This window comes from Panulirus ornatus, chromosome 39, assembly GCF_036320965.1.
Source record: "Panulirus ornatus isolate Po-2019 chromosome 39, ASM3632096v1, whole genome shotgun sequence".
NCBI classification, from domain to species: Eukaryota; Metazoa; Arthropoda; class Malacostraca; order Decapoda; family Palinuridae; genus Panulirus; species Panulirus ornatus.
This window is the reverse complement of record NC_092262.1, coordinates 2,483,369-2,555,457: the sequence shown is the minus strand read 5'-3', so window position 1 is coordinate 2,555,457 and position 72,089 is coordinate 2,483,369. Positions and strand designations below refer to the sequence as shown.

Genomic DNA, 72,089 nt, shown 5'->3' with positions numbered 1-72,089 from the left:
ATGCGCAGGAGGGTGGATGTGCTGTAAATGAGATGTTTCAGGACAATATGTGGTGTGAGGTGGTTTGATCGAGTAAGTAATGTAAGGGTAAGAGAGATGTGTGGAAATAAAACGAGCGTGGTTGAGAGAGCAAAAGAGAGTGTTTTGAAATGGTTTGGGCACATGGAGAGAATGAGTGAGGAAAGATTGACCAAGAAGATATATGTGTCGGAGGTGGAGGGATCGAGGAGAACTGGGAGACCAAATTGGAGGTGGATAGATGGAGTGAAAAAGATTTGAGTTATTGGGGCCTGAACATTCAGGAGGGTGAAAGGCGGGCAAGGAATAGAGTGAATTGGATCGATATGGTATACCGGGGTCGACGTGCTGTCAATGGATTTAATCAGGGCTTGTAAAGCGTCTGGGGAAAACCATGGAATGTTCTGTGGGGCCTGGATGTGGAAAGGGAGATGTGGTTTCGGGCATTATTACATGACAGCTAGAGACTGAGTGTGAACGAATGGGGCCTTTGTTGTCTTTTCCTAGCGCTACCTCACACACATGAGGGGGGAGGGGGATTTTATTCCATGTGTGGCGAGGTGGCGATGGGAATAAATAAAGGCAGACAGTATGAATTATGTATATATGTATATATGTATATGTCTGTGTGTATATATATATATATATATATATATATATATATATATATATATATATATATATATATATATATATATATATATATATATATATATATATATATATATATATATATTTTTTTTTTTTTTTTTTTTTTTTTTTATACTTTGTCGCTGTCTCCCGCGTTTGCGAGGTAGCGCAAGGAAACAGACGAAAGAAATGGCCCAACCCCCCCCCCCCCATACACATGTACATACACACGTCCACACACGCAAATATACATACCTACACAGCCTTCCATGGTTTACCCCAGACGCTTCACATGCCTTGCTTCAATCCACTGACAGCACGTCAACCCCTGTATACCACATGACTCCAATTCACTCTATTTCTTGCCCTCCTTTCACCCTCCTGCATGTTCAGGCCCCGATCACACAAAATCCTTTTCACTCCATCTTTCCACCTCCAATTTGGTCTCCCTCTTCTCCTCGTTCCCTCCACCTCCGACACATATATCCTCTTGGTCAATCTCTCCTCACTCATTCTCTCCATGTGCCCAAACCATTTCAAAACACCCTCTTCTGCTCTCTCAACCACGCTCTTTTTATTTCCACACATCTCTCTTACCCTTACGTTACCTACTCGATCAAACCACCTCACACCACACATTGTCCTCAAACATCTCATTTCCAGCACATCCATCCTCCTGCGCACATCTCTATCCATAGCCCACGCCTCGCAACCATACAACATTGTTGGAACCACTATTCCTCAAACATACCCATTTTTGCTTTCCGAGATAATGTTCTCGACTTCCACACATTTTTCAAGGCTCCCAAAATTTTCGCCCCCTCCCCCACCCTATGATCCACTTCCGCTTCCATGGTTCCATCCGCTGACAGATCCACTCCCAGATATCTAAAACACTTCACTTCCTCCAGTTTTTCTCCATTCAAACTCACCTCCCAATTGACTTGACCCTCACCCCTACTGTACCTAATAACCTTGCTCTTATTCACATTTACTCTCAACTTTCTTCTTCCACACACTTTACCAAACTCAGTCACCAGCTTCTGCAGTTTCTCACATGAATCAGCCACCAGCGCTGTATCATCAGCGAACAACAACTGACTCACTTCCCAAGCTCTCTCATCCCCAACAGACTTCATACTTGCCCCTCTTTCCAGGACTCTTGCATTTACCTCCCTTACAACCCCATCCATAAACAAATTAAACAACCATGGAGACATCACACACCCCTGCCGCAAACCTACATTCACTGAGAACCAATCACTTTCCTCTCTTCCTACACGTACACATGCCTTACATCCTCGATAAAAACTTTTCACTGCTTCTAACAACTTGCCTCCCACACCATATATTCTTAATACCTTCCACAGAGCAGCTAAATGAGTGTGTTAGCGGTTTTGATGCACGAGACCGGGTTATAGTGATGGGTGATTTGAATGCAAAGGTGAGTAATGTGGCAGTTGAGGGAATAATTGGTATGCATGGGGTGTTCAGTGTTGTAAATGGAAATGGTGAAGAGCTTGTAGATTTATGTGCTGAAAAAGGACTGATGATTGGGAATACCTGGTTTAAAAAGCGAGATATACATAAGTATACTTATGTAAGTAGGAGAGATGGCCAGAGAGCGTTATTGGATTACGTGTTAATTGACAGGCGTGCGAAAGAGAGACTTTTGGATGTTAATGTGCTGAGAGGTGCAACTGGAGGGATGTCTGATCATTATCTTGTGGAGGCTAAGGTGAAGATTAGTATGGGTTTTCAGAAAAGAGGAGTGAATGTTGGGGTGAAGAAGGTGGTGAGAGTAAGTGAGCTTGGGAAGGAGACCTGTGTGGGGAAGTACCAGGAGAGACTGTGTACAGAATGGAAAAAGGTGAGAACAATGGAAGTAAGGGGAGTGGGGGAGGAATGGGATGTATTTAGGGAATCAGTGATGGATTGCGCAAAAGATGCTTGTGGCATGAGAAGAGTGGGAGGTGGGCTGTTTAGAAAGGGTAGTGAGTGGTGGGATGAAGAAGTAAGAGTATTAGTGAAAGAGAAGAGAGAGGCATTTGGACGATTTTTGCAGGGAAAAAATGCAATTGAGTGGGAGAAGTATAAAAGAAAGAGACAGGAGGTCAAGAGAAAGGTGCAAGAGGTGAAAAAAAGGGCAAATGAGAGTTGGGGTGAGAGACTATCAGTAAATTTTAGGGAGAATAAAAAGATGTTCTGGAAGGAGGTAAATAGGGTGCGTAAGACAAGGGAGCAAATGGGAACTTCAGTGAAGGGCGTAAATGGGGAGGTGATAACAAGTAGTGGTGATGTGAGAAGGAGATGGAATGAGTATTTTGAAGGTTTGTTGAATGTGTCTGATGACAGAGTGGCAGATATAGGGTGTTTTGGTCGAGGTGGTGTGCAAAGTGAGAGGGTTAGGGAAAATGATTTGGTAAACAGAGAAGAGGTAGTAAAAGCTTTGCGGAAGATGAAAGCCGGCAAGGCAGCAGGTTTGGATGGTATTGCAGTGGAATTTATTAAGAAAGGGGGTGACTGTATTGTTGACTGGTTGGTAAGGTTATTTAATGTATGTATGACTCATGGTGAGGTGCCTGAGGATTGGCGGAATGCGTGCGTAGTGCCATTGTACAAAGGCAAAGGGGATAAGAGTGAGTGCTCAAATTACAGAGGTATAAGTTTGTTGAGTATTCCTGGTAAATTATATGGGAGGGTATTGATTGAGAGGGTGAAGGCATGTACAGAGCATCAGATTGGGGAAGAGCAGTGCGGTTTCAGAAGTGGTAGAGGATGTGTGGACCAGGTGTTTCCTTTGAAGAATGTATGTGAGAAATACTTAGAAAAGCAAATGGATTTGTATGTAGCATTTATGGATCTGGAGAAGGCATATGATAGAGTTGATAGAGTTGATATATATATATATATATATATATATATATATATATATATATATATATATATATATATAATATATATATATATATATATATATATATATATATATATATATATATATATATATATATATATATATATATATATATATATATATATATATATATATATATATATATATATATATATATATATATATATATATATATATATATATATATATATATATATATATATATATATATATATGTGTGTGTACATTGAGATGTATGGGTATGTATATATTTGCGTGTGTGGACGTGTACGTATATACATGTGTATGGGGATGGGTTGGGCCATTTCTTTCATCTGTTTCCTTGCGCTACCTCGCAAACGCGGGAGACAGCGAAAAACCAAAATAATAAAAATAGAAATAAAAAACATATATATACACACACAGTCATGTACATATATACACAAGTATACAATGCATACTGTCTGCCTTTATTCATTTCCATCGCCACCCCGCCACTCATGAAATAACAACCCCCTCCCCCCTCATGTGTGCGAGGGAGCGCTAGGAAAAGACAACAAAGGCCACATTCATTCACACTCAGTCTTACCTGTCTCGTAATAATGCACCGAAACCACAGCTCCCTTTCTACATCCAGGCCCCACAGAACTTTCCATGGTTTGCCCCAGACGCTTCACATGCCCTGATTCAATCCATTGAAGGCAAGTAGACCCCGTTATACCACATCGTTCCATTTCACTCTATTCCTTGCACGCCTTTTACCCTCCTGAGTGTTCAGTCCCGGATCACTCAAAATCTCTTTCATTCCATCTTTCCTCCTCCAATTTGATCTTCCACTTCTCCTCGTTCCTTCCACCTCTGACATTTATATCCTCTTGGTCAATCTCTCCTCACTCATTCTCTCCATGTGACCAAACCATTTCAAAACACCGTCTTCTGCTCTCTCAACCACACTCGTTTTATTACCACACATCACTCTTACCCTATTATTACTTACTTGATCAAACCACCTCACACCACATATTGTCCTCAAACATCTCATTTCCAGCACATCCACCCTCCTCCGCACAACTCTATCCATAGGCCACGCCTCGCACCCATATAACATTGTTGGAACCAATATTCCTTCAAAAATAGCCATTTTTGCTTTGCGAGATAATGTTCTCGAATTCCACACATTCTTTAACGCTCCCAGAACTTTCGCCCCATCCCCCACACTATGATTTTCAGCCTCTATGGATCCATCCGCTGCCAAATCCACTCCTATATATCTAAAATACTTCATTTCCTCCAATTTTTCTCCATTCAAACTTAATTCCCAATTGACTTGTCCCTCAACCCTACTGTACCTAATAACGTTGATCTTATTCACATTTACCCTCAGCTTTCTTCTTTCACACACTTTCCCAAACTCAGTCACCAGCTTCTGCAGTTTCTTACATGAATCAGCTACCAGCGCTGTATCATCAGCGAACAACAATTGACTCACTTCCAAAGCTCTCTCATCCACAATAGACTGCATACTTGCCCCTCTTTCCAAAACTCTTGCGTTCATCTCCCTAACAACCCCATCCATGAACAAATTAAACAACAATGAAGACTGACAAAACACTCCTGCCGCAAACCTACATTCACTGAGAACCAATCACTTTCCTCTCTTCCTTCACGTACACATGCCTTAAATCCTCGATAAAAACTTTTCACTGCTTCTAACAACTTGCATCCCACACCATATATTCTTAATACATCCCATAGAGCATCTCTATCAACTCTATCATATCAGATCCATAAATGCTACATACAAATCCATTTGCTTTTCTAAGTATTTCTCACATACATTCTTCAAAGCAAACACCTGATGTACACATCCTCTACCACTTCCGAAACCACACTGCTCTTCCCCAATCTGATGATCTGTATATGCCTTCATCCTCTCAATCAATACCTTCCCATATAATTTCCCAGGAATACTCAACAAACCTATACCTCTTTAATGTGAGTACTCACTTTTATCACCTTTGCCTTTAAACAATGGCACTATGCAAGCATTCAGCCAATCATCAGACACCTCATCATGAATCATACATACATTAAATAACCTTACCAACCAGTCAACAATACAGTTACCGCCTTTTTTAATAAATTGCACGGCAATACCATCCAAACCCACTGCCTTGCGGACCTTCATCTTTCGCAAAGCTTTTACTACCTCTTCTCTGTTTCCCAAATCATTTTCCCTGAACCAGTCAAATTGCACACCACCTCGACCAAAACACCCTATATATGCCACTCTATCATCAAACACATTCAACAAACCTTCAATATACTCACTCCATCTCCTCACATCACCACCACTTGTTATCACCTCCCCATTAGCCCCCTTCACTGAAGTTCCCATTTGTTCCCTTGTTTTACGCACTTTATTTGCCTCCTTCCAAAACATCTTTTTATTCTCCCTAAAATTTAATGATACTCTCACCCCAACTCTCTTTTGCCCTCTTTTTCACCTCTTGCACCTTTCTCTTGACTCTTCTGCCTCTTTCTTTTATACATCTCCCACTCATTTGCATCATTTCCCTGCAAAAATCGTCCAAATGCCTCTCTCTTCTCTTTCACTAATAATCTTATTTCTTCATCCCAGCACTCACTACCCTTTCTAATCTGCCCACACTCCACGCTTCTCATGCCACAAGCATCTTTTGCGCAAACCATCACTGCTTCCCTAAATACATACCATTCCTCCCCCAATCACCTTACGTCCTTTGTTCTCACTTATTTCCGTACATGTATAGCGTTCAATGGTTTTGCATTGAAAGTTCTTTGATCAAATTTTAATTGAACTTCATTTTTTTCTTTTCTTATTTATGCGGGATTTTCTACTTTGTTTTGTTCGTTGGATCCCTGTGTATTTCAGAGTATGCATTATCATCACTTAGGAGACAGCTTACTTTGTCTTTATAATCATATTTGTTCATAATCACTACATCATTACTCTTGCCAGTTTTTGCTTTATGCAAATTATCATCTTTCTTTAATTTTTGTAGAGCCTTATCAAACCTAGTTGAGAAAGAGTTCTTATATTCTTTGAAAAGTGCATCCATATAATACATCACCTTTCATTTCAATTATTTATTTATTTATCTATTTTGCTTTGTCACTGTTTCCCGCGTTAGCGAGGTAGCGCAAGGAAACAGACGAAGGAATGGCCCAACCCACCCACATACACATGTATATACATACACGTCCACACACGCAAATATACATACCTATACATCTCAACGTATACATATATATATGTATATATATATATATATATATATATATATATATATATATATATATATATATATATATATATATATATATATATATATATATATATATATATATATATATATATATATATATATATATATATATATATATGGAAAGAGGGGCAAGTATGAAGTCTGTTGGGGATGAGAGAGCTTGCGAAGTGAGTCAGTTGTTGTTCGCTGATGATACAGCGCTGGTGGCTGATTCATGTGAGAAACTGCAGAAGCTGGTGACTGAGTTTGGAAAAGTGTGTGGAAGAAGAAAGTTAAGAGTAAATGTGAATAAGAGCAAGGTTATTAGGTACAGTAGGGTTGAGGGTCAAGTCAATTGGGAGGTGAGTTTGAATGGAGAAAAACTGGAGGAAGTGAAGTGTTTTAGATATCTGGGAGTGGATCTGGCAGCGGATGGAACCATGGAAGCGGAAGTGGATCATAGGGTGGGGGAGGGGGCGAAAATCCTGATGGCCTTGAAGAATGTGTGGAAGTCGAGAACATTATCTCGGAAAGCAAAAATGGGTATGTTTGAAGGAATAGTGGTTCCAACAATGTTGTATGGTTGCGAGGCGTGGGCTATGGATAGAGTTGTGCGCAGGAGGATGGATGTGCTGGAAATGAGATGTTTGAGGACAATGTGTGGTGTGAGGTGGTTTGATCGAGTGAGTAACGTAAGGGTAAGAGAGATGTGTGGAAATAAAAAGAGCGTGGTTGAGAGAGCAGAAGAGGGTGTTTTGAAGTGGTTTGGGCACATGGAGAGGATGAGTGAGGAAAGATTGACCAAGAGGATATATGTGTCGGAGGTGGAGGGAACAAGGAGAAGAGGGAGACCAAATTGGAGGTGGAAAGATGGAGTGAAAAAGATTTTGTGTGATCGGGGCCTGAACATGCAGGAGGGTGAAAGGAGGGCAAGGAATAGAGTGAATTGGAGCGATGTGGTATACCGGGGTTGACGTGCTGTCAGTGGATTGAAGCAGGCATGTGAAGCGTCTGGGGTAAACCATGGAAAGCTGTGTAGGTATGTATATTTGCGTGTGTGGACTTATGTATATACATGTGTATGGGGGGGGGGTTGGGCCATTTCTTTCGTCTGTTTCCTTGCGCTACCTCGCAAACGCGGGAGACAGCGACAAAGTATAAAAAAAAAAATATATATATATATATATATATATATATATATATATATATATATATATATATATATATAATATATATATATATATATATATATATAGACACACAGACATATACATATATACACATCTACACAATTCATACTGTCTACCTTTATTAATTCCTATCGCCACACCGCCACTCATGAAATAAGAACCACCTCTCCCTTTATGTGCGCAAGGTAGCGCTAGGAAAAGACAACAAAGGCCACATTCGTTCCCACACAGCCTTTAGCTGTCACGTAATAATGCACCGAAACCACAGGTCCCTTTCCACATCCAAGCACCACAGAACTTTCCATGGTTTAACCCAAACGCTTCACATGCACTGGGTCAATCCATTGACAGCAAGTCGACCCCGGTATACATCATCGTTCCAATTCACTCTATTCCTTGCACGCATTTCACCCTCCTGCATGTTTAGGCCCCGATCACTCAAAATCTTTTTCACTCCATCTTTCCACCTCCAATTTGGTCTCCCCCTTCTTCTCGTTCCTTCCACCTCTGACATATATATCCTATTGGTCAATCTCTCCTCACTCATTCTCTCCATGTGACCAAACCATTTCAAAACACCGTCTTCTGCTCTCTCAACCACACTAGTTTTATTACCACATATCACTCCTACCCTATCATTACTTACTCGATCAAACCGCCTCACACCACATATTGTCCTCAAACATCTCATTTCCAGCACATCCACCCTCCTGCGCACAACTCTATCCATAGCCCACGCCTCGCAAGCATATAACATTGTTGAAACCACTATTCCTTCAAAGATACCCATTTTCGCTTTCCGAGATAATGTTCTCGACTTCCACACATTCTTCAACGCTCCCAGAACTTTCGCCCCCTCCCCCACCCTATGATTCATTTCCACTTCCATGGATCCATCCGCTGCCAGATCCACTCCCAGATATCTAAAACACTTCACTTCCTCTAGTTTTCCTCCATTCAAACCTACCTCCCAATTGACTTGTCTCTCAACCCTACTGTACCTAATCACCTTGATCTTATTCACATTTACCCTCAGCTTTCTTCTTTCACACACTTTACCAAACTCAGTCACCAGCGTCGGCAGTTTCTCACATGAATCAGCTACCAGCGCTGTATCATCAGCGAACAACAACTGACTCACTTCCCAAGCTCTCTCATCCACAACAGACTGCATACTTGCCCCTCTTTCCAAAAATCTTTCATTCACCTCCCTAACAACGCCATCCATGAACAAATTAAACAACCATGGAGACTGACAAAGCACTCCTGCCGCAAACCTACATTCACTGAGAACCAATCACTCTTCCTCTTCCTACACGTACACATGCCTTACATCCTCGATAAAAGCTTTTCACTGTTTGTGACAACTTCCCTCCCACACCATATATTTTTAATAACTTCCACAAAGCATCTCTATCAACTCTATCATATGCCTTCTCCGGATCCATAAATACGACATACAAATCCATTTGCTTTTCTAAGTATTTCTCATATACATTCTTCAAAGCAAACACTTGATCCACACATCCTCTACCACTTCTGAAACCACACTGCTCTTCCCCAATCTGATGCTCTGTACATGCCTTCACCCTCTCAATCAATACCCTCCCATATAATTTCCCAGGAATACTCAACAAACTTATACCTCTGTAATTTGAGCATTCACTTTTATCCCCTTTGCCTTTAAACAATGGCACTATGCAAGCACTCCGCCAATCCTCAGGCACCTCACCATGAGTCATACATAAATTAAATAACCTTACCAACCAGGCAACAATACAGTCACCGCCTTTTTTAATAAATTCCACGGCAATACCATCCAAACCCGCTGCCTTGCCGGCCTTCATCTTCCGCAAAACTTTTACTACCTCTTCTCTTTTTCCCAAATAATTTTCCCTGAACCAGTCACTTTGCACACCACCTCGACCAACACCTTATATCTGCCACTCTATCATCAAACACATTCAACAAACCTTCAAAATACTCAATCCATGTCCTCACATCACTACTACTTGTTATCACCTCCTCATTAGCTCCCTTTACTGAAGTTACCATTTGTTCCCTTGTCTTAAGCACTTTATTTACCTCCTTCCAAAACACATTTTTATTCTCCCTAAAATTTAATGATACTCTCACCCCAACTCTCTTTTGCCCTCTTTTTCACCTCTTGCACCTTTCTCTTGACCTTCTGCCTCTTTTTTTTATACTTCTCCCATTCATTTGCATTATTTCCCTGCAAAAATCGTCCAAATGCCACTCTTTTCTTTCCCTGATAATCTTACTTCTTCAGTCCACCACTCACTACCCTTTCTAATCTGCTCACACTCCACGCTTATCATGCCACAAGCACCTTTTCCGCAGAGCATCACTGCTTCCCTAAATACATCCCATTCCTCTCCCACTCACCTTACGTTCTTTGTTCTCACTTATTTACATTTCAGAGTATGCATTATCATCACTTAGGAGATCGCTCACTTTGTCTTTATAATCATATTTGTTCATAATCACTACAGCACATCTCTTGTCAGTTTTTGCTTTATGCAAGTTATCATCTTTTTTTAATTTTTATACAGCCTCATCAAACCTAGTTGGGAAAGAGTTCTTATATTCTTTGAAAAGTGAATCCATGTAATACACCACCTTTCATTTCAATTATTTACTTATTTATTAATTTTGCTTTGTCACTGTCTCCCGCGTTAGCGAGGTAGCGCAAGGAAACAGACGAAAGAATGACCCAACCCACCCTCATACACATGTATATGCATACAAGTCCACACACGCAAATATACATACTTATGCATCTCAACGTATACATATATATACACACACACAGACATATACATATATACACATGTACATAACTCATACTGTCTCCCTTTATTCATTCCTATCGCCACCCCGCCACACATGAAATAACAACCCCCTCCCCCCTCATGTGCGCGAGGTAGCGCTAGGAAAAGACAACAAAGGCCACATTCGTTAACACACAATCTTTAGCTGTTACGTAGTAATGCACAGAAACCACAGCTCCCTTTCAACATCCAGGCCCCACACAACTTTCCATGGTTACCCCAGACGCTTCACATGCCCTGGTTCCATCCACTGAAAGCACGTCGACCACGGTATACCACATCGTTCTAATTTACTCTATTCCCTGAACGCCTTTCACCCTCCTGCATGTTCAGGCCCCGATTACTCAAAATCTTTTTCACTCCATCTTTTCACCTCCAATTTGGTCTCCCACTTCTCCTCGTTCCTTCCACCTCTGACCTATATATCCTCTTGGGCAATTTCTCCTCACTCATTCTCTCCATGTGACCAAACCATTTCAAAACACCCTCCTCTGCTCTCTCAACCACACTCGTTTTATTCCCACACATCTCTCTTAAACTATTGTTACCTACTTGATCAAACCACCTCACACCACATATTGTCCTCAAACATCTCATTTCCAGCACATCCAACCTCCTCCGCAAAACTCTATCTATAGCCCACGCCACACAACCAAATAACATTATTGGAACCACTATTCCTTCAAACATACCGATTTTTGCTTTCCGAGATAATGATCTCGACTTCCACACATTCTTCAATGCTCCCAAAACTTTCGCCCCCTCCTCCTCCCTATGATTCACTTCCGCTTCCATGGTTCCATCCGCTGCCACATCCACACCCAGATATCTAAAACACTTTACTTCCTCTAGTTTTTCTCCGTTTAAACTTACCTCCTAATTGACTTGTCCCTCAAACCAACTGTACCTAATAACCTTACTCTTATTCACATTTACTCTCAGCTTTCTTCTTTCATACACTTTACCTAACTCAGTCACCAGCTTCTTCAGTTTCTCACACGAATTATCCACTAACGCTGTATCATCAGCGAACAACTGACTCACCTCCCAAGCTCTCTCATGCAAAACAGACTGCATCCTTGCCCCTCTTTCCAAACGCTTTACCAAACTTAGTCACCAGTTTCTGCAGTTTCTAACCCAAATCATCCACCAGCGCTGTATCATCAGCGAACAACAACTGACTCACTTCCCAAGTTCTTCTATCCATAAAAGACTCCATGCTTGCTCATGGCTGCAAAACTCTTGCATTCACCTCCCTAACAACACCATCCATAAACAAATTAAACAACCATGGAGACATCACACACCCCTGTCGCAAACCAACGTTCACTGAGAACCAATCACTTTCCTTTCTTCCTACACGTATAGAAGCTTTACATTCTCGATAAAAACTTTTCACTGCTTCTAACAACTTTCCCCCCACGCCATATATTTTTAATACCTTCCACAGAGCATCTCTATCAACTCTATCATATGCCTTCTCCAGATCCATAAATGCTACATACAAATTCATTTGCTTTTCTAAGTATTTCTCACATTCATTCTTCAAAGCAAACACCTGATCCACACATCCTCTACCACTTCTGAAACCATACTGCTCTTCCCCAATCTGATGTTCTGTACATGCCTTCACCCTCTCAGTCAATACCCTCCCATATAACTTCCCAGGAATACTCAACAAACTTATACCTCTGTAATTTGAGCACTGACTTTTATCCCCTTTGCCTTTGTACAATGGCACTATGCAAGCATTCCTCCATTGATCAGGCGCCTCACCATGAGTCATACATACATTTAATAACCTTATCCACCAGTCAACAATAAAGTCACCCCCTTTTTTTAAAAATTCCACGGCAATACCATCCAAACCCTCTGCTTTGACGGCTTTCATCTTCCGCAAAGCTTTTACTACCTCTTCTCTGTTTACCAAATCATTTTCCCTAACCCTCTAACTTTGCACACCACTTCGACCAAAACACCCTATATCAGCCACTCTATCATCAAACACATTCAACAAACTTTCAATATACTCACTCCATCTCCTTCTCTCATCACCACTTTTTGTTATCATATCCCCATCAGCCTGCTTCACTTAAGTTCCCATTTGTTCCCTTGTCTTACGCACTTTATTTACCTCCTTCCAAAACATCTTTTTATTCTCATTAAAATTTAATGGTACTCCCTTGCCCCAATTCTCATTTGCCCTCTTTTCACCTCTTGCACCTTCCTCATCACATCCAGCCTCTTTCTTTTATACATCTCCAAGTAATTTGCATTATTTCCCTGTAAAAATCGTCCAAATGCCTCTCTCTTCTCTTTCAATGATAATCTTACATCTTCATCCCACCACTCACTACCCTTTCTAATCTGCCAACCTCCCACGCCTCTCATGCCACAAGCATCTTTTGCGCAAGCCATCACTAGTTCCCTAAACACATCCCATTCCTCCCCCACTTCCCTTACCTCCTTTGTTCTCACCTTTTTCCTTTCTGTACTCAGTCCCTTCTGGTACTTCCTCACACAAGTCTCATTCCCAATCTCATTTACTCTCACCACTCTCTTCATACCAACATTCTCTCTTCTTTTCTGAAAACCTCTGCAAATCTTCACCTTCGCCTCCACAAGATAATCATCAGGCATCCCTCCAGTTGCACCTCTCAGCTCATCACGTTCCAAAAGTCTTTGTTTCGCGCGCCTATCAATTAACACGTAATCCAATAACGCTCTCTGACCATCTCTCCTACTTACGTACGTATACTTATGTATATATGTTTTTAAACCAGGTATTCCCAATCACCAGTCCTTTTGCTGCACATAGATATACAAGCTCTTCACCATTTCCATTTCCAACACTGAACACCCCAAGTACACCAATTATTCCCTCAACTGCCACATTACTCACCTTTGCATTCAATTCCCCCTTCACCATAACCCGGTCTCGTGCATCAAAACTACAAACACACTCAGTCAGCTGCTCCCAAAACACTTGCCTTTCATGATCTTTCTTCTCATGCCCAGGTGCATATGCACCAATAATCACCAATCTCTCTCCATCAACTTTCAGTTTTACCCATACCAATCTAGAGTTTACTTTCTGACACTCCATCACATACTCCCACCACTCCTGTTTCACGAGTAGTGCTACTCTTTCCCTTTCTCTTGTCCTCTCACTAACCCCTGATTTTACTCCCAAGACATTCCCAAACCACTCTTTCCCTTTACCCTTGAGCTTCGTTTCACTCAGAGCCAAAACTTCCAGGTTCCCTTCCTTAAACATACTACCTATCTTTCCTTTTTTTTCTCTTATCTTGGTTACATCTACACACATTTAGACACCCCAATCTGAGCTTTCGAGGAGGATGAGCACTCCCCACGTGACTCCTTTTGTTTCCCCATTTAGAAATTTAAAGTACAGGGGGGGTAGGGTTTCCAGCCCCCCGCTCCCGTTCCCATTTTTTTTTTTTTTTTTTTCCAAAAGAAGGAACAGAGGGGGGCCAGGTGTGGATATTCCACTAAGGCCCAGTCCTCTGTTCTTAACGCTACCTCGCTAACGCGGGAAATGGCGAATAGTTTAAAAGAAAAGAAAGATATATATATATATATATATATATATATATATATATATATATATATATATATATATATATATATATATATATATATATATATATATATATATATATATATATGTACATATGTATATATATATATATATAAGGGCAAATGAGAGTTGGGGTGAGAGAGTATCATTAAATTTTAGGGAGAATAAAAAGATGTTCTGGAAGGAGGTAAATAAAGTGCGTAAGACAAGGGAGCAAATGGGAGCTTCAGTGAAGGGCGCAAATGGGGAGGTGATAACAAGTAGTGGTGATGTGAGAAGGAGATGGAGTGAGTATTTTGAAGGTTTGTTGAATGTGTTTGATGATAGAGTGGCAGATATAGGGTGTTTTGGTCGAGGTGGTGTGCAAAGTGCGAGGGTTAGGGAAAATGATTTGGTAAACAGAGAAGAGGTAGTAAAAGCTTTGCGGAAGATGAAAGCCGGCAAGGCAGCAGGTTTGGATGATGTTGCAGTGGAATTTATTAAAAAAGGGGGTGACTGTATTGTTGACTGGTTGGTAAGGTTATTTAATGTATGTATGACTCATGGTGAGGTGCCTGAGGATTGGCGGAATGCGTGCATAGTGCCATTGTACAAAGGCAAAGGGGATAAGAGTGAGTGCTCAAATTACAGAGGTATAAGTTTGTTGAGTATTCCTGGCAAATTGTATGGGAGGGTATTGATTGAGAGGGTGTAGGCATGTACAAAGCATCAGATTGGGGAAGAGCAGTGTGGTTTCAGAAGTGGTAGAGGATGTGTGGATCAGGTGTTTGCTTTGAAGAATGTATGTGAGAAATACTTAGAAAAGCAAATGGATTTGTATGTAGCATTTATGGATCTGGAGAAGGCATATGATAGAGTTGATAGAGATGCTCTGTGGAAGGTATTAAGAATATATGGTGTGGAAGGCAAGTTGTTAGAAGCAGTGAAAAGTTTTTATCGAGGATGTAAGGCATGTGTACGTGTAGGAAGAGAGGAAAGTGATTAGTTCTCAGTGAATGTAGGTTTGCGGCAGGGGTGTGTGATGTCTCCATGGTTGTTTAATTTGTTTATGGATGGGGTTGTTAGGGAGGTGAATGCAAGAGTTTTGGAAAGAGGGGCAAGTATGAAGTCTGTTGTGGATGAGAGAGCTTGGGAAGTGAGTCAGTTGTTGTTCGCTGATGATACAGCGCTGGTGGCTGATTCATGTGAGAAACTACAGAAGCTGGTGACTGACTTTGGTAAAGTGTGTGAAAGAAGAAAGTTAAGAGAAAATGTGAATAAGAGCAAGTAGGGTTGAAGGTCAAGTCAATTGGGAGGTGAGTTTGAATGGAGAAAAACTGGAGGAAGTAAAGTGTTTTAGATATCTGGGAGTGGATCTGGCAGCGGATGGAACAATGGAAGCGGAAGTGGATCATAGGGTGGGGTAGGGGGCGAAAATTTTGGGAGCCTTGAAGAATGTGTGGAAGTCGAGAACATTATCTCGGAAAGCAAAAATGGGTATGTTTGAAGGAATAGTGGTTCCAACAATGTTGTATGTTTGCGAGGCGTGGACTATGGATAGAGTTGTGCGCAGGAGGATGGATGTGCTGGAAATGAGATGTTTGAGGACAATGTGTGGTGTGAGGTGGTTTGATCGAGCAAGTAACGTAAGGGTAAGAGAGATGTGTGGAAATAAAAAGAGCGTGGTTGAGAGAGCAGAAGAGGGTGTTTTGAAATGGTTTGGTCACATGGAGAGAATGAGTGAGGAAAGATTGACCAAGAGGATATATGTGTCGGAGGTGGAGGGAACGAGGAGAAGAGGGAGACCAAATTGGAGGTGGAAAGATGGAGTGAAAAAGATTTTGTGTGATCTGGGCCTGAACATGCAGGAGGGTGAAAGGAGGGCAAGGAATAGAGTGAATTGGAGCGATGTGGTATACCGGGGTTGACGTGCTGTCAGTGGATTGAATCAGGGCATGTGAAGCGTCTGGGGTAAACCATGGAAAGCTGTGTAGGTATGTATATTTGCGTGTGTGGACGTATGTATATACATGTGTATGGGGGTGGGTTGGGCCATTTCTTTCGTCTGTTTCCTTGCGCTACCTCGCAAACGCGGGAGACAGCGACAAAGCAAAAAAAAAAAATATATATATATATATATATATATATATATATATATATATATATATATATATATATATATATATATATATATATATTTTTTTTTTTTTTTTTTTTCTTTTTTGCTTTGTCGCTGTCTCCCGCGTTTGCGAGATATCGCAAGGAAACAGACGAAAGAAATGGCCCAACCCACCCCCATACACATGTATATACACACACGTCCACACACGCAAATATACATACCTATACATCTCAATATACACATATATATACACACAGAGACACATACATATATACCCATGGACACAATTCACACTGTCTGCCTTTATTCATTTCCATCGCCACCTCGCCACACATGGAATACCATCCCCCTCCCCCCTCATGTGTGCGAGGTAGGGCTAGGAAAAGACTACAAAGGGCCCATTCGTTCACACTCAGTGTCTAGCTGACATGCAATAATGCCCGAAACCACAGCTCCCTTTCCACATCCAGGCCCCACACGGCTTTCCATGGTTTACCCCAGACGCTTCACATGCCCTGATTCAATCCACTGACAGCACGTCAACCCCGGTATACCACATCGATCCAATTCACTCTATTCCTTGCCCGCCTTTCACCCTCCTGCATGTTCAGGCCCCGATCACTCAAAATCTTTTTCACTCCATCTTTCCACCTCAAATTTGGTCTCCCACTTCTCCTCGTTCCCTCAACCTCCGACACATATATCCTCTTGGTCAATCTTTCCTCACTCATTCTCTCCATGTGCCCAAACCATTTCAAAACACCCTCTTCTGCTCTCTCACCAACGCTCTTTTTATTTCCACACATCTCTCTTACCCTTACATTACTTACTCGATCAAACCACCTCACACCACACATTATCCTCAAACATCTCATTTCCAGCACATCCACCCTCCTGCGCACAAATCTATCCATAGCCCACGCCTCGCAGCCATACAGCATCGTTGGAACCACTATTCCTTCAAACATACCCATTTTTGCTTTCCGTGATAATGTTCTCGACTTCCACACATTCTTCAAGGCTCCCATGATTTTCGCCCCCTCCCCACCCTATGATTCACTTCCGCTTCCATTGTTGCATCCGCTGCCAGATCCACTCCCAGATATCTAAAACACTTTACTTCCTCCAGTTTTTCTCCATTCAAAATTACCTCCCAATTGACTTGACCGTCAACCCTACTGTACCTAATAACCTTGCTCTTAATCACATTTACTCTTAATTTTCTTCTTTCACACACTTTACGAAACTCAGTCACCAGCTTCTGCAGTTTCTCACATGAATCAGCCACCAGCGCTGTATCATCAGCGAACAACAACTGACTCACTTCCCAAGCTCTCTCATCCACAACAGTCTTCATTCTTGCCCCTCTTTCCAAAACTCTTGCATTCATCTCCCTAACAACCCCATCCATAAACAAATTAAACAACCATGGAGACATCACACACCTCTGCCGCAAACCTACATTCATTGAGAACCAATCACTTTCCTCTCTTCCTACACGTACACATGCCTTACATCCTCGATAAAAGCTTTTCACTGCTTCTAACAACTTCCCACCCACACCATATATTCTTAATACCTTCCACAGAGCATCTCTATCAACTCTATCATATGCCTTCTCCAGATCCACAAATGCTACATACAAATCCATTTGCTTTTCTAAGTATTTCTCACATACATTCTTCAAATCAAACACCTGATCCACACACCCTCTACCACTTCTGAAACCACACTGCTCTTCCCCAATCTGATGCTCTGTACATGCCTTCACCCTCTCAGTCAATACCCTCCCATATAATTTACCAGGAATACTCAACAAACTTATACCTCTGTAATTTGAGCACTCACTCTTATCCCCTTTGCTTTTGTAGAATGGCACTATACACGCATTCCGCCAATCCTCAGGCACCTCACCATGAGACATACATACATTAAATAACCTTACCAACCAGTCAACAATACTGTCACCCCCTTTTTTAATAAATTCCACTGCAATACCATCCAAACCTGCTGCCTTGCCGGCTTTCATCTTCCGCAAGGCTTTTACTACCTCTTCTCTGTTTACCAAATCATTTTCCCTAACCCTCTCACTTTGCACACCACCTCGACCAAGACACCCTATATCTGCCACTCTATCATCAAACACATTCAACAAACCTTAAAAATACTTACTCCATCTCCTTCTCACATCACCACTACTTGTTATCACCTCCTCATTTGCACCCTTCACTGAAGTTCCCATTTGCTCCCTTGTCTTACGCACTTTATTTACCTCCTTCCAGAACATCTTTTTATTCTCCCTAAAATTTAATGATACTCTCTCACCCCAACTCTCATTTGCCCTCTTTTTCACCTCTTGCACCTTTCTCTTGACTTCCTGTCTCTTTCTTTTATACATCTCCCACTCAACTACATTTTTTCCCTACAAAAATCGTCCAAATGCCTTTCTCTTCTCTTTCACTAATAATCTTACTTCTTCATCCCACCACTCACTACCCTTTCTAATCAACCCACCTCCCACGCTTCTCATGCCACAAGCATCTTTTGCGCAATCCATCACTGATTCCCTAAATACATCCCATTCCTCCCCCACTCCCCTTACTTCCATTGTTCTCACCTTTTTCCATTCTGTACTCAGTCTCTCCTGGTACTTCCTCACACAAGTCTCCTTCCCAAGCTCACTTACTCTCACCACCCTCTTCACCCCAACATTTACTCTTTTTTTCTGAAAACCCATACAAATCTTCACCTTAGCCTCCACAAGATAATGATCAGACATCCCTCCAGTTGCACCTCTCAGCACATTTACATCCAAAAGTCTCTCTTTCGCGCGCCTGTCAATTAACACGTAATCCAATAACGCTCTCTGGCCATCTCTCCTACTTACATACGTATACTTATGTATATCTCGCTTTTTAAACCAGGTATTTGCAATCACCAGTCCTTTTTCAGCACATAATTCTACAAGCTCTTCACCATTTCCATTTACAACACTGAACACCCCATGCATACCAATTATTCCCTCAACTGCCACATTACTCACCTTTGCATTCAAATCACCTATCACTATAACCCGGTCGCGTGCATCAAAACCACTAACACCCTCATTCAGCTGCTCCCAAAACGCTTGCCTCTCATGATCTTTCTTCTCATGCCCAGGTGCATATGCACCAATAATCCCCCATATCTCTCTTTCAGTTTTACCCATATTAATCGAGAATTTACTTTCGTACATTGTATCACATACTACCACAACTCCTGTTTCAGGAGTACTGCTACTCCTTCCCTTGCTCTTGTCTCTCACTAACCCCTGACTTTACTCCCAAGACATTCCCAATCCACTCTTCCCCTTTACCCTTGAGCTTCGTTTCACTCAGAGCCAAAACATCCAGGTTCCTTTCCTCAAACATTCTACCTATCTCTCCTTTTTTCACATCTTGGTTACATCCACACACATTTAGACACAGAGTCTACGAGGAGGATGAGCACTCCCCGCATGACTCCTTCTGTTTCCCATTTTTTAGAAAGTTAAAAATACGAGGAGGGGAGGATTTCTGGCCCCCCGCTCCCGTCCCCTCTAGTCGCCTTCTACGACACGTGAGGACATATATATATATATGTCTGTGTGTGTATATATAAGTATATGTTGAGATGTACAGGTATGTATATGTGTCCATATAGACGTGTATGTATATACATATGTATATGGGTGGGTTGAGCCACTCTCTCGTCTGTTTCCTTGCGCTACCTCGCTAACGCGTGACACAGGGACAAAGTACAATAATTAAAGAATAATATTCATGCATACATACATATATATATATATATATATATATATATATATATATATATATATATATATATATATATATATATATATATATATATATATATATATATATATATATATATCCCTGGGGTTAGGGGAGAAAGAATACTTCCCACGTATTCCCTGCGTGTCGTAGAAGGCGACTAAAAGGGGAGGGAGCGGGTGGCTGGAAATCCTCCCCTCTCTCTTTTTTTTTCCAAAAGAAGGAACAGAGAAGGGGGCCAGGTTAGGATGTTCCCTCAAAGGCCCAGTCCTCTGTTCTTAACGCTACCTCGCTAACACGGGAAATGGCGAATAGTTTGAAAAAAAAAAAAAAAAAAAAAAAAAAAAAATATATATATATATATATATATATATATATATATATATATATATATATATATATATATATATATATATATATATATATATATGAATATATATATATATATATATATACATATATATATATTTATATATATCGAGGATGTAAGGCATGTGTACGTGTAGGAAGAGAGGAAAGTGATTGGTTCTCAGTGAATGTAGGTTTGCGGCAGGGGTGTGTGATGTCTCCATGGTTGTTTAATTTGTTTATGGATGGGGTTGTTAGGGAGGTAAATGCAAGAGTCCTGGAAAGAGGGGCAAGTATGAAGTCTGTTGGGGATGAGAGAGCCTGGGAAGTGAGTCAGTTGTTGTTCGCTGATGATACAGCGCTGGTGGCTGATTCATGTGAGAAACTGCAGAAGCTGGTGACTGAGTTTGGTAAAGTGTGTGGAAGAAGAAAGTTAAGAGTAAATGTGAATAAGAGCAAGGTTATTAGGTACAGTAGGGTTGAGGGTCAAGTCAATTGGGAGGTAAGTTTGAATGGAGAAAAACTGGAGGAAGTGAAGTGTTTTAGATATCTGGGAGTGGATCTGTCAGCGGATGGAACCATGGAAGCGGAAGTGGATCATAGGGTGGGGGAGGGGGCGAAAATTTTGGGAGCCTTGAAAAATGTGTGGAAGTCGAGAACATTATCTCGGAAAGCAAAAATGGGTATGTTTGAAGGAATAGTGGTTCCAACAATGTTGTATGGTTGCGAGGCGTGGGCTATGGATAGAGTTGTGCGCAGGAGGATGGATGTGCTGGAAATGAGATGTTTGAGGACAATGTGTGGTGTGAGGTGGTTTGATCGAGTAAGTAACGTAAGGGTAAGAGAGATGTGTGGAAATAAAAAGAGCGTGGTTGAGAGAGCAGAAGAGGGTGTTTTGAAATGGTTTGGGCACATGGAGAGAATGAGTGAGGAAAGATTGACCAAGAGGATATATGTGTCGGAGGTGGAGGGAACGAGGAGAAGAGGGAGACCAAATTGGAGGTGGAAAGATGGAGTGAAAAAGATTTTGTGTGATCGGGGCCTGAACATGCAGGAGGGTGTAAGGAGGGCAAGGAATAGAGTGAATTGGAGCAATGTGGTATACAGGGGTTGACGTGCTGTCAGTGGAGTGAATCAAGGCATGTGAGGCGTCTGGGGTGGACCATGGAAAGCTGTGTAGGTATGTATACACGTGTGTGGACATGTGTATGTACATGTGTATGGGGGGGGGGGGGGGCCATTTCTTTCGTCTGTTTCCTTGCGCTACCTCGCAGACGCGGGAGACAGCGACAAAGTATAAAAAAAAAAAAAAAAAAAAAAAAATATATATATATATATATATATATATATATATATATATATATATATATATATATATATATATATATATATATATATATATATTTTATAATATTCGCCATTTCCCGCGTTAGCGAGGTAGCGTTAAGAGCAGAGGACTGGGCCTTTGAGGGAATATCCTCATCTGGCCCCCTTCTCTGTTCCTTCTTTGGAAAAAAAAAAAAAAACAATAGGGGAGGATTTCCAGCCCCCCGCTCCCTTCCCTTTTAGTCGCCTTGTAGGACACGCAGGGAATACGTAGGAAGTATTCTTTCTCCCCTGTCCCCAGGGATAATATATATATATATATATATATATATATATATATATATATATATATATATATATATATATATATATATATATATTTTTTTTTTTTTTTTTTTGCTTTGTCGCTGTCTCCCGCGTTTGCGAGGTAGCGCAAAGAAACAGACGAAAGAAATGGCCCAACCCACTCCCATTCACTTGTATATACATACGTCCACACACGCAAATATACATACCTACACAGCTTTCCATGGTTTACCCCAGACGCTTCTCATCATGCCTTGATTCAATCCACTGACAGCACGTCAACCCCGGTATACCACATCGCTCCAATTCACTCTATTCCTTGCCCTCCTTTCACCCTCCTGCATGTTCAGGCCCCGATCACACAAAATCTTTTTCACTCCATCTTTCCACCTCCAATTTGGTCTCCCTCTTCTCCTCGTTACCTCCACCTCCGATACATATATTCTCTTGGTCAATCTTTCCTCACTCATTCTCTCCATGTGCCCGAACCATTTCAAAACACCCTCTTCCGCTCTCTCAACCACGCTCTTTTTATTTCCACACATCTCTCTTACCCTTACGTTACTTACTCGATCAAACCACCTCACACCACATATTGTCCTCAAACATCTCATTTCCAGCACATCCATCCTCCTGCGCACAACTCTATCCATAGCCCACGCCTCGCATCCATACAACATTGTTGCAACCACTATTCCCTCAAACATACCCATTTTTGCTTTCCGAGATAATGTTCTCGACTTCCACACATTCTTCAAAGCTCCCAGAATTTTCGCCCCCTCTCCCACCCTATGATCCACTTCCGCTTCCATGGTTCCATCCGCTGCCAGATCCACTCCCAGATATCTAAAACACTCCACTTCCTCCAGTTTTTCTCCATTCAAACTCACCTCCCAATTGACTTGACCGTCAACCCTACTGTACCTAATAACCTTGCTCTTATTCACATTTACTCTTAACTTTCTTCTTTCACACACTTTACCAAACTCAGTCACCAGTTTCTGCAGTTTCTCACATGAATCAGCCACCAACGCTGTATCATCAGCGAACAACAACTGACTCACTTCCCAAGCTCTCTCATCCCCAACAGACTTCATACTTGCCTCTCTTTCCAAAACTCTTGCATTCACCTCCCTAACAACCCCATCCATAAACAAATTAAACAACCATGGAGACATCATACATCCCTGCCGCAAACCTACATTCACTGAGAACCAATCACTTTCCTCTCTTCCTACAGGTACACATGCCTTACATCCTCGATAAAAACTTTTCACTGCTTCTAACAACTTGCCTCCCACACCATATATTCTTAATACCTTCCACAGAGCATCTCTATCAACTCTATCATATGCCTTCTCCAGATCCATAAATGCTACATACAAATCCATTTGCTTTTCTAAGTATTTCTCACATACATTCTTCAAAGCAAACACCTGATCCACACATCCTCTACCCCTTCTGAAACCACACTGCTCTTCCATAATCTGATGCTCTGTACATGCCTTCACCCTCTAAATCAATATCCTCCCATATAATTTACCAGGAATACTCAACAAACTTATACCTCTGTAATTTGAGCACTCACTCTTATCCCCTTTGCCTTTGTACAATGGCACTATGCACGCATTCCGCCAATCCTCAGGCACCTCACCATGAGTCATACATACATTAAATAACCTTACCAACCAGTCAACAATACAGTCACCCCCTTTTTTAATAAATTCCACTGCAATACCATCCAAACTTGCTGCCTTGCCGGCTTTCATCTTCCGCAAAGCTTTTACTACCTCTTCTCTGTTTACCAAATCATTTTCCCTAACCCTCTTACTTTGCACACCACCTCGACCAAAACCTCGACTTCCACACATTCTTCAAGGCTCCCAAAATTTTCGCCCCCTCCCCCACCCTATGATCCACTTGATCAGGTGTTTGCTTTGAAGAATGTATGTGAGAAATACTTAGAAAAGCAAATGGATTTGTATGTAGCATTTATGGATCTTTATGGATTTTCTCCCTTGCCTTACGCACTTTATTTATCTCCCTCCAAAACATCTTTTTATTCACCCTAAAATCTAATGATACTCTCTGACCCCAACTCTCATTTTCCTCTTTTTCACATCTCGCACCTTTCTCTTGACCTCCTACCTCTTTCTTTCATACATCTCCAACTCATTTGCATTTTTTCCCTGCAAAAATCATCCAAATGCCTCTCTCTTCTCTTTCACTAATAATCTTACTTCTTCATTCCACCACTTACTACCCTTTCTAATCAACCCACCTCCCACGCTTCTCATGCCACAATCATCTTTTCCGCAAGCCATCACTGCTTCAATAAATACTTCCCATTCCTCCCCAACTCCCATTACCTACTTTGTTCTCACCTTTTTCCATTCTGTACTCAGTCTCTCCTGGTACTTCCGGTCTTGTGCATCAAAACCACTAACACACTCATTCAGCTGCTCCCAAAACACTTGCCTCTCATGATGTTTCTTCTCATGCCCAGTGATGGGTGATGGGTGATTTGAATGCAAAGGTGAGTAATGTGGCAGTTGAGGGAATAATTGGTATACATAGGGTGTTCAGAGTTGTAAATAGAAATGGTGAAGAGCTTGTAGATTTATGTGCTGAAAAAGAACTGGTGATTGGGAATACTTGGTTTAAAAAGCGAGATATACATAAGTATAAGTAAGTAAATAGGAGAGATGGCCAGAGAGAGTTATTGGATTACGTCTTAATTGACAGGCGCGCGAAAGAGAGACTTTTGGATGTTAATGTGCTGAGAGGTGCAACTGGAGGGATGTCTGATCATTATCTTGTGGAGGCGAAGGTGAAGATTTGTATGGGTTTTCAGAAAAGAATAGAGAATGTTGGGGTGAAGAGAGTGGTGAGAGTAAGTGAGCTTGGGAAGGAGACTTGTGTGAGGAAGTACCAGAAGAGACTGAGTGCAGAATGGAAAAAAGTGAGAACAAAGGAGGTAAGTGGAGTGGGGGGAGGAATGGGATGTAATTAGGGAAGCAGTGATGGCTTGCGCAAAGATGCTTGTGGCATGAGAAGCGTGGGAGGTGGGTTGATTACAAAAGGTAGTGAGTGGTGGGATGAAGAAGTAAGATTCTTGGTAAAAGAGAAGAGAGAGGCATTTGGGCGATTTTTGCAGGGAAAAAATGCAAATGAGTGGGAGATGTATAAAAGAAAGAGGCAGGAGCTCAAAACAAAGGTGCAAAAGGTGAAAAAGAGGGCAAATGAGAGTTGGGGTGAGAGAGTATTATTAAATTTTAGGAAGAATAAAAAGATGTTCTGGAAGGAGATAAATAAAGTGCGTAAGACAAGGGAGCAAATGGGAACTTCAGTGAAGGGGGCTAATGGGGAGGTGATAACAAGTAGTGGTGATGTGAGAAGGAGATGGAGTGAGTATTTTGAAGGATTGTTGAATGTGTTTGATGATAGAGTGGCAGACATAGGGTGTTTTGGTCGAGGTGGTGTGCAAAGTGAGAGGGTTAGGGAAAATGATTTGGTAAACAGAGAAGAGGTAGTAAAAGCTTTGCGGAAGATGAAAACCGGCAAGGCAGGAGGTTTGGATGGTATTGCAATAGAATTTATTAAAAAAGGGGGTAACTGTATTGTTGACCAGTTGGTAAGGTTATCTAATGTATGTATGATTCATGGTGAGGTACCTGAGGATTTGCGGAATGCTTGTATAGTACCATTGTATAAAGGCAAAGGGGATAAGAGTGAGTGCTCAAATGACAGATGTATAAGTTTGTCGAGTATTCCTGGTAAATTATATGGGAGGGTATAGATTGAGAGGGTGAAGGCATGTACAGAGCATCAGATTGGTAAGAGCAGTGTGGTTTCAGAAGTGGTAGAGGATGTGTGGATCAGATGTTTGCTTTGAAGGATGTATGTGAGAAAGACTTAGAAAAGCAAATGGATTTGTATGTAGCATTTATGGATCAGGAGAAGTCATATGATAGAGTTGACAGAGATGCTCTGTGGAAGGTACTAGGAATGTATGGTGTGGGAGACAAGTTGTTAAAATCAGTGAAAAGTTTTTATCGAGGATGTAAGGCATGTGTACGTGTGGGAAAAGAGGAAAGTGATTGGTTCTCAGTGAATGTAGGTTTGCGGCAGGGGTGTGTGATGTCTCCATAGTTGTTTAAATTGTTTATGGATGGGGTTGTTAGGGAGGTGAATGAAAGAGCTTTGGAAAGAGGGGCAAGTATGCAGTCTGTTGGGGATTAAAGAGTTTGGGAAGTGAATCAGTTGATGTTCGCTGATGATACAGCGCTGGTGGTTGATCTATATTAGAAACTGCAGAAGCTGGTGACTTAGTTTGGTAAAGTGTGTGAAATATGAAAGTTAAGAGTAAATGTGAATAAGAGCAAGGTTATTAGGTACAGTAGGGTTGAGGGTCAAGTCAATTGGGAGGAAAGTTTGAATGGAGAATAACTGGAGGAAGTAAAGTGTTTTAGATATCTGGGAGTGGATTTGGCAGCGGATAGATCCATGGAAGTGAAACTGAATCATAGGGTGGGGGAGGGGGCGAAATCCTGGGAGCCTTGAAGAATGTTTGGAAGTCGAGAACATTATCTCGTAAAGCAAAAATGGGTATGTTTGAAGGAATAGTGGTTCCAACAATGTTGTATGGTTGCGAGGCGTGGGCTATGGATAGAGTTGTGCGCAGGAGGGTGGATGTACTGGAAATGAGATGTTTGAGGACAATATGTGGTGTGAGGTGGTTTGATCGAGTAAGTAATGTAAGGGTAAGAGAGATGTGTGGAAATAAAAAGAGTGTGGTTGAGAGAGCAGAAGAGGGTGCTTTGAAATGGTTTGGGCACATGGAGAGAATGAGTTAGGAAAGATTGACCAAGAGGATATATGTGTCGGAGGTGGAGGGAACGAGGGGAAGTGGGAGACCAAATTATAGGTGGAAAGATGAAGTGAAAAAGATTTTGAGTGATCGGGGCCTGAACATGCAGGGGGGTGAAAGCCGGGCAAGGAATAGAGTGAATTGGATTGTTGTGGTATACCGGGGTTGACGTGCTGTCAATGGATTGCATCAGGGCATGTGAAGCGTCTGCGGTAAACCATGGAAAGTTCTGTGGGGCCTGGATGTGGAAGGGGAGCTGTGGTTTCCGGCATTATTATATGGCAGCTAGAGACTGAGTGTGAACGAATGGAGCCTTTGTTGTCTTTTCCTAGCGCTACCTCCCACACATGGGAGGTGGCGATGGGAATAAGTAAAGGCAGGCAGTATGAATTATGTACATGTATATATATGTATGTGTCTTTGTGTGTATATATATGTGTACATTGAGTTGTATAGGTATGTATATTTGCGTGTGTGGACGTGTATGTATATACATGTGTATGGGGGTGGGTTGGGTCATTTCTTTCGTCTGTTTCTTTGCGTTACCTCGCAAATGCGGAAGACAGCCACATTGGCAAAAAAAAAAAAAAAATTATATATATATATATATATATATATATATATATATATATATATATATATATATATATATATATATATATATATATATATATATATATGTATAGATATATATATATATATATATATATATATATATATATATATATATATATATATATATATATATATATATATATATATATATATATATATATATATATATATATATATATATATATATATATATATATATATATATATATATATGTATATATATATATATATATTTTTTTTTTTTTTTTTTTTATACTTTGTCGCTGTCTCCCGCGTTTGCGAGGTAGCGCAAGGAAACAGACGAAAGAAATGGCCCAACCCCCCCCCCCCATACACATGTATATACATACGTCCACACACGCAAATATACATACCTACACAGCTTTCCATGGTTTACCCCAGACGCTTCACATGCCTTGATTCAATCCACTGACAGCACGTCAACCCCGGTATACCACATCGCTCCAATTCACTCTATTCCTTGCCCTCCTTTCACCCTCCTGCATGTTCAGGCCCCGATCACACAAAATCTTTTTCACTCCATCTTTCCACCTCCAATTTGGTCTCCCTCTTCTCCTCGTTCCCTCCACCTCCGACACATATATCCTCTTGGTCAATTTTTCCTCACTCATTCTCTCTATGTGCCCAAACCATTTCAAAACACCCTCTTCTGCTCTCTCAACCACGCTCTTTTTATTTCCACACATCTCTCTTACCCTTACGTTACTTACTCGATCAAACCACCTCACACCACACATTGTCCTCAAACATCTCATTTCCAGCACATCCACCCTCCTGCTCACCACTCTATCCATAGCCCACGCCTCGCAACCATACAACATTGTTGGAACCACTATTCCTTCAAACATACCCATTTTTGATTTCCGAGATAATGTTCTCGACTTCCACACATTCTTCAAGGCTCCCAGAATTTTCGCCCCCTCCCCCACCCTATGATCCACTTCCGCTTCCATGGTTCCATCCGCTGCCAGACCCACTCCCAAATATCTAAAACACTTCACTTCCTCCAGTTTTTCTCCATTCAAACTCACCTCCCAATTGACTTGACCTTCAACCCTACTGTACCTAATAACCTTGCTCTTATTCAAATTTACTCTTAACTTTCTTCTTTCACACACTTTACCAAACTTAGACGCCAGCTTCTGCAGTTTCTCACATGAATCAGCCACCAGCGCTGTATCATCAGCGAACAACAACTAACTCACTTCCCAAGCTCTCTCATCCCCAACAGACTTCATACTTGCCCCTCTTTCCAAAACTCTTGCATTCACCTCCCTAACAACCCCATCCATAAACAAATTAAAAAACCATGGAGACATCACACACCCCTGCCGCAAACCTACATTCACTGAGAACCAATCACTTTCCTCTCTTCCTACACGTACACAGGCCTTACATCCTCGATAAAAACTTTTCACTGCTTCTAACAACTTGCCTCCCACACCATATATTGTTAATACCTTCCACAGAGCATCTCTATCAACTCTATCATATGAGTTTTCCAGATCCATAAATGCTACATACAAATCCATTTGCTTTTCTAAGTATTTCTCACATACATTATTCAAAGCAAACACCTGATTCACACATCCTCTACCACTTCTGAAACCGCATATATATATATATATATATATATATATATATATATATATATATATATATATATGTGCTGAAAAAGGACTGGTGATTGGGAATACCTGGTTTAAAAAGCGAGATATGTATAAGTATACGTATGTAAGTAGGAGAGATGGCCAGAGAGCGTTATTGGATTACGTGTTAATTGACTGGCGCGCGAAAGAGAGACTTTTGGATGTTAATGTGCTGAGAGGTGCAACTAGATGGATGTCTGATCATTATCTTGTGGAGGCTAAGGTGAAGATTTGTATGGGTTTTCAGAAAAGAAGAGTGAATGTTGGGGTGAAGAGGTTGGTGAGAGTAAGTGAGCTTGGGAAGGAGACTTGTGTGAGGAAGTACCACGAGAGACTGAGTACAGAATGGAAAAAGGTGAGAACAATGGAAGTAAGGGGAGTGGGGGAGGAATGGGATGTATTTAGGGAATCAGTGATGGATTGCGCAAAAGATGCTTGTGGCATGAGAAGAGTGGGAGGTGGGTTGATTAGAAAGGGTAGTGAGTGGTGGGATGAAGAAGTAAGAGTATTAGTGAAAGAGAAGAGAGAGGCATTTGGACGATTTTTGCAGGGAAAAAATGCAGTTGAATGGGAGACGTATAAAAGAAAGAGACAGGAGGTCAAGAGAAAGGTGCAAGAGGTGAAAAAAAGGGCAAATGAGAGTTGGGGTGAGAGAGTATCATTAAATTTTAGGGAGAATAAAAAGATGTTCTGGAAGGAGGTAAATAAAGTGCGTAAGACAAGGGAGCAAATGGGAACTTCAGTGAAGGGCGCAAATGGGGAGATGATAACAAGTAGTGGTGATGTGAGAAGGAGATGGAGTGAGTATTTTGAAGGTTTGTTGAATGTGTTTGATGATAGAGTGGCAGATATAGGGTGTTTTGGTCGAGGTGGTATCCAGAGTGAGAGGGTTAGGGAAAATGATTTGATAAACAGAGAAGAGGTAGTAAAAGCTTTGCGGAAGATGAAAGCCGGCAAGGCAGCAGGTTTGGATGGTATTGCAGTGAAATTTATTAAAAAAAGGGGGTGACTGTATTGTTGACTGGTTGGTAAGGTTATTTAATGTATGTATGACTAATAGTGAGGTGCCTAAGGATTGGCGGAATGCGCGCATAGTGCCATTGTACAAAGGCAAAGGGGATAAGAGTGAGTGCTCAAATTACAGAGGTATAAGTTTGTTGAGTATTCCTGGTAAATCATATGGGAGGGTATTGATTGAGAGGGTGAAGGCATGTACAGAGCATCAGATTGGGGAAGAGCAGTGTGGTTTCAGAAGTGCTAGAGGATGTGTGGATCAGGTGTTTGCTTTGAAGAATGTATGTGAGAAATACTTAGAAAAGCAAATGGATTTGTATGTAGCATTTATGGATCTGGAGAAGGCATATGATAGAGTTGATAGAGATGCTCTGTGGAAGGTATTAAGAATATATGGTGTGGGAGGCAAGTTGTTAGAAGCAGTGAAAAGTTTTTATCGAGGATGTAAGGCATGTGTACGTGTAGGAAGAGAGGAAAGTGATTGGTTCTCAGTGAATGTAGGTTTGCGGCAGGGGTGTGTGATGTCTCCATGGTTGTTTAATTTGTTTATGGGTGGGGTTGTTAGGGAGGTGAATGCAAGAGTTTTGGAAAGAGGGGCAAGTATGAAGTCTGTTGTGGATGAGAGAGCTTGGGAAGTGAGTCATTTGTTGTTCGCTGATGATACAGCGCTGGTGGCTGATTCATGTGAGAAACTGCAGAAGCTGGTGACTGAGTTTGGTAAAGTGTGTGAAAGAAGAAAGTTAAGAGTAAATGTGAATAAGAGCAAGGTAATTAGGTACAGTAGGGTTGAGGGTCAAGTCAACTGGGAGGTAAGTTTGAATGGAGAAAAACTGGAGGAAGTAAAGTGTTTTAGATATCTGGGAGTGGATCTGGCAGCGGATGGAACCATGGAAGCGGAAGTGGATCATAGGGTTGGGTAGGGGGCGAAAATCCTGGGAGCCTTGAAGAATGTGTGGAAGTCGAGAACATTATCTCAGAAAGTTGTATGGTTGCGAGGCGTGGGCTATGGATAGAGTTGTACGCAGGAGGATGGATGTGCTGGAAATGAGATGTTTGAGGACAATATGTGGTGTGAGGTGGTTTGATCGAGTAAGTAACGTGAGGGTAAGAGAGATGTGTGGAAATAAAAAGAGCGTGGTTGAGAGAGCAGAAGAGGGTGTTTTGAAATGGTTTGGGCACATTGAGAGAATGAGTGAGGAAAGATTGACCAAGAGGATATATGTGTCGGAGGTGGAGGGAACGAGGAGAAGTGGGAGACCAAATTGAAGGTGGAAAGATGGAGTGAAAAAGATTTTGTGTGATCGGGGCCTGAACATGCAGGAGGATGAAAGGAGGGCAAGGAATAGAGTGAATTGGATCGATGTGGTATACCGGGGTTGACGTGGTGTCAGTGGATTGAATCAGGGCATGTGAAGCGTCTGGGGTAAACCATGGAAAGCTGTGTAGGTATGTATATTTGCGTGTGTGGACGTATGTATATACATGTGTATGGGGGTGGGTTGGGCCATTTCTTTCGTCTGTTTCCTTGCGCTACCTCGCAAAAAAAAAAAAAAAAAAAAAAATATATATATATATATATATATATATATATATATATATATATATATATATATATATATATATATATATATATACTTATTAGTCCACGTTGAAAATGAAACATTAACAGTTTACAAGTGCACTTTTCTGTAATAATCACATCATCAGGGGAGACAAAAGACAGAAATAACAGTCATTTGATATACAACATAGAGACGTAGCTAGGACGCCATTTGGTAAACATGCAATTTTCGAAGACAGACAACGAGCGTATTATAAAATCATTATGTGGACAAGAAGGTATATTGTTTACAAAATTTTTCAACAATGATATTATCCAATTTCAATACACCTTGGCTAATATTAAGGTTATAGTTTTTTGTGTATCTAATAATGAAAGATTCAATTAAAGGCATTTTATTCTGGTCCTCTTCGTAAAGTATATGCCTTTTTGGTCACGTTGAAAACTATGATCATTGTATTGACTTCAGTAATGTTATCTCAGTTATGAATGTAAATGTTGCCTTCAGCAACAATGATAATATAAAGAATTTTTCTATCAGGAACTTAACAGGAAATTCTCCTTGTTGCATCTATAAAGTGTTATGTAAAAATTTTGATAAGTATTATGTTGGGCAGACTGGTAAGAATCTATCTGTTAGACTTAAGCGAAATAAATATAGTATAATGAAGGGACAACAGTGAAATGCCTTGTTTAATCACGTTAAAAACTATGATCATTGTATTGACAGGAGTAATGCCATCTCAGTTATCAACTTTAACTCTAGAAATACGAAAAATATCATTGAATCTTCTATTTCTAAATAGAGAAAGAGTTATAATCTTAATATTAGTGAAGGTTTATACAAAGTGGAAAACTTTATTGTTGATAAATTTGTAAAAAATTCACCTTCTTTTCCATATAATAAATTTATGATACGCTCGTTGTCTGCCTTACACAAAAACATCTTTATCAAATGGCGTCCTGGCTACGACTTTTCGTTGTCTATCAACTAACTGTTATTTCTATCTATTTCTGAGCATAATAATCACCACTGAATTGAAATACACGGTCTTTTGCACACAATTATCGTGTTTCATTTTCCCGTTGACTCATAGGAATATATATATATATATATATATATATATATATATATATATATATATATATATATATATATATATATATATATATATATATATATATATATATATATATATATGTGTGTGTGTGTGTGTGTATTTGTATCAACTCATTCATATATAATGGTGCACCTATATATACACATGTACAGATGAAAGTACTGTGCACTATCCTCCTCTCTCCAGCGGTCGGCAGCCACTGATGCATAGTTTGGCACACAACCCTCGGATGCTGACGTCATCATAACAGCTGCATAAGGGGCAACAGATGTTGTGTCTGCACACGGCATCAAGGCTTTGCACCCGACACTAATCCCATGACGTCAATGGCTGGGATATATATCGCGATGGAACCTCCAACTAGATACATTGACGGGAACTCACCAGTGATCACAGTCAACATGAAGCCTCAACTTCTTTTGATGGCCGCTCTGGTCGTCTCTGCTACAGCCCAGAGGTCCTACAGCGAATCTGACGGTAAACTTTGCCTTTACTGACTGGACGTTTGTCTTTGTTTATATCTGTTTTAGTTGTTTTAACTCTGTTGTGGCTTTGCTTCTCTTGACTCGGTGAGTTTGTTTCTCTTGACTCAGTACGTGTGTTTGATTCTCATGATTCAACCAGTGGTTTTTTTCCCTTGATTCACCCAACGCATTTGGTTCTCTTGATTCATTCAGTTGGTTTGGTTCTCTTACTTCATCTAGTGGGTTTGGTTCTATTGCTTCATCCAGTGGGTTTGGTTCTCTTGTTTCATCTAGTGGGTTTGGTTCTCTTGCTTCATCCAGTAGGTTTGGTTCTCTTGATTCATGTAATGAGTTCGGTTCTCCTGATTCAGTCAGGAGGTTTGATTCTATTGTCTCAGTTATTTGTTTTGTTTTCTTCATTCATCCAGTGGGTTTGGCTCTCCTGACTCAGCCGGTGAGTTTGGCTCTCCTGACTCAGCCGGTGGGTTTGGCTCTCCTGACTCAGCCGGTGGGTTTGGCTCTCCTGACTCAGCCGGTGGGTTTGGCTCTCCTGACTCAGACGGTGAGTTTGTCTCACTTGACTCATTCGGTGAGTTTGGTTATCTTGACCTACTTGGTGAGCTTTGTCCCCTTGACGCAGCCAATGATTTTTTTTTTTCTGAACTCAGTCAGTGGGTTTGGTTCTCTTGACTTAGTAACTTTGTTTTCTAGACTCAGCCAGTAAGTTTTGATTCTCTCAACTCAGCCAAAGCGTTTTCTTCTCTTTAGTAAGCCAGTTCTTTTATCTTAGCCAGTGACTTTGTTTCTCTTGATTCAACCAGTCATATTAGTTTTCTTGACTCAGTGGGTGAGTTCGATTATCTTGACTAAGATAGTGAGCTTGATTCTCTTGACTCATCCAGTGAGGTTGTGTCTTTTGACTTTTTGATTTCCCTTTTTATATGGCTGCATTTCATCTTCATAAAGTTTCGTGTTTTCTGATAAATATCAGTGTGAAATCACTTTCTTATGTATGGATAGTCATAACTTTGATGATAAAACTATGACAGCCTCCCTGGTCCAGTAATCATGACTAATATGATAACGTTGTCGGAAACACTATGATAATCTTATTGCTGCAGGAAACATGGTTAATGTGATAACTTTGATGGTAAGACTGTGATAACCTTCCTTGTCCAGACTACACATCCGGTGTAATAACTCTCCTGATAACATTAAGATAATATCCCTTATTTAGAATCCACAGCTGGTTTGATGATTTCCCTTACTTTTTTTTTTTTTTTTTTTTTTTTTATACTTTGTCGCTGTCTCCCGCGTTTGCGAGGTAGCGCAAGGAAACAGACGAAAGAAATGGCCCAACCCCCCCCCCCATACACATGTACATACACACGTCCAGACACGCAAATATACATACCTACACAGCTTTCCATGGTTTACCCCAGACGCTTCACATGCCTTGCTTCAATCCACTGACAGCACGTCAACCCCTGTATACCACATGACTCCAATTCACTCTATTTCTTGCCCTCCTTTCACCCTCCTGCATGTTCAGGCCCCGATCACACAAAATCTTTTTCACTCCATCTTTCCACCTCCAATTTGGTCTCCCTCTTCTCCTCGTTCCCTCCACCTCCGACACATATATCCTCTTGGTCAATCTCTCCTCACTCATTCTCTCCATGTGCCCAAACCATTTCAAAACACCCTCTTCTGCTCTCTCGACCACGCTCTTTTTATTTCCACACATCTCTCTTACCCTTACGTTACTTACTCGATCAAACCACCTCACACCACACATTGTCCTCAAACATCTCATTTCCAGCACATCCATCCTCCTGCGCACATCTCTATCCATAGCCCACGCCTCGCAACCATACAGCATTGTTGGAACCACTATTCCCTCAAACATACCCATTTTTGCTTTCCGAGATAATGTTCTCGACTTCCACACATTTTTCAAGGCTCCCAAAATTTTCGCCCCCTCCCCCACCCTATGATCCACTTCCGCTTCCATGGTTCCATCCGCTGACAGATCCACTCCCAGATATCTAAAACACTTCACTTCCTCCAGTTTTTCTCCATTCAAACTCACCTCCCAATTGACTTGACCCTCACCCCTACTGTACCTAATAACCTTGCTCTTATTCACATTTACTCTCAACTTTCTTCTTCCACACACTTTACCAAACTCAGTCACCAGCTTCTGCAGTTTCTCACATGAATCAGCCACCAGCGCTGTATCATCAGCGAACAACAATTGACTCACTTCCCAAGCTCTCTCATCCCCAACAGACTTCATACTTGCCCCTCTTTCCAGGACTCTTGCATTTACCTCCTTTACAACCCCATCCATAAACAAATTAAACAACCATGGAGACATCACACACCCCTGCCGCAAACCTACATTCACTGAGAACCAATCACTTTCCTCTCTTCCTACACGTACACATGCCTTACATCCTCGATAAAAACTTTTCACTGCTTCTAACAACTTGCCTCCCACACCATATATTCTTAATACCTTCCACAGAGCATCTCTATCAACTCTATCATATGCCTTCTCCAGATCCATAAATGCTACATACAAATCCATTTGCTTTTCTAAGTATTTCTCACATACATTCTTCAAAGCAAACACCTGATCCACACATCCTCTACCACTTCTGAAACCGCACTGCTCTTCCCCAATCTGATGCTCTGTACATGCCTTCACCCTCTCAATCAATACCCTCCCATATAATTTACCAGGAATACTCAACAAACTTATACCTCTGTAATTTGAGCACTCACTCTTATCCCCTTTGCCTTTGTACAATGGCACTATGCACGCATTCCGCCAATCCTCAGGCACCTCACCATGAGTCATACATACATTAAATAACCTTACCAACCAGTCAACAATACAGTCACCCCCTTTCTTAATAAATTCCACTGCAATACCATCCAAACCTGCTGCCTTGCCGGCTTTCATCTTCCGCAAAGCTTTTACTACCTCTTCTCTGTTTACCAAATCATTTTCCCTAACCCTCTCACTTTGCACACCACCTCGACCAAAACACCCTATATCTGCCACTCTGTCATCAGACACATTCAACAAACCTTCAAAATACTCATTCCATCTCCTTCTCACATCACCGCTACTTGTTATCACCTCCCCATTTACGCCCTTCACTGAAGTTCCCATTTGCTCCCTTGTCTTACGCACCCTATTTACCTCCTTCCAGAACATCTTTTTTATTCTCCCTAAAATTTACTGATAGTCTCTCACCCCAACTCTCATTTGCCCTTTTTTTCACCTCTTGCACCTTTCTCTTGACCTCCTGTCTCTTTCTTTTATACTTCTCCCACTCAATTGCATTTTTTCCCTGCAAAAATCGTCCAAATGCCTCTCTCTTCTCTTTCACTAATACTCTTACTTCTTCATCCCACCACTCACTACCCTTTCTAAACAGCCCACCTCCCACTCTTCTCATGCCACAAGCATCTTTTGCGCAATCCATCACTGATTCCCTAAATACATCCCATTCCTCCCCGACTCCCCTTACTTCCATTGTTCTCACCTTTTTCCCTTACTACATTAAGATAATCTCCTTGGTCCAAAATCCACAGCTGATATGATAACTTCCACTAATGAAATTAAAATTACGCTTCACAATAAAACGGTTTAAGGTTAGGTTAAGGAACGCCTACTCAGATACCATAGGTCGACAAACGACCTATTGATCATTTTATAGAAATTTTCAAAAGAAGTCTTTTTAGTAACGGGAAAGTTGTACTTGTAGAGGAGAATTCCTTTCCAGTAGCTATGAGGAAAACTACATAAACGTGCTAGATAATGACCTAACTCAAGATGCTGAAAACTTACAAATATTGAGAACATATCAGACTTAATTCTAGCTAAAACTGAGAGGCTTGCCTATGATATTGTAAATGGAGGAAACTTTGGTACAAGTGATCACCGAAATATCATTTTCAAGGTATCTCTCATCATTGCTTGTAATGCTGTGCAACACAAAACTCGTGTAATATATCACGTTACAAACTCTCCTGATCATCGTATTGCTCTTGACAGACAAATCTGGGAAGATATGGACTATGAAATCTATGTGGGCGTAGAATGGAAATGCTTCAATAAAACATTTAAAATACTAAAGTGAATTCATGTCCCAATGACGACGGTTATTTCAAAAACTAAGCAATATTGGTAAAACAACGAAATAAAAATCTGATTATTCTTAAGAAAGTAACATATAAGAACTCATAGAGAACAACAACCATCATGATGGAGTAAGTTTTGTCATTTTCCGTAAAAATAGTTATCCATACAGGTGAAAGGAAACGCCAGTATGAAGTGTACGTTGCACAAAATAGCTAAAGAAACTCATGATTTCCGAGATATATTAGAAGCAAGAGAGTCATTACCCAGATACTCGAGTCGTATACTTCAGTAAAAGGTGACTTGGATCGAGACAGTGAAACCATGACAAAGATCCTAAACTATTGCTTTCTCATCACAATTATCACTGAAGACGCGACTTATAACCAGGTTCATATTCCGTTGCTAGAGGAGGGAAACTTTTCACAACAACCAACTTCAAGGTATATGATAAACACTAATAGGAAAGAGTCAATAAACGGCAGGTCCAGGTAAGTTTTGTCCTAAGACATAAAAAGGAGTGATAATGTATAACGTTAAGCCCTTGAATACTCTTTTCAATATATCTCTTGCAATCCTTTTGAGGACCACCACTTGATAAATAAGTCTCAGCATGAATCTGACGAAACCGTTCATGCCTGAAAAATCTGGTTGATACTTTTTTCTATTTATTTATATAATCAACATTTAGCATGAATGATGAAAGTAAAGTGGTTAATGAAAATTCCCGCATTAGCAATTTTTTAGCAAAAGTTAAGTCGAATGTTATAGACGGAGCTATACCTATATGGTTAGGACATTGATTGCCTGGCTGTAAAAGGAAGAGAAATAGTTATTAATGCTTAAGCCTCAGAATAGTTAAACATAATAATGCATTACATTTGAGACCAGTCTCCTTTCTCGTGCATATCAATAACACTGATGGTCTATAAAAAATTTTTTCATATAAAGAAATATCTGCTTATGTATTTTTGCAAGCTGAATCCAAATATGATGTCAGAATTTTTGTTCCAGCATACTCGCATATCATTACATACAGTATATTTGTGTCAGTGCTCTACGGAGCATTTGAAACAGAAACTTTAACAAACACAGTTATTTTCATCTTTTATGAAGTGCAATAGCTTCTTTCTGAAAGCCCAATCCTGGATAAATGAGTCATCAGTGGCCTGCGGAAACACGACTGGAAATGGTGGGACATTGAAACAATGCCCAATCCTGAGTATCAATTCTCTTTCAGTTGCAGACTAGAACTTTGTGTAAAAAGTGTTTTCTCCCCTCTGTTGGCAAATTATGCTTTTGTGTATTCAAGTGTTGTGCTGATGCCCCATCCACCATTATAATGCCGAGAAACTGTGTAAATAGTTCGTATTCTTTCTGCTACATCTGTGGTAAATTGACATTCATATCGGTAAAAACATTCTTTCACACCCCCTGTAAAGTTGGTGACCAGGATAAATGTTGGACTTCCCATATATGTTTTGTCACATGTGTCAGGCTTTTCACAGCATGGGCATAAGGTTCACGTAGTGCGCCTTTTGCCATTTCTATGGTTTGTAGAGAACCCAAAGATCACTCTGCGAATTGCTACTTATGCCTGACAAATATAAATAGTATAACACTAAAATCCAAGCATACCTTTAAACATTCTAATTTGCCATCTGCTAGAAGGCCAGAACCTCAGTAAGGAATTCCCTATGCCAGAGCCTCTAAGAAATATGGCACACTGAGTGACGATGAGTTTAGGAATGAGAAGGTAGACCAAGCAGAGGACAATATGGATCCAACATTTGAAGCGAGATGTTCTAACAAGTGAACCACATTTGCTGAGTCAAGGAGGTCTTAATGATCCCATCCGCGATTTATATGTGTCTAAGATGCAAGCCAAACTTTTGGGTTTCAGGTTAAAGTGCTGGAATTTTCCCCAGAATTAAATCAAAGATTGCCTTTATCATGATCACCACATCGATTTCAAAGTTTTTTTTTCTCCCTTGAAGATGGTCTGGTATTTTTCAATGATGTTCCTTCTGTTATGGAGGCACTTTACCACGAATATAAAACAGATGAGTGGTGCTTGTTTATTGTCTCATCAAAAGTAAGCTTGAAAGCGGGTCTACTCGACACCGGAAATAAGTTTTCTTCCTTCCTCTGGCTCACGCTGGTAACATGAAGGAATCGTATGATAACTTGAAACTTCTATTGGAAAAAGATTAAGTACGGGGAATTGAAGTGGAATGTATTATATGGCGACCTAAAGGTTCTGGAACTTTTACTAGGAATGTAACTTGCTTATACAAGGTTCTTTTGTTTCCTCAGTAAGTAGGATAGCCAGGACAAGAAAAATCATTACCTAAAGAAAGTCTGGACAAAACGAACATCACTGACTCCATGGAAGAAGAATATCATCAATCCTCCTTTTGTTGGTCATGAGAAAATTTATCTGCCTCCATTGCACATTATACTAGGTTGATGTAGAACTTCGTCGAAGGTATGGATACAACTGGCAATAGATTCACATATTTGAGGAATTAATTCCCGGAATCAGCAAAGAAAAAATCAAGGAGAGTATTTTTGTAGGGCCTCAGATGAGGGAAATGCTTCGAGACAAAAAATTGGATGAAAAGCTAAATGAAGTTGAAAAAAGATTTTTTTGGGGGAATCACATATAAGAAAACTCTGTGATGTTGTAAAATATATGTTGACTTCATATAAGCTCTTGGATACAATATGAGTCAAAAAAAATTCTCTCTCTGGACTCTGATTTAGACTTTTCTTGGAAGTTTTTTGGGCAATCAGGGATGAGATGGCGAAAGATTTCATTCGGAAATTTTGAACATGGAAAAGATATACCAAAGAAAGTGGAGCCCCTCTATGTTGGAAGATTACTAGGAAGGGATATTTCTGATGCCAAATATATACTAAAATCATACACTTATACATTTCAGAGGTAACTTTTTAAGTGTAATACTAGTCTTATATATAAATGATTAATATATACTTATTGCAAAGCTTAATTGTTCTGTCACTGTAAAACCATGCCTGATGAAAAGTATTTAAGGTCTACCTATTTCAGTTCGTTGGACAAGATAAAGTTGAAATATTTGATAACCAGTGTAACTGGGCTTCGTTGCATGATATCTATCTTCGCGCACGATGCTAAGTTCGGAAATTAATCCATAACAGAAAGTAAACGTCTACAGCTTCAAGGTGGCATAGAAAAAATGATGTATTAGACTTAGACGGTAATTGAATTTCAGCTGCTGATATTGCAAAGTTTCAAACACTAGTACTAAAACCGAGAAGTAAAAACTTGTCAATTCTGTTGAGCTACAGAAAGGTTAAAAAGTAGGAGTTGCAGTCTTTAATGACTTACAATTAAATAAAAAGTAGATACAAGCAGTTGAAATGGCAAATAAAGTTTTTAATTCACAGATAAGTTTTTCAAATAAATTGCATGGAAATGATTCTTACTATATAATCTAATGTTGCTTTCTCACATTGAGAACTGTGTTCAGTGTTGGTTATCCTGCTTGAAAAAATGGGCAGACAGAATGGAGACAGTACAGTGACAAACAGCCAAGATAATATCCGGAATGAGAAAGAAATTATAAGAGAATCGACTAAACGAATTAAGCTAATAAAACTTAGACCAAAAGAGTTTAAGAGGTGATTTAATGATGCTTTTTAAGATTATCAAAGACTGCTTCATACAAGATATGTTTAATTTTATTCAAAATTTAGAAAAGAAATCTTGCAGAGGCATTTTGCATCGAACGAATACTCATTTTTAACATGACTTTTTTCGTCTGTGATTAGTTAAAAACAGTGTCATAGACACGATAAAGAAAAGACCTGAAGAACACTCGATTCCAGTTCACAACTGACATTACATACGCTTCCTCAATCACAAGAAAATTTGATTGGTATTTCTCTTTAATTCACCAATACGCCTTTTTCCTTTTGCTTCGCTAATCTTGGACTTATTTATCTCTTTCGCTTTAACGAGCAGACTCAAAATGACCCAATATCCTGTTCTTATTTGCATTCCTTTGTAATAACTTGATGTTTAATTTTCTGTTCCAGGACAAGAGGTTCTTCGCAGCGGAGATCTTACAATGAATGTCAGGGTATGTACTTTAATCTCTTTCTTACCCACATTCAATAAAACTGTACACACACACACACGGGGGGGGGGGGGGGGTGTTACTAAACCGTCATGCTTACAAGCGTCCCCTGTAATGAAACACAAAGGCTTGAATTCTGGTAGCTGCAACCGGTGCACAATCCACCTAGCCATTCATCTTCCCTTAGGGGCAGGTCAATAGTATCGGTTAAGATGTGTGAACAAGTGTGCATTATACAAAGAAGTAAACACATGGTACACATATAAAAGTTTCAGAGACGGGCAACACGAAAGTATAACTCCCTCCCCATAACAAACTAAACGTAATTATATTATTTTTACTTTTCTGTTATACTTGATCACCGTTTCTCGTGTCAGGGAGGTAGCACAAAAAAAAAAAAACAGGCGAAGAAAGACCCATCTGCTGACTTACACACACATATATACATACATATATGCACGTACATATAAATAGATCAACATATCATATACACATATACTTATATATACTTACACAGTACGCATATAAACAAATGTAGATATTCATACTTGCTCGCCCTTATCCATTCCTGGTGCCACCCCGCCCTACAGGAACAACATTGCCATTCCTTGCACCAAAACCACAGTTCCATATCCATATCCAGACTCCACAAACCTTTCCATTAATTACACCGGACATTTCACATGCACTAGTTGAGCCCACTGACGGCATTTTGATCCCAGTATACCATATCGTTCTAATTTAATTTATTCCGTACACGCTTCTCCCCCTCCTGCATGTTCAGTCCCAGATCGCACAAAATCTTTTTCACTCGATCCTTCCACCTCCAATTTTCTCCTGATGCATACATCTCCTTTGTCACCCTTTCCTCACTCATTCTTTCCATATATCAAAATCATTTAGATACACCCGCTTTTGCTCTATCAACCACACTCTTTTTTACTACATATCTCCCTTACCCTTTCATTAATACTAGAAGAAACCACGTCACATCTCAACTGTCCTCAAACATTTCATTTCCAACACATCCATCTTCTTCTGCTCAACCCTATCTATAGCCCATGCCTCACAACCATATAATATTGTTGAAACTACCATTCCTTCGAACATACATATTTCTGTCTCGGACATAAAGTTCTCTTTTGCACACATTCCTCATTGCTTCCAGAAAATTCTCCTCCCTCCCACTTTAAGATTCTTCTGTTTTCATGGTTCCATTTGCTGCTGAGTCTACTCCCGAATATCTTAAACATTTTCTTCATCCATTTTTTTTCTTTGTACAGTTACATCCCAGCTAACTTGTCCCTAAACCCAGCTGAAGTATATAACCTTGCTTTTGTTCACATCAACTTACAAATTTTTCATTTCAAACACTCCTCCAATCTCAGTCACCACTTCCGTAGTTTCTCACTCGAGTCAGCTACCAGTGCAGTACCATCGGTGAACAACGAATGACGCTTCCCACGCCCTCTTACCACCAACATACTGCATAAAAGCCCCTCTCTCAAAGACTATTTCATTTACATTCTTCTGTACCCTACCCTTAAACAAAGTAAAGGACCATGGTGACATCACATACTCTTCCTTCAGACTTTCCTTCACTGGGAAACATTCACTTTTCTCTCTCTTCTCGTACACACGATTTACACCTTTGATGAAAGCCTCCCATTCCTTTTAGGAGTTTACCTCTCACAACATATGTATTGAAGACCTTCCACAAAGCATCTCTGTAAACCCTATCAAGTGCATTCTTAAGATCCATAAATGCCTTACACGAATCATTCTGTTTTTGTAATTATTTCTCAGATTCATTTTTCAAAGCAAACACAAGGTCCACACATCCTCTATCACGTCTGAAACCAAACTGTTCTTCCTCAGTCTGATGTTCTGTATATGCCCACAGCCTCTCAATCAATGCCTTCCCATACAATTTACGAGGTAGATTCAACAAACTTATGCCTATGCAATAGCATCATACATCCATTTCACCAATCCTCAGCCACTTCACCTTTTCGATCGTTCTCAATTTGTCTAACAATATTCTATTCTTGTACTTCTTAGGTAGATTAAAAATCAACAGGCGACAATTCAAGGCAAGCATATAATCAAACTCACGTAGAACCAGTGGTGTTATTCATCTCAGAAAGAGAGCAACACAACGCAGCACAACACAAAATTGTTTTTTCGTGACTCATATATTCAAGTGACACAATTCAAAATACGATTTTGTTTTGTCCAGAGGATAATTGAAATGGTCTGTTCGGCATGGTTGTGGAAGAGGAGTTTATGTTTCAGCGCATTTCACAAGACAGCAAGGGAATAGATGTGAGGGAATGCGGCCTCGTTCCTCTCTTCTTGGCGCTGCTTTGCTACCTCAAGAAACGCTAATCCAACACACACACACACACACACACACACACACACACACACACACACAAAAAAAAAAAAAAAATATATATATATATATATATATATATATATATATATATATATATATATACTTTTTTTTTTTGCTTTGTCGCTGTCTCCCGCGTTTGCGAGGTAGCGCAAGGAAATAGACGAAAGAAATGGCCCAACCCACCCCCATACACATGTATATACATACACGTCCACACGCAAATATACATACCTACACAGCTTTCCATGGTTTACCCCAGACGCTTCACATGCCCTGATTCAATCCACTGACAACACGTCAACCCCGGTATACCACATCGATCCAATTCACTCTATTCCTTGCCCTCCTTTCATAATCCTGCATGTTCAGGCCCCATTCACACAAAATCTTTTACAATCCATCTTTCCACCTCCAATTTGGTCTCCCACTTCTCGTTCCCTCCACCTCCGACACATATATCCTCTTGGTCAATCTTTCTTCACTCATTCTCTAAATGTGCCCAAACCATTTCAAAACACCCTCTTCTGCTCTCTCAACCACGCTCTTTTTATTTCCACACATCTCTCTTACCCTTACGTTACTTACTCGATCAAACCACCTCACACCACACATTGTCCTCAAACATCTCATTTCCAGCACATCCACCCTCCTGCGCACAACTCTATCCATAGCCCACGCCTCGCAACCATACAACATTGTTGGAACCACTATTCCTTCAAACATACCAATTTTTGCTTTCCGAGATAATGTTCTCGACTTCCACACATTCTTCAAGGCTCCCAGGATTTTCGCCCCCTCCCCCACCCTATGATCCACTTCCGCTTCCATGGTTCCATCCGCTGCCAGATCCACTCCCAGATATCTAAAACACTTTACTTCCTCCAGTTTTTCTCCATTCAAACTTACCTCCCAATTGACTTGACCCTTAACCCTACTGTACCTAATAACCTTGCTCTTATTCACATTTACTCTTAACTTTCTTCTTTCACAGACTTAACCAAACTCAGTCACCAGCTTCTGCACTTTCTCACATGAATCAGCCACCAGCGCTGTATCATCAGCGAACAACAATTGACTCACTTCCCAAGCTCTCTCATCCACAACAGACTTCATACTTGCCCCTTTCCAAAACTCTTGCATTCACCTCCCTAACAACCCCATCCATAAACAAATTAAACAACCATGGAGACATCGCACACCCCTGCCGCAAACCTACATTCACTGACAACCAATCACTTTCCTCTCTTCCTACACGTACACATGCCTTACATCCTCGATAAAAACTTTTCACTGCTTCTAACTACTTACCTCACACACCATATATTCTTAATACCTTCCACAGAGCATCTCTATCAACTCTATCATATTCCTTCATAAGATCCATAAATGCTACATACAAATACATTTGCTTTTCTAAGTATTTCTCACATACATTCTTCAAAGCAAACATCTGATCCACACATCCTCTACCACTTCTGAAACCACACTGCTCTTCCCCAATCTGATGCTCTGTACATGCCTTCACCCTCTCAATCAATACCCTCCCATATAATTTACCAGGAATACTCAACAATCTTATACCTCCGTAATTTGAGCACTCACTCTTATCCCCTTTGCCTTTGTACAATGGCACTATGCACGTATTCCGCCAATCCTCAGGCACCTCACCATGAATGATACATATATTACATAACCTTACCAACCAGTAAAGAATACAGTCACCTCCTTTTTTAATAAATTCCACTGCAATACCATCCAAACCTGCTGGCTTCCCGGCTTTCATCTTCCGTAAAGCTTTTACTACCTCTTCTCTATTTACCAAATAATTTTCCCAAGCCCTCTCACTTTGCAAACCACCTCGACCAAAACACCTTATATCTGCCACTCTATCATCAAACACATTCAACAAACCTTCCAAATACTCACTCCATCTTCTTCTCACATCACCACTACTTGTTATCACCTCCCCATTAGCCCCCTTCACTGAAGTTCCCATTTGCTCCCTTGTCTTACGCACTTTATTTACCTCCTTCCAAAACATCTTTTTATTATCCCTGAAATTTAATGATACTCTCTCTCCCCAACTCTCATTTGCCCTCTTTTTCACCTCTTGCACCATTCTCTTGACCTCCTGCCTCTTTCTTTTATACCTCTCCCACACATTTGCATTTTTTCCCTGCAAAAATCGTCCAAATGCCTCTCTCTTCTCTTTCACTAATAATCATACTTCTTCATCCCACCACTCACTACCTTTTCTAATCAACCCACCTCCCACGCTACTCATGCCACAAGCATCTTTTGCGAAAGCCATCACTGATTCCCTAAATACATCCCATTCCTCGCACACTCCCATTACCTCCTTTGTTCTCACCTTTTTCCATTCTGTACTCAGTCTCCCCTGGTACTTCCTCACACAAGTCTCCTTCCCAAGCTCACTTACTCTCACCACTCTCTTCACCCCAACATTCTCTCTTCTTTTCTGAAAACCCCCACAAATCTTCACCTTCGCCTCTACAAGATAATGATCAGACATCCCTCCAGTTGCACCTCTCAGCACATTAACATCCAAAAGTCTCTCTTTCGTGCGTCTATCAATTAACACGTAATCCAATAACGCTCTCTGGCCATCTCTCCTACTTAGATAAGTATACTTATGTATATCTCGTTTTTTAAACTAGGTATTCCCAATCACCAGTCCTTTTTCAGCACATAAATCTACAAGCTCTTCACCATTTCCATTTACAACACTGAACACCCAATGTATAACAATTATTCCCTCAACTGCCGCATTACTCACCTTTGCATTCAAATCACCCATCACTATAACCCGGTTATGTGCATCAAAACCACTAACACACTCATTTAGCTGCTCCCAAAACACTTGCCTCTCATGATATTTCTTCTCATTCCCAGGTACATATGCACCAATAATCACCCATCTCTCTCCATCAACTTTCAGTTTTACCCATATCAATCTAGAATTTACTTTCTTACACTCTGTGAAATACTCCCATAACTCCTGATTCAGGGTAGTGCTACTCCTTCCCTTGCTCTTGTCCTCTCACTAACCCCTGACTTTACTCCCAAGACATTCCCAAACCACTCTTCCCCTTTACCCTTGAGCTTCGTTTCACTCAGAGCCAAAACATCCAGGTTCCTTTCCTCAAACATACTACCTATCTCTCCTTTTTTCTCATCTTGGTTACATCCACACACATTTAGACACCCCAATCTGAGCCTTCGTTAAGGATGAGCACTCCTCGCGTGACTCCTTCTTCTGTTTCCCCTTTTAGAAAGTCAAAATAAAAGGAGGGGAGGGTTTCTGGCCCCACGCTCCCGTCCCCTTTAGTCGCCTTCTACGACACGTGAGGAATGCGCATCAACCCTCCTGCGCACAACTCTATCCATAGCCCACGCCTCGGAATCATACAACATTGTTGGAACCACTATTCCTTCAAACATACCCATTTTTACTTTCTGAGATAATGTTCTCGACTTCCAAACATTCTTTAAGGCTCCCAGAATTCTCGTCCCCTCCCCCACCCTATGAATCACTTCCGCTTCCATGGTTCTATCCGCTGCCAGATCCACTCCAAGATATCTAAAACACTTTACTTCCTCAACTTTCTCTCCGTTCAAACTTACCTCCCAATTGACTTGACCCTCAACCCTACTGTACCTAATAACCTTGCTCTTATTCACATTTACTCTTAACTTTCTTCTTTCACACACTTTACCAAACTCAGTCACCAGTTTCTGCAGTTTCTTACATGAATCAGCCACTAGCGCTGTATCATCAGCGAACAACAACTGACTCACTTCCCAAGCTCTCTCATCCACAACAGACTGCATACTTGCCCCTCTTTTCAAAACGCTTGCATTCACCTCCCTAACAACCCCATCCATAAACAAATTAAACAACCATGGAGACATCACACACCCCTGCCGCAAACCTACATTCACTGAGAACCAATCACTTTCCTCTCTTCCTACACGTACACATGCCTTACATCCTCGATAAAAACTTTTCACTACTTTTAACAACTATATATATATATATATATATATATATATATATATATATATATATATATATATATATATATATATATATATATATATATATATATATATACAAAGGCAAAGGGGATAAGAGTGAGTGCTCAAATTACAGAGGTATAAGTTTGTTGAGTATTCCTGGTAAATTATATGAGAGGGTATTGATTGAGAGGGTGAAGGCATGTACAGAGCATCAGATTGGGGAAGAGCAGTGTGGTTTCAGAAGTGGCAGAGGATGTGTGGATCAGGTGTTTCCTTTGAAGAATGTATGTGAGAAATACTTAGAAAAGCAAATGGATTTGTATGTAGCATTTATGGATCTGGAGAAGGCATATGATAGAGTTGATAGAGATGCTCTGTGGAAGGTATTAAGAATATATGGTGTGGGAGGAAAGTTGTTAGAAGCAGTGAAAAGTTTTTATCGAGGATGTAAGGCATGTGTACGTGTAGGAAGAGAGGAAAGTGATTGGTTCTCAGTGAATGTAGGTTTGCGGCAGGGGTGTGTGATGTCTCCATGGTTGTTTAATTTGTTTATGGATGGGGTTGTTAGGGAGGTAAATGCAAGAGTTTTGGAAAGAGGGGCAATTTGAAGTCTGTTGGGGATGAGAGAGCTTGGGAAGTGAGTCAGTTGTTGTTCGCTGATGATACAGCGCTGGTGGCTGATTCATGTGAGAAACTGCAGAAGCTGGTGACTGAGTTTGGTAAAGTGTGTGAAAGAAGAAAGTTAAGAGTAAATGTGAATAAGAGCAAGGTTATTAGGTACAGTAGGGTTGAGGGTCAAGTCAATTGGGAGGTGAGTTTGAATGGAGAAAAACTGGAGGAAGTGAAGTGTTTTAGATATCTGGGAGTGGATCTGGCAGCGGATGGAACCATGGAAGCGGAAGTGGATCATAGGGTGGGGTAGGGGGCGAAAATTCTGGGGGCCTTGAAGAATGTGTGGAAGTCGAGAACATTATCTCGGAAAGCAAAAATGGGTATATTTGAAGGAATAGTGGTTCCAACAATGTTGTATGGTTGCGAGGCGTGGGCTATGGATAGAGTTGTGCGCAGGAGGATGGATGTGCTGGAAATGAAATGTTTGAGGACAATGTGTGTTGTGAGGTGGTTTGATCGAGTGAGTAACGTAAGGGTAAGAGAGATGTGTGGAAATAAAAAGAGCGTGGTTGAGAGAGCAGAAGAGGGTGTTTTGAAGTGGTTTGGGCACATGGAGAGGATGAGTGAGGAAAGATTGACCAAGCGGATATATGTGTCGGAGGTGGAGGGAGCAAGGAGAAGAGGGAGACCAAATTGGAGATGGAAAGATGCAGTGAAAAAGATTTTGTGTTATCGGGGCCTGAACATGGAGGAGGGTGAAAGGAGGGCAAGGAATAGAGTGAATTGGAGCGATGTGGTATACCGGGGTTGACGTGCTGTCAGTGGATTGAATCAATGCATGTGAAGCGTCTGGGGTAAACCATGGAAAGCTGTGTAGGTATGTATATTTGCATGTGTGGACGTATGTATATACATGTGTATGGGGGGGGGCCATTTCTTTCGTCTGTTTCCTTGCGCTACCTCGCAAACGCGGGAGACAGCGACAAAGTATAAAAAAAAAATATATATATATATATATATATATATATATATATATATATATATATATATATATATATATATGGGAGAGATGGCCAGATATCATTATTGGATTACGTGTTAATTGATAGGGGCGCGAAAGATAGACTTTGGATGTTAATGTGCTGAGAGGTGTAACTGGAGGGATGTGTATGCATTATCTTGTGGAGGCGAAGATGAAGATTTGTAGAGGTTTTCACCAAACAAGAGAGAATGTTGGCGTGAAGAGAGTGATGAGAGTGAGTGAGTTTGGGAAGGAGATTTGTGTGCGGAAGTAACAGAAGAGACTGAGTACAGAATGGAAAAAGGTGAGAGCAAACAACGTAAGGGGGTGGGGGAGGAATGAGATGTATTAAGGGAAGCAGTCATGGCTTGTGCAAAAGATTCTTGTGGCATGAGAAGCGTGGGAGGTGGGCAGATTAGAAAGGGTAGTGAGTGGTGGGATGAAGAAGTAAGATTATTAGTGAAAGAGAACAGAGAGGCATTTGGACGATTTTTGCAGGGAAATAATGAAAATGACTGGAGGATTTATAGAAGAAAGAGGCAGGAGGTCAAGAGAAAGGTTGAAGAGGTGAAAAAAGGGCAAATGAGAATTGGGGTGAGAGAGTACTATTAGATTATTAAATCATTAAGAATATATGGTGTGGGAGGCAGGTTGTTATAAGCAGTGAAAAGTTTTTATCGAGGATGTAAGGCATGTGTACGTGTAGGAAGAGAGGAAAGTGGTTGGTTCTCAGTGAATGTTGGTTTGCGGCAGGGGTGAGTGATGTCTTCATGGCTGTTTAATTTGTTTATGGATGGGATTGTTAGGGAGATGAACGCAAGAGTTTTGGAAAGAGGGGCAAGTATGCAGTCTGTTGTGGATGAGAAAGCTTGGGAAGTAAGTCAGTTGTTGTTCGCTGATGATGCAGTGCTGGTGGCTGATTCATGTGAGAAACTGCAGAAGTTGGTGACTGAGTTTGGCAAAGTGTGTGACAGAAGAAAACTGAGAGTAAATGTGAATGAGAGCGAGGTTATTAGGTACAGTAGGGTTGAGGGGCAAGTCAGTTGCGAGGTAAGTTTGAATGCAGAAAAACTGGAGTAAATGAAGTGTTTTAGATATCTGGGGTGGATTTGGCAGCGGATGTAAATCACAGGGTGGGGGAGGGGGCGAAAGTTCTGGAAGTGTGTATATATATATATATATATATATATATATATATATATATATATATATATATATATATATATATATATATATATATATATATTTTTTTTTTTTTTTTTTTCAAACTATTCGCCATTTCCCGCATTAGCGAGGTAGCGTTAAGAACAGAGGACTGGGCCTTTTTCGGAATATCCTCACCTGGCCCCCTCTGTTCCTTCTTTTGGAAAATTAAAAAAAAAACGAGAGGGGAGGATTTCCAGCCCCCCGCTCCCTCCCCTTTTAGTCGCCTTCTACGACACGCAGGGAATACGTGGGAAGTATTCTTAATCCCCTATCCCCAGGGATATATATATATATATATATATATATATATATATATATATATATATATATATATATATATATATATATATACATTTCTTTCGTCTGTTTCCTTGCGCTACCTCGCAAACGCGGGAGACAGCGACAAAGTATAATAAAAAAAAAGAAAAAAATATATATATATATATATATATCTTTTTTTTCTAATGCTTGCTTACTTTCTTAACATGTTTTAAAGCAAATCATCGAATGAGGAGAAACGTGGTGCATCTAAAATTTTGAGATGAGATCTGTAGACTCTAGGACGGCTTGATATAAGTTTTACAGAGAATAGATGTGTTTGGAATGAATTTCGTAAAGAGTGCAAGTGTTTGGGATAAGGTCTTTAGAAAGAAAAGGTGTCTGGGATAAAGTCTTTAGAAAGTAGAAATGTTTGTGAGAAACTTTCGAGAAAGTGGACGTTTGGGAGAAGGTTCTTAGAACGTAAATGGTGGTTGGGGTGAGGTCTGTAGAAATAGAAGTGTTTCCTGTTAAGTCTTTAGAAAGTGGAATTTCTTTTTTGGTAATCGGTGCAAAAAGTAGAAGCGTCTGGAATAGGGCCATTTGAAAGATGAGGTATCATGGACAAGGAATTTAGAAAATTGAATATCTGGGACAAGTTCTTGGGTACGTAAATGTGTCTGACAATATCTTTAGAAAGTAGTAGATTCTGGGATATAGTATTCAGAAAGCAGAAGTATCCAGGACATGCTCCTTAGATAGAGAAAGTGTCTGGGACAAGGTGTTTATAAGTGGAAGAATGAGGTGCAAAGCATTATTACCAATCAGGTTGACACACAAACTTATATATAACTCTATGAGCATTCCTACAACTACACACGTATTCCGCGACATATATTTGCTAAGATGGAGACAATATGCAATGTAATGAGTCATTTTGTAGTTGGTTTGAACTAATGGACGCAAGGAAACAATTTAGGTAATTTTACAGAAGTAAGGAAAATTACAGGAAGGTTGATTCTAATTGTATAAATGATTCAAGTCCAGGAAGTAACAGGAGCATGTATTTTAGGTGTCAAAGGACGAGTATGCACATCTTAGAGTATGGTGGCAATTAGACAACAACAGCTTCACTAAGATTGAAGACAACTTCACTGCACCTCAACAAACATTGATACTTGATAATACGACATATTCTGACCTTCAATTCAGGTAAGTTAACTTTCTCATTTCTCTGATTTAGTAAAGGTGAGAAATCATTGAACAAGTCATAATACAATACATAGATATCTATCATTAAGCCTGTCTCTCTCACCATGTTTAAGGGATAAAAAAAATAAAGAGATTCCAAACATAATCAAATACATCCAGCTAGGGACATAATTAGAAAGTAGTTTTGTCTGGAAATAGACGTGCTTACACATATTGTGACGCACTTTTAGCTAACATTTTTTCCATACATGTTCGTCTTAATATCCGCGTGAGCGAGGTATCGTCAAGAATAGATGACAGAGCCTTATAGGGAAAATTCCTCACTAGGCTCCTTGCTGTGTTCCTTCTTTTGGAAACTAATATAGAACGAGAGGATTTCCAACAACACGCTTCCGCTCCCCTTGGTAGCCTTCTACGACACGCTGGGAATACTTGGCCAGTTTAATTTCTCCCCAGTCTACAGGGATGATAATCATTAATCATTATTAGTATCTTTTTCTCGATAATCCTGATTTTATCATCATTATTGTCATTATCATTTTAAAATTATTATTATTATTATTATTATTATTATTATTATTATTATTATTATTATTATTATTATTACTATTATTATTATTAACATTATTATTATTATTATTATCATTATTATTATTATTATTATTATTATTATTATTATTATTATTATTATTATTATTATTATTATTATTATCATTATTATTATTATTATCATTATTATTATTATTTTTATCATTAGCATTATTATCGTCATTATTGTTATTATCATTACTATTATTATCATTACTATTATCATCATTATCATTATTATCATTATTATTATCATTACTAGTATTATTATTATTATTATTATTATTATTATTATTATTATTATTATTATTATTATTATTATTATTATTGTATAAGTATCATTTTTATTATCATCATTATTATTACTATTATTATTATTATTATTATTATTATTATTATTATTATTATTATTATTATTATCATCATCATTACTATTATTATTATTATTATTATTATTATTATTATTATTATTATTATTATTATTATTATCATTATTCATCCCTGGGGATAGAGGAGAAAGCATACTTCCCACGCATTCCTCACGTGTCGTGGAAGGCGACTAAAGGTGACGGGAGCAGGGGCCAGAAACCCTCCCCTCCTGGTATTTTAACTTTCTAAAAGGGGAAACACAAAAAGGAGTCAAGCGGGGAGTACTCATCCTCCTCGAAGGCTCAGATTAGGGTGTCTAAATGTGTGTCGATGTAACCAAGATGAGAAAAAAGGAGAGATAGGTACTATGTTTGAGGAAAGGAACCTGGATGTTTTGGCTCTGAGTGAAACGAAGCTCAAGGGTAAAGGGGTAGAGTGGTTTGGGAATGTCTTGGGAGTAAAGTCAGGGGTTAGTGAGAGGATACGAGCAAGGGAAGGAGTAGCACTACTCCTGAAACAGGAGTTGTTGGAGAATGTGGTAGAATGTAAGAAAGTAAATTTTACATTGATATGGGTAAAACTGAAAGTTGATGGAGAGAGATGGGTGATTATTGGTGCATATGCACCTGGGCATGAGAAGAAAGATCATGAGAGGCAAGTGTTTTAGGAGCAGCTGAATGAGTGTGTTAGTGGTTTTGATGCACAAGACCGGGTTATAGTGATGGGTGATTTGAATGCATAGGTAAGTAATGTGATAGTTGAGGGAATAATTGGTATACATGGGGTGTTCAGCGTTGTAAATGGAAATGGTGAAGAGTTTGTAGATTTATGTGCTGAAAAAGGACTGGTGATTGGGAATACCTGGTTTAGAAAGCGAGATATACGTAAGTATACGTATGTAAGTAGGAGAGATGGCCAGAGAGCGTTATTGGATTACTTGTTAATTGGTAGGCGCGCGAATAAGAGACTTTTGGAAGCTAATGTGTTGAGAGGTGCAACTGGAGGATGTCTGATCATTATCTTGTGGAGGCAAAGTTGAAGATTTGTACGTTTTGTCAGAAAAGGAGAGAGAATGTAGGAGTGAAGAGAGTGGTGAGAGTAAGTGAGCTTACAAAGGAGACTTGTGTGAGGAAGTAACAGCAGAGACAGAATATAGAATGGAAAAATATGAGAACAAAGGAGGTAAGGGGAGTGGGGGAGGAATGGGATATATTTAGGGAAGCAGTGATGGCTTGCGCAAATGATGCTTGTGGCTTGAGAAGCGTGGGAGGTGGATTGATTAGAAAAGGTAGTGAGTGCTGGGATGAAGAAGTAGGATTATTAGTGAAAGAGAAAAGAGAGGCATTTGGACGATTTTTGCAGAGAAAAAATGCAAATGAGAGGGAGATGTATAAAAGAAAGAGGCAAAAGGTCAAGCGAAAGGTGGAAGAGGTGAGAAAGAGGGCAAATGAGAGTTGGGGTGAGAGAGTATTATTTAATTTTAGGGAGAATAAAAAGATGTTTTGGAAGGAGGTAAATAAAGTGTGTGAGACAAGGGAACAAATGGGAATTTCAGTGAAGAGGGCTAATGGGGAGATGATAACAAGTAGTGGTTATGTGAGAAGAAGATGGAGTGAGTATTTTGAAGGTTTGTTGAATGTGTTTGATGATAAAGTGGCAGATATAGGGTGTTTTTTTCGGTGTGCAAATTGAGAGGGTTAGGGAAAATGATTTGGTAAACAGAGAAGAGGTAGTAAAAGCTTTGCGGAATATGAAAGCCGGCAAGACGGCAGGTTTAGATGGTATTGCAGTGGAATTTATTACCAAAGGGGGTGACTGTATTATTGACTGTTTGGTAAGGTTATTTAATGTATGTATGATTCATGGTGAGGTGCCTGAGGATTGGCGAAATGCTTGCATAGTGCCATTGTACAAAGGCAAAGGGGATAAGAGCGAGTCCTCATATTACAGAGGTATAAGTTTGTTGAACATTCCTGGTAAATTATATGGGTGGGTATTGATTGAGATGGTGAAGGCATGTACAGAGCATCAGATTGGGGAAGAGCAGTGTGGTTTCAGAAGTGGTAGAGGACGTGTGGATCAACTGTTTGCTTTAAAGAATGCATGTGAGAAATACTTAGAAAAGTAAATGGATTTGTATGTAGCAATTATGGATGTGGAGAAGGCATATGATAGAGTTCATAGAGATGTTCTGTGGAAGGTATTAAGAACATATGGTGTGGGAGTCAAGTTGATAGAAGCAGTGAAAAGTTTTTATCGAGGATGTAAGGCATGTGTACGTGTAGGAAGAGAGGAAAGTGATTGGTTCTCAGTGAATGTAGGTTTGCGGCAGGTGTGTGTGATGTCTCCCTGGTTGTTTAATTTGTTTATGGATGGGGTTGTTAGGGAGATGAATGCAAGAGTTTTGGGAAGAGGGGCAAGCATGCAGTCTGTTGTGGATGAGAGAGCTTGAGAAGTGAGTCAGTTGTTGTTCGCTGATGATACAGAGCTGGTGGCTGATTCATGTGAGAAACTGCAGAAGCTGGTGACTGAGTTTTTTAAAGTCTGTGAAAGAATATGAATAAGAGCAAGGTTATTAGTTACAGTAGGGTTGAGGGTCAAGTCAATTGGGAGTTAAGTTTGAATGGAGAAAAACTGGAGGAAGTAAAGTGTTTTAGATATCTGGGAGTGGATCTGCCAGCGGATGGAACCATGGAAGCGGAAGTGAATCATAGGTTGGGGGAGGGGGCGATAATTCTGGGAGCCGTGAAGAATGTTTGGAAGTCGAGAACATTATCTCGGAATGCTAAAATGGGTATGTTTGAAGGAATAGTGGTTCCAACAAAGATATATGTTTGCGAGGCTTGGCTATGGATAGAGTTGTGCGCAGGAGGGTGGATGTGCTGGAAATGAGATGCTTGAGGACAATATGTGGTGTGAGGTAGTTTCATCGAGTAGGTAATGTAAGGGTAAGAGAGATGTGTGGAAATAAAAAGAGTGTGTTTGAGAGAGCAGAAGAGGGTGTTTTGAAATTGTTTGGTCACATGGAGATAATGAGCGAGGAAAGATTGACCAAGAGGATATATTTGTCAGAGGTGAAGGGAACGAAGAGAAGTGGGAGACTAAATTGGCTGTGGAAAGGTGGAGTGAAAATGATTTTGAGTTGCCGAGGCCTGAACATGCAGGAGGGTGAAAGGCGAGCAAGGAATAGAGTTAATATGAACGATGTGGTATATCGGGGTCGACGTGCTGTCAATGGATTGAACCAGGCCGTGTGAAGCGTCTGGGGTAAACCATGGAAAGTTGTGTTGGGCTTGGATGTGGAAAGGGAGCTGTGGTTTCGGTGCATTATTACATGACAGCTAGAAAATGAGTGTGAACGAATGGGGCTTTTGTTGTCTTTTCCTAGCGCTACCTCGCGCACATTAGGGGGGAGGGGGCTGTTATTCCATGTTTGGCGGGATGGTGATGGGAATAAATAAAGGGAGACAGTATGAATTATGTACATGTGTATATATATATATGTCTGTGTGTGTATATATATGTGTACATTGAGATGTATAGGAATCTATATTTGCATGTGTTGACGTGTATGTATATACATGTGTATGTGGGTGGGTTGGGCCATTCTTTCGCCTGTTTCCTTGCGCTACCTCGCTAACGCGGGAGACAGCGACAAAGCAAAATAAAAAAAATACCATTATTATTATTATTAATATTATTATTATTATTATTATTATTATTATTATTATTATTATTATTATTATTTTTATTGTTGTTGTTGTTGTTGTTATCATTATTATCATTAATATTATTACTATCATTATTATTATTCCTAATATTATTATTATTATCATCATTATTATTATCATTATTACCTTAATTATTATTATTATCATTGTTGCTATCATCATTATTATCATTATTATTATCATTATTATTATTATTATTACTATTATTATTATTATCTTTATTAACATTATTATTATTATTATTATTATTATTATTATTATTATTATTATTATTATTATCATTATCATCATTATTATTATTGTTATTACTATTATCATCATCATCATTATCATTATCATTGTTATTATTATCATTATTATTATCATTATTACTATTTTTGTTATTATTATCACTATTGTTATCATTATCATTATCAGTATTATTACTATTGCTATTATCATTATTATCATATATTATCTTTAGTCTATCACTTCTCTTATCATTAGAAATATTTATAAAAGTATATGTGTGTGCGTGTGTGTGTGTGTGTGTGTGTGTGTGTGTGTGTGTGTGTGTGTGTGTCTGTTTGTGTGTGTGTCTGTCTGTGTGTGTGTGTGTATATGTGAGTGTGTGTGGGTGTGTTTGTAAATGTGCGTGTCTGTGTGTGTGTGTGTCTGTTTGTGTGTGTGTGTGTGTGTATATGTGAGTGTGTGTGGGTGTGTTTGTGTATGTGCGTGTCTGTGTGTGTGTGTGTGTGTGTGTGTGTGTGTGGTTGTGTGTGTGTGTGTGTGTGTGTGTGTGTACGTGAGTGTGTATGTGGAAATGACACATGTCTCGGGTCCTTTAACATAATATAAGGCAACAGTATTTGAACATGACACATGTCAACAGTCCCTAAAAATGATACATGTCTGCAGTCTTTTAACATGGTATACGACAGCATTCTATGAACATGACACATATCAACATTCCCTGCACAGGACAGATGTTAAGAGTTCCTTTTCTTATCACTGTACGTGTCGACAGTCTCTAAACATGTTTCCTGTCAGCAGCCCTTAGTAATGAACGTAACTGAAACAGTGAATATCTGATTAACTAAGTTATGTCCTACAGACTTTTCGAGAGTAATAGAGAGGACTGGCCTATTGTGCTACTGAGTTTTGAGGAAACAGGTTTCACCGTCTCATCTGCTGAAGGGTATCTGGCCTAACCTGACCAGCTGAGCAGCAAGTTCAACATACAGGACTTCCTGACTGACGTCGGGAACAATCTGTTGAATTTCTTAGGGGGTCGGCTTGTAGGAGTTGCAGCCTGACCTCCTGAGCAACTGAAGAGGTCAAACAAAATAATAAAATCCATAAAAAAAATGTCTCGGTTGTTTATTACCCATGACCTGCGATGAGGAAACACAATCATGAGTATCTAACATCTGGAGGATCCAGGAATCCTACACACCTGGAGGACACAGAACCACCACACACCTGGAGAACTCAGGGTTCCCATACACCTGGAGAATTCAGGCTTCCACATATCTGGATAATCCAATGCTACCACACACCTAGAGATCCAAAACCCCACACTCCTTATGAATACTGAACTCGCACACACCTTGAAGATACATGTATAGAATCGAGGGCCACCACAAACTTTGAGAATCCTGAGCCCCCTCACATGGAGGATCAACAATTCCAAGCATCTTCAGGATATAACATCCAGCACATATGGATGTTTTGCAACTCCAGTGAACCTGGAGAATCCAGAGCTTTCACACACCTGTATCATAAAGGAATCCCAAACACCTGGGTGATGAGAAAACACATGTAAATGGCATAGATCCTATACACACCTGGAGGACCTTGTGCTTCTAATCACCTGTAGGGACGATGATCTCCACACCTGGAAGATCTAGGACCCACGCAACAAATAGATCGTCTAAGACCCATTCATGCCTGGAGATCCAGAATCCCAACACATCTAGCGGTTCTAGGGCCTCCATATACCAGAAGTGTCCATGAATCCCACACACTTGGAGGATCCAGAACCTCCCAAACATGGAGGATAAACAACCCCACACACCTGGAGGATCAAGATTACATAAACACATAGAAGGTCCAGGATACATGCCAGGATACATGGAGGACCCCTAAAACACCTATACTTAGCTTATATGTTTTATCTAAGCGAAGATGCACTTGATACGTTGGTGATGATTGGCTAAATGAAACATGTCCAAGTAACATAGCTGTATTTCAAATGTTTATCAGATATCTTGAATAGAATCTTATTTACTCACCTCAATTTCTCCCTCAGATACATGATAAATCAATTAATAATGCTAACGAGTAAAAGGATTATGAAGTAATGTGTTGGTAAGTGTAGACTAGATAACAATAACCTCCCAAGTCAACGGTCCAAGCTTGTTCTCGGATGCACGTTACTTCATTTGTAAATTTTCACATATTCTAACATAAGTTGGGAAAACTGCGCTAAACATATGAAGAAACAAAAAAGATTTGAAAACCAGAATCTACTCAAAAAATAGAATGAATGAAACACTGCTTGTGAAACGTTACTGGAAGGAAAAAAAAAGAAAATCACCTAAAGGGAACACACTTCCAGTCACTTATCATTAAGGATAATGCTCTATATCACTCTGAAATATCAAACAAAGTTCCAACAATCGGCTACAAAAAAGTACCAATTAATTCAGTGATTAGAGGAAACTGATATAGATCACGATCCTTCTATTACAAAAGTTGAACTGCTTGAGATCTACAGCCGTCATAAACAAAATCAAATACACATAATAGATCAAATATGTGAGGAATGGAGATAGACGAAAAACATCAAGCAAAATATTATAGAGACATAAAACGCCTAGTGACCGTGGCTGTTCTTTTTACCTTCCCCGGAACGTTTCACAAAAAGAGTTTCATTAATTCCATGTTTTGAGTACATTCTGCTCTTAGAAAAAAAACTGATAATTACATGCTTAATATGTAATTAATATATAATTCTTAATATGTTTAGTACAATTTTTTAATTTTCCAAAAGAAGGAACAGAGAAGGGGGCCAGGTGAGGATATTCCCTCAAAGGCCCAGTCCTCTGTTCTTAACGCTACCTCGCTATCGCGGGAAATGGCGAATAGTATGAAAAAAAAAAAAAACAATTTGTCCTAATTTACTTTGAAATATACGAAAAGTTACAAATGAAGTAGCTTATATCAGAAAACAAGCATAGATCGTTGACTTAGGTGACTGTGGTTAGTTAATGTAGACTTTCCAAATCATTACTTCATAATTTCTTTATTCGTTAGCATTATCAATTGACAAAACATACATCTGAGGGAGAAATTTGAATTAGTATATAAGTTTCGAGTCATATTGTCCGGTAATTACTTGCAATACAACAATGTTATTCGGACATACTGCGTTTAGCCAATCATCACCAACATGTCATCTGCATCTTCGCCTAAACAAAAAAAAAAAAAAAAGAATGAGTATAGAGGGTCCCAGTTCCCCATTACCTGAGGATCAAGGAACACCAGACAGCACCAGACACGCAGATGATCTAGACACAGTGCATACCTAGAGATTCTAGGACCTTCACCCCGGCAAGCATGCAACATCCCCACACGCTTGGAGAATAGAGGACACACCACACTTGGGGGATCCAAGACCTCCACAAACGCGTATAATTCAGGTGAACTGGTGGCACCTACTGTTGCTATTCTGTAGTAATAGTGTGTAGCAGGCAATCACTGTCAAGGGAGATACTCCTGCCTTCGTTTCAGTCGGAATAGTGGTGAGGACGCAGTGAACCAGCACTGTGGCGTCTGTTACTTACTTACGATTTCAGTCACAGAAAGCTGTCTTTTTTACCCTTCCCTCAACCACATTTGAGTTGCTGATATTCAGTCCTAATCCTATATCCTCTTCTTGTCATGCACGACACTTAAAGACACATAACTCACACACATATCTATATATCTGTTTTTCTACCTTTCAATATTTCAAACTTTATGGCAGTACAACACACAGATCATTCTGCGGTACCGATTCGGAGCGGCACCACCGAGTGAGAAGGGTTGAGAGGATCTCTGGGACCACTTGCCATCATCATGCGACAGGGATCCACCCCACTTCCACGGCCACAGTTCTTAGGCCTGGCTCTTTTTCTATCTGTTTCTGCAACATTATTGACCACTACCTGTTTACCTCCTACCCTAAACTTTGTTTTCTCTCTCTCAGATATCTAACTGCTAAAGGTCACTCTTCTCTGAGCTAACGGATCTCCAGCTATAATCTGTATCATTATATCCGTTCCAACGGTGGAGATTGATCCGTTGTGGTACAAAATCATCTGTTCCTTGCCTTGTGGCTCTTGAGTCCCTAATTTTGATGTCATTTTGCTCAAAAGTTCTCTACCCTTGATTATCTTGGGTTTCTGTATCATTTATACCTCCAACCCCGACCAATTCGTAAAACTATGTACGAATCCCCGAATATTTTATATCTTCCCAAGAAGGTCTGCTCACTCACACCCATATGCTGATATCCTTTACGCAGGGGAGTTCAGTGTTCACAAAAATGATTGATTAGGCTCTAACTGGAACAATTAGGTAAATACCCTCACCAAGTTCTAGACCGTCAAGACAACTCTTCCAACACACTTGACCTCTTTATTACCTCCGAAACCCATAAGTCGTCATACACGCGTTTCACCCCTTTAGTTTCCTTTAACCAGAATGTTGTTTCTGTTGATTCTAACTATGCACGACCAACCTCTATATAACCTTTCTCCCAAACGCCAGCTTTGGTCGGGAGGCTGTTGAAACAAATCTTTATATAGCAAAACTGGAATATCAAGTTATGCATAAAAGATGACTGAAAGTTTTTTAAACTTGCCTTAATGACCTAAGACTATAATATAACGCTGTAAGATAATAAGATAAAAGAAGAAACTGGTTTTTGAGTTTAAGAAAGAGGGTGAAAGGATAAATAAAAAGTAAATGTGACTAAAAGAAATGTTACTAGGGTTAGCACTGGTGAGGGACAGGTTAACTGAGATGTAAGTTTGTAGGAAGTAAACTTGGAGAAAGTAAACTGTTTTACAAACATAGGAATGAATAATAATAGCATGGGAGCTAGGGAGCGTCACACTATGGGCGAAGATAATGAAAGCATTGAGGAATATGTGGAAAGGTAGATGACTTTCTAGAATGGTGAACATAGGCATATTTGAACCCATAGTGGTCCCGACAATTTTGTATTGGTGCGAGGAATGGCCTTTAGATGGGAAGGTACTGGAGAAGGGAAAATTTTGAAAATCAAATGTTTGAGAACAGTGTGTTTTGTGAAGAGTGATAATCTAGTAACAAATAAAAGGATAAGAAAGTCGTGAGTTAATGAAACGAGTATGGTTTAGAGACTTCAAGAATTTGTACTGGATTGGTTTGGGCATCGAGGATATATGTCAAAAGTGGTGGGAGCAAGAACAGAATGTTTTGTGACGAGGGTTAATGTAGTAGAAAACAAAAGGGTAAGAGAGAGTTGTGATATATGAAAAGTAAAATTTAGAGCTGAATAAGGTGCGCTGAACTGGTCTGGGCATTTGGGGACAGTACATGATGACATGATGACAAAGAGGATATATATGACAGCAGTGGTGGGAAGCGGACACCCGTCAATGAAATATCAATTTTGCATAAAACAACCTTATAAAAGATATTAATGAACAATAACTTTGTAAAAAAAAATCAAAACAAAGCAAGGGGAGCGACAACGCAGGGGGGGAATAGCGACAGCCTAGCTCTGAAAGACGACAACAGCTCCGAACACGTCGGTAGTTGGTGCGCGACTGCGTGTCTGGCTGCTGCACACACACACATGACCACTCCTTCTGTATGTCTTTTGCTGGTATTTGTATATCTATAAAGACCTTCTCAATGGTGCTGGACTTAGGCGTCATAATCTGAGCTAGGCTCCCGTTACTATATGTATTCCTTTTATAATAAACAAAATAAGAAATATAGAAGAATGTTCGTGAGCGGTGTTGAGAGGAGACCATATACTGTTCACCAGCCTTACGTATACAAGGCGTGTGGGGGCGGGTCGTCAACACAGCTCAATAAACAATCAACAGTGGCAGTTAATTGTCAGCAGCGTTTCAAGTGACCAGTTTCAAGGTGAGGCAATGGTGGTCATGAGGGCTGTTCCTTGTACCTCGCTAGTTAGCCCAGAGTTGAACGAGGCGGAGCTCAGTAATATACCTTTGTCGTGTGTAATGGCTGGATCATCTCTGCCATGTGAAGCAATCTACAAATCAACAGTTATGGAGTCAGGATTCGTATATGACTACAAATAATTAGATAAATTATCGTTGTTAGAATGGGCAGGTGTCCGCCTGACATGGGGCCCTTGTCTTTCGAGAGGCCGTTCTCAGAAAGTCTGTTCACTGTACAGTTATGTTACTGTTAGAGTCACCAGCAGGTCTCCTCGTAGCAGTTATCTACTGTCGTTGTCACACTAGTGAGCTTTTCACATACCTATTGTTTGTTGTCGTGGTTAGATTTTCTAGGTTTATGTCCTACATCTAGAGTGTGGACGGCCCGTTCTCTGATCTTGCCTAACAGGTCATTTCTTGTTTACATATTCGTCAGGTCCTTGCGTGGATCGGGCCCTTATCATACGGCCTCTGTAACACGTAAGTATGTTTTATTATCTCTGAATTTACAGCTGTCAACAGGTAGAGTTCGTTAAACCAGAATCTGTACCGTACGGAAAAGCAAACAAAAAACAAGATTTGCAAGATGATAACAGTCGATATTAGCCATCAGCAGGTAAAGTCATCAAGCCGCACCATACATACGTCAGACAGTAACATCAGTTGTATAACAGGATGTATATATGTTGTTGGATTTAAGGGCTATCACCTAAAGGTCATGAAGCCAAAATGTGAACCATAACCACTTACAGCTGGAGTCCGGGAACACCTTTCATATTATGTCTCAAACAGAATAAAGTAGTCAGTTTCAGTTAAGTATTCTGCACTTCAACTGATTGATGCTATGGCAAGGATGAAAAGAATTACATACAATGAATACTCATTGTAAGGATCACATCAAGGATGAAACATATATAACTAGAAGTGTTAAGGAAACAAAGATAGTGAAATACCTTTACCCGGGATCAGTTGCACCTGTGGCATGGACACAGCTTTGTAATGCTTGATCACTTACAGCTGATAAACTTTAATACAAAAGTGTTAGGTATTGTCCCTCGGAAGAATGTTTTCCAAATATCTACAGAAGACATATCTGTGTTAAATAGACGCCATTTCTAGGAAATATCTTTACCCGGGACGTGTAACACCTGTGTGGATGGACACAACTTTGTAATGCATGATCCATTACACGAAATGAACTTCACTAACGAAGACCTATGCAACGGCTCGCTGGAGAACATTCAACAAATCTCTATACCGAGTTTTTATTATAGATACAAGACATTTGTTGAAAGTGAACATAAGATTTATGATAGAAAAGGGACGTAATAGCATATAGTTTGATACGAAAATGAAGTACTCCTGCCTTAAACTAGTTCTCTTGTGTTATTTTTCTTTTAAATCCCCAGAGGAGAAAACGTTCTGTTATTTATGATAATAAAGATTTATGTTTTTATCACCTTTTTGAATTTCTTATGATCTTTACTGATTCTGGCTGACACGCATTGGTTTAAACAACCATTAAAGTTCAACACAATACATAGTCCTCATAAACAAGTAATCTATCAGAACAACATTATGTTTCATCAGATTCCTTAAGTCTACTGTAACATTTTGAAGTACATAATATATTCACCAGTTTCATCTAGCGCAGCACTCTCTTCGCCCCAACACTCTTCTTTTCTGAAATCTCTACAAATCTTCACCTTTCCCTCCACAAGACAATTTTATTATACTTAGTCGCTGTCTTCCGCGTTAGCTCAAGGAAACACGAAAAAATGGCCCAACCCACCCACATACACATAGATATACATACACGTCCACACACGCATATATACATACCTATACATTTCAACGTATACAAACAAATACATACACAAACATATGCGTATATACCCATGTACATATCCATACCTACTGCCTTTATCCATTCCCATCGCAACTCCGCCATATATGAAAATGACTGCTCAAAATCTTTTTTCACTCCATCCTTCCACCTCCAATTTGGTCTCCCACTTCTCCTCATTCCATTTAACTTTGACACATATATCCTCTTTGTCAATCTTTCCTCACTCATTCTCTCCGTGTGACCAAATCATTTTAATACACCTTCTTCTGTTCTCTCAACTATACTCTTTTTATTACCACACATCTCTCTTACCCTTTCATTACATACTATATCAAACCACCTTACACCACATATTGTCCTCAAACATCTCATTTCCTACACATTCACCCTTCTCCGCAAAACCCTAACTATAGCCCACGCCTCATAACCATAGAACATCGTTGGAACCACTATTCCTTCATACATACTCATTTTTCCTCTTCGAGATAATATTCTTTCCCTCCAACATACACATTCTTCAACGCTCCCGGAACCTTCGCTCTCTCCCCAAACCTATGACTCGCTTCCGCTTCCATCGTTCCATCCGCTATCAAGTCCACTCCCAGATATCTACAACACTTCACTTTCTTCATTTATCTCCATTCAAAGTTACCTTCCAATTAACTTGTCCCTCAACCCCACTGAACTTAATAACCTTGCTCTTATTCACATTTACTCTCAGCTTTTTTCTTTCACACACTTTACCAAACTCAGTCACCAGCTTCAGCAGTTTCTTACCCGAATCAACCGCCAGCGCTGTATCATCAGCGAACAACAACTTACTCACTTCACAAGCCCTCTCATCCACAACAGACTGCATACTTGCCCCTCTCTCCAAAACTCTTGCATTCACCTCCCTAACTACCCCATCCATAAACAAATTAAACTACCATGGAGACCCTACGCACCCCTTATGCAAACAGATATTCACTAGGAAGCAATCACTTTCCTCTCTTCCTACTTGTACACATGCCTTACATCCTTTGTAAAAACTTTTCACTTCTTCTGGCAAGTTGCCTTCCGCAGAGGATCTGTATCCACCCTATCCAATTCCTTCTCCAGATCCATAAATGCTACAGACAAGTCCATCTGTATTTCTAAGTATTTCTCACATACATTCTGCAAAGCAAGAATGATAGTAATAATGATAATAATAACGATAACAGTAATGACAATAATAATATTAGTGATAATAATAATAATAATAATAATGATAATGATAATAATAATGATTATAATAATAATAATAATAATAATAATAATAATAATAATGATAATAATAACAATAATAATAATAGTAATTATAATAATGATAATAATAATAATGATAATAATAATAATAATAATAATAATAATAATAATAATAATAATAATAATAATAATAATAATGAAAAATTATAATAATAATAATAATAACAATAATAATAATAACAACAACTTATACTTACATAAGTTGGATTGGATGTGGAACATCTTATTGCAACTGGGGAACTTTTTGGAGAAGGCGCTTTCAGAACGGCTTATCGTGTGAAATGGAACGGTTCCGACACCGTACTTAAGGTCGGAAAGACTCTCAGTTTTGCACCTGTGATGAATGAGCTGGAGGCCTATTTTCTGGTAAAAGTCAGTGTAGCCGGAGGAGCCCATCGACTGCTGGCCACCTCTGACGATCCTCCAACTCTTCTCATAACCTTCGTTGGTTCCGACACCCTCGGAGACCTGCTCCTGGATCGAGAACTTTCTGACAAGTACCTAGGCCTCATCGGACTTCAGGTCTGCCTCCATTTCAAAGAGCTACATGCCATTGGTGTCTACCACAATGACCTACACACGGGAAACATCGTGGTCACCATCCCACACGATCTCTCACTCCCGCTCGAGGTCACCTTGATAGATTTTGGCCTTGCCTCATACCATCCATCTGACCTTACTCAATTGCCGGCAGACGACAGGTACCACGTCTTGAAGACTACGAACAGTTGCGCCCTCACTCCCATAACACCAGACTTGGGTGACTTGGGGTACCTCCCTCACGACGACATACTCAGCGCAACGCAACAGGAGGCGCCAGAGTCTGTCATCAACGCAGCTCGCCAGGCCGCTCTAAGCCATATTAATGATATAGATGAGATCATTTCTGCATTGACGGAATTCGTCTCAAGTTGTACCACCTCCTCATGACTCAGTCACCACCCGTGGGGGAGTGACAGGGCCATATGGCAGCGCTCGTAAGAGTAGAGAGATGTGAGGGGTTGTCAGAGAGGGACTCCTCTGTACAGTGTGGTGCCTTCAACGTACAGCCCAAAACATGTGACAAGCCTCATCTGAGGACCAGTTTTACCAGGACACCAATAAGGACAATTGGGATGTTGTGTATCTCCACCCAAGTGTTCCATGCACTGGAAGAAGGTAGTGTGGGGGGGATGATGAGGACTCGAAGTCGATCCCCTGACCTAGCCTCCAAGTGGCGGGTCTGGTTAACTCTTGAGGACACATTAACTCTCAGAGGCTAACAGGGGTCACACACTTACACACACACACACACACACACACACACACACACACACACACACACACACACACACACACACACACACACACACACACACACACACACACTTGGATTGCTAACATATATCCTTCCTAGGTATCAGAGACAAAATATTATTACTGGAAGATATGCCCAAACATTTATTGACGGAATTAAAACATTTTACAGCAGTCACCTGCATAGTGGTGATGTAGGCAGGCGTGAGAATAATTCTGCTTGTAGAGTTTCATTTTATTTATCCCAAGTCACTCTGGCCGAGGCGTGATGATAATCCCTCATAAGACCATTTCTCACGAATCCCTCGCAGACTGATGACTGCAAGTGGATCCACGAAGCGAAATGGAATAATGACGTTCCAGACGGAGGCGTATATCAAGTTCTCTTCTCATGTTCTGGTACATAAATGCTGGCCTGGAAACACATAAGGAAATTCCTGACCCTACATGGCGGGAGAGACCATGTTAGGTCAGGTGTGAGTGGGGCAGAAGTGACCTGTTTACTGCATTTCCCTGAAATTCGTATTGTCTTCGTCTTATGTTTATTTCCAGTCACTTCAATGGAAACAAATGTTATGTCCAGTAACGTCGTATTAAATGGTCGATTGTTCACTTCTACTTCCCAACCTTTGAGAAATATAAAGACAATACAGAAAAATATCTGAAATATTGAAGTGGTGTACCAGCAAAAGAAATCAGCTGCTGCTGTAACCAACAGTGCCACAATACCACTGTAACCAACAATGCCACAACACCACTCAAACCAACAGTGCCACAACATAACTGTAACCAAAAGTGCCACAACACCACTGTAACCAACAGTGCCACAACATCACTATATCCAAAAGTGCCACAATACCACTGTAACCAAAAGTGCCACAACACCACTGTAACTAGCATTGCCACACCACCACTATAGCCAACAGTGCCACAACTCCACTGTAACCAATAGTGCCACAACATCACTGTAACCAACAGTGCCACAAAACTACTGTAACTAACTGTGCCACAACACCACTGTAACTAACAGTGCCATAAAAGCATTGTGGCCAACAGTGACACAACCCCCCTGCAACTAACAGTCCCAAAAAGTCACTGTAACTGAGAGTGCCACAACACCACTGTAACTGAGAGTGCCACAACACCACTGTAACCAACAGTGCCACAACACCACTGTAACCAACAGTCCCACAACACCACTGTAACCAACAGTCCCACAACACCACTGTAACTAACAATGCCACAACATTACTGTAACCAACAGTGCCACAACACCACTGTAACTAACAGTGCCACAACACAATTGTAACCAATAGTGCCACAACGCCACTATAAACAATAGTGCCACAACATCACTGTAACCAACAGCGCCACAACACTACTCTAACTAATAGTGCCACAACATCACTGTAACGAACAGTGCCACAACGTCACTGTAACCAAGAGTGCCACAACATCACAGCAAACAACAGTGCCACAACACTACTGTAACCAACAGTGCCACAACATCACTGTAACCAACAGTGCCAAAACACCACTGTAACCAACAGTGCCACAACACCACTGTAACCAACAGTAGCACAACACCACTGTAACTAACAATACCACAACATTACTGTAACCAACCGTGCCACAACACCACTGTAACTAAAAGTGCCACAACACAATTGTAACCAATAGTGCCACAACACCACTATAACCAATAGTGCCACAACATCACTGTAACCAACAGTGCCACAACACTACTCTAACAAATAGTGCCACAACACCACTGTAACCAACAGTGCCACAACATCACAGCAACCAACAGTGCCACAACACAACTGTAACCAACATTGCCACAACATCACTGTAACCAACAGTGCCACAACACCAATATAACCAACAGTGCAACAACACCACTATAAATAACAGTGCCACAACATCACTGTAACCAACAGTGCCACAACACCACTGCAACTAACAGTGCCACAACACTACTGTACCCAACAGTGCCACAACACTACTATAACCAACAGTGCCACAACTTCACTGTAACCAACAGTGCCTCAACACATCACTGTAACCAACATTGCCAGAACATCACTGTAACCAACGGTTCCACAACATCAATGTAACGAACAGTGCCACAATACTACTGTAACTATCAGTACCACATCACTGTAACCAACAGTGCCACAACACCGTTGTAACTAACAGTGCCACAACACCACTGTAACGAACAGTGCCACAACACCACTGTAACCAACAATGTCAACACATCACTGTAACGAACAGTGCCACAACACCACTATAACAAACAGTGCAACAACACCACTGTAACTATCACTGCCACAACACTACTGTAACCACCAGTGCCACAACACCACTGTAACCAACAGTGTAAATACGTATATATATATATATATATATATATATATATATATATATATATATATATATATATATATATATATATATATATATATATATTTTATTTTTTTATTATACTTTGTCGCTGTCTCCCGCGTTTGCGAGGTAGCGCAAGGAAACAGACGAAAGAAATGGCCCAACCCCCCCCCATACACATGTATATACATACGTCCACACACGCAAATATACATACCTACACAGCTTTCCATGGTTTACCCCAGACGCTTCACATGCCTTGATTCAATCCACTGACAGCACGTCAACACCGGTATACCACATCGCTCCAATTCACTCTATTCCTTGCCCTCCTTTCACCCTCCTGCATGTTCAGGCCCCGATCACACAAAATCTTTTTCACTCCATCTTTCCACCTCCAATTTGGTCTCCCTCTTCTCCTCGTTCCCTCCACCTCCGACACATATATCCTCTTGGTCAATCTTTCCTCACTCATTCTCTCCATGTGCCCAAACCACTTCAAAACACCCTCTTCTGCTCTCTCAACCACGCTCTTTTTATTTCCACACATCTCTCTTACCCTTACGTTACTCACTCGATCAAACCACCTCACACCACACATTGTCCTCAAACATCTCATTTCCAGCACATCCATCCTCCTGCGCACAACTCTATCCATAGCCCACGCCTCGCAACCATACAACATTGTTGGATCCACTATTCCTTCAAACATACCCATTTTTGCTATCCGAGATGATGTTCTCGACTTCCACACATTCTTCAAGGCCCCCAGAATTTTCGCCCCCTCCCCCACCCTATGATCCACTTCCGCTTCCATGGTTCCATCCGCTGCCAGATCCACTCCCAAATATCTAAAACACTTCACTTCCTCCAGTTTTTCTCCATTCAAACTCACCTCCCAATTGACTTGACCCTCAACCCTACTGTACCTAATAACCTTGCTCTTATTCACATTTACTCTTAACTTTCTTCTTCCACACACTTTACCAAACTCAGTCACCAGCTTCTGCAGTTTCTCACATGAATCAGCCACCAGCGCTGTATCATCAGCGAACAACAACTGACTCACTTCCCAAGCTCTATCATCCCCAACAGACTTCATACTTGCCCCTCTTTCCAAAACTCTTGCATTTACCTCCCTAACAACCACATCCATAAACAAATTAAACAACCATGGAGACATCACACACCCCTGCCGCAAACCTACATTCACTGAGAACCAATCACTTTCCTCTCTTCCTACACGTACACATGCCTTACATCCTCGATAAAAACTTTTCACTGCTTCTAACAACTTGCCTCCCACACCATATATTCTTAATACCTTCCACAGAGCATCTCTATCAACTCTATCATATGCCTTCTCCAGATCCATAAATGCTACATACAAATCCATTTGCTTTTCTAAGTATTTCTCACATACATTCTTCAAAGCAAACACCTGATCCACACATCCTCTACCACTTCTGAAACCACACTGCTCTTCCCCAATCTGATGCTCTGTACATGCCTTCACCCTCTCAATCAATACCCTACCATATAATTTACCAGGAATACTCAACAAACTTATACCTCTGTAATCTGAGCACTCACTCTTATCCCCTTTGCCTTTGTACAATGGCACTATGCACGCATTCCGCCAATCCTCAGGCACCTCACCAT

General features: G+C 40.3%; 1 protein-coding gene across 1 annotated transcript; it reads left to right on the top strand.

Annotated features, from left to right (window-relative positions):
* The first annotated feature begins 33,550 nt into the window (after positions 1 to 33,550).
* Positions 33,551 to 58,748, top strand: LOC139761240 (uncharacterized). The gene is made up of 4 exons (XM_071685276.1): positions 33,551 to 33,695; positions 41,922 to 41,965; positions 52,571 to 52,710; positions 58,492 to 58,748. Exons 1-4 carry the CDS (start codon positions 33,566 to 33,568, stop codon positions 58,586 to 58,588), a joined length of 411 nt encoding a protein of 136 aa, XP_071541377.1. The 5' UTR covers positions 33,551 to 33,565; the 3' UTR covers positions 58,589 to 58,748.
* Positions 58,749 to 72,089: the final 13,341 nt, after the last annotated feature.

What these genes read in the sequence shown, in the direction of transcription:
- LOC139761240 (XM_071685276.1), top strand. Translation starts at nt 33,566, where the DNA reads ATGGAACCTCCAACTAGATACATTGACGGGAACTCACCAGTGATCACA. An exon ending in GTCCTACAGCGAATCTGACG is followed by an intron (nt 33,696 to 41,921) that starts GTAAACTTTGCC and finishes TTTCTGTTCCAG; the next exon opens with GACAAGAGGTTCTTCGCAGC. An exon ending in ATCTTACAATGAATGTCAGG is followed by an intron (nt 41,966 to 52,570) that starts GTATGTACTTTA and finishes CATGTATTTTAG; the next exon opens with GTGTCAAAGGACGAGTATGC.